Source organism: Coptis chinensis, chromosome 9 (assembly GCF_015680905.1).
Source record: "Coptis chinensis isolate HL-2020 chromosome 9, ASM1568090v1, whole genome shotgun sequence".
NCBI classification, from domain to species: domain Eukaryota; kingdom Viridiplantae; phylum Streptophyta; class Magnoliopsida; order Ranunculales; family Ranunculaceae; genus Coptis; species Coptis chinensis.
In genome coordinates this window covers 42,040,176-42,097,058 of record NC_141464.1, presented here as the reverse complement: position 1 = coordinate 42,097,058, position 56,883 = coordinate 42,040,176, and the positions used below count along the sequence as shown (strand labels likewise).

At 35.6% G+C, this 56,883-nt stretch overlaps 2 protein-coding genes and 2 pseudogenes across 4 annotated transcripts; 2 read left to right on the top strand and 2 right to left on the bottom strand.

The window, feature by feature from the left end:
• Nucleotides 1–23,282: 23,282 nt before the first annotated feature.
• On the top strand, nucleotides 23,283–24,348 carry LOC147476096 (putative carboxylesterase 13 pseudogene; annotated as a pseudogene).
• Nucleotides 24,349–34,331: 9,983 nt separating this feature from the next.
• Nucleotides 34,332–39,388, top strand: LOC147476095 (protein ANTHESIS PROMOTING FACTOR 1-like). Of its 3 annotated transcripts, none has more exons than XM_086582592.1 (10): nucleotides 34,340–34,576; nucleotides 34,767–34,867; nucleotides 34,942–35,026; nucleotides 35,242–35,358; nucleotides 35,441–35,578; nucleotides 35,791–35,872; nucleotides 37,542–37,591; nucleotides 37,841–37,890; nucleotides 38,181–38,364; nucleotides 38,863–39,388. In XM_086582592.1, exons 1-8 carry the CDS (start codon nucleotides 34,463–34,465, stop codon nucleotides 37,880–37,882), a joined length of 729 nt encoding a protein of 242 aa, XP_086438718.1. In that variant the 5' UTR covers nucleotides 34,340–34,462; the 3' UTR covers nucleotides 37,883–37,890; nucleotides 38,181–38,364; nucleotides 38,863–39,388. The 3 variants fall into 3 exon arrangements, with proteins under 3 accessions (XP_086438719.1, XP_086438718.1, XP_086438720.1); XM_086582594.1 differs by having other exon boundaries at nucleotides 34,552–34,691; XM_086582593.1 differs by lacking the exons at nucleotides 37,542–37,591; nucleotides 38,863–39,388 and having other exon boundaries at nucleotides 34,332–34,576; nucleotides 38,181–38,332.
• A 1,275-nt stretch (nucleotides 39,389–40,663) lies between these two features.
• LOC147476094 (chlorophyll a-b binding protein, chloroplastic-like) lies at nucleotides 40,664–41,657 on the bottom strand (annotated as a pseudogene).
• A 474-nt stretch (nucleotides 41,658–42,131) lies between these two features.
• LOC147476093 (NADP-dependent D-sorbitol-6-phosphate dehydrogenase-like) lies at nucleotides 42,132–56,668 on the bottom strand. The gene is made up of 7 exons (XM_086585629.1): nucleotides 56,536–56,668; nucleotides 46,925–46,969; nucleotides 44,918–45,012; nucleotides 44,697–44,814; nucleotides 44,402–44,534; nucleotides 43,904–44,123; nucleotides 42,132–43,807 (listed from the first exon to the last, which is right to left on the bottom strand). Exons 1-7 carry the CDS (start codon nucleotides 56,666–56,668, stop codon nucleotides 43,631–43,633), a joined length of 921 nt encoding a protein of 306 aa, XP_086441755.1. The 3' UTR covers nucleotides 42,132–43,630.
• Between the last annotated feature and the right edge of the window lie 215 nt (nucleotides 56,669–56,883).

The window sequence follows — 56,883 nt, the reverse complement described above, 5'->3', positions numbered from 1 at the left end:
ATTAGCCTCGTCTAAACACATTTCGATGAAACATTTTTTTCATGTATCATCAGTCTTCAACCTAGGATTTGGAGCTAGTTTCTCAACCACTTCTTGAATTGATTTTTTCTCTACCTTAACTCTTCGAGTTAACTTTTCCTTCCAGGGTCCCATGCCTAATGTCACTCATAATTAGCGATTTAAATTAATTTAAAGTCATGCACCAATAAAATAAAATAAAAAATATATACATAGAACCATAATTTAACTACCGAATGCAAATAATAGTATTGCCTTACACTGTTAATTATTACTATTGATCGTATTGTGTAATTGATTGCATATCCCTTGTTGATATATACTTGCAGGATATTTGCTCTAAACATTCAGATGCATGATGAAGGGTGGGGCTCTCTATTTCCAACTAAATGCAAGATATACTACTGATTAATGAGATCGACCAAATAAATCCTCATGTAAATAATTGGGTTATTTAAATTAGCTTTAGGTCGTCCTAATAATAGGGACTGCTTCAATTTTTTTGGCTTACTAGCTTTAGGTCTCCCTACCGTTAGTGATCGTCATTGACTAGGTTTGACCGTCTGTTGTCGTTTGTGGTGTTGTGCATTTTCAAAACATCCTAACTACTCCTCCCATGCTTTACACGCCCACACCAAAACACTCAAAATCCAGATTTCAATTTACCAAACACGTGTTGCAATCCTTACTTCCTAATCCAACTCCTTATAAAAGATGAAAAAAGTGGACTAAACCCCCCATTTTATATACATGTTTAGAATAAACCCCCAATTTTATGATTCCTTAGACATAAACCCCCATTCTATTTTCTCCCCATCACACCAACGTCAATATTTTACTTAATACCCTAACTGCCCTTGTTGTGTTTAGTGCACAAACTTGTCAACCCTGCAAAATTTAACACTCAATTCAAAGTCTACAAATATTGAAAGATGAAACATACTATTTGCAAAAGCATGACACAACGTGTATAAGCTGAATTAAAGTGTGGTCAGGGGTCACTTGTGGTTTTAAATCTTACTCCAAATTCATATCATGAATGCAAAATTTAAATTATTTGTTAGTAAATTTGAAATGGCAGCGAAGCGTAAAGCGTTGGTTGAGTTTGCAGCATCCTAAATGGAGATTTTGGTAGTCAGATATTAAATTTGCTATTTTGGTTTAGGTCTATTTTGAGTTTTGGCTATTTAACATTTGCTAAATTTGGTGGTATACTAATCAGCGACGAAGTGTCTATAGGAGTTGTAGCTTAGAACCTTGTTTTTGTAAAGGAGTAGTAGATATTAAAATTGTAAGGGAAATATCATATTTGAGCTATGGATTGCTTGTTGATTGTGAAAGTCCACCAGACTTCATCCAATTCCATAACTGCAGTCCATGATAGCCTCTGCTCCATTTTGCAGTTGTCTTCCTTAGACCCATCCCTCCATGATTAATATAATCCAATGCTCTTTTCCACCTTTTTAGTGATTGGAGATTGTAGAGATTGCTTTTGCAAAGGAAGTTGCATTGTTCTCTTGCAACATTATTACCAATGTCTATTGGCTCATTTAGGTGCAAAAGCAACATCCACGTTATTTTGGTTTACCAATGATGTGATGATGTGTCCTAACAGAAGTTTGGTATAATCCTTAGAGCTTATGCACCGGCTTTCTAATCTAATTTATTTTACATCATATTGTGGTTATATTGTTGGTGTAGAGCGTTTCTGGAAAACTGTCCTAATTACCTCCCTGTCCATTTTTAAACCTCGCTGCAAGAATCTCATAGTCAGTTTGGTTTCAATAAGGAGGAGTTAAAATATTGTGAAGGTCTTCAACTTGCTTCTAGAAGCTGCAAAGAGTATGTTTCATTTCTTTCATTGATTTTTTTTTTAAAACCTTACCATAGTAGGCATGTAGAGGAATCCAGCTTATGCACGTTGTGTCGTGCTTTTGCAAAGAGTGTGTTTCATCTTTCAATATTTGCAGACTTTGATTTGAGTGTTAAATTTTGCAGGGTTGATGATTTTGTGCACTAAACACAACAAGGGCAGTTAGGGTATTAAGTAAAATATTGACGTTGGTGTGATGGGGAGAAAACAGAATAGGGGTTTATGTCTAAGAAATCATAAAATGGGGGTTTAGTCTAAACATGTATATAAAATGGGGGTTTAATCTAATTAACCCCAAAAGTGGAAAAGTTTCAATCTCATATTCCCACTCTTTTCTCTATCATAGTTTCATTCTCTCACCTCTTAATCTCAAAAGAAAGCTTCTCAACCAAAAGTGAACTACTACTACCACCACTACTCACATTAATTCTCACCATTTTTTCCACTTGAGCACTCTGGATTATATATCTAGTAATATAACAACAACGGAATCACCAGGCCTATAAATCTCTTTATCCAATTGTAACTTCATGGAAGCCACAATACCAACATCTTGAATATAATTTTTTGAAGAATGGGTCGTTTTATTATTCTTCTTTGTCTTATCATCAGATGAAAACAAGCCACCACTTCTGTTTCCGAAAAAACGAGAACCCTCCTTTTGATGATGACTGCATTTTTTTTTTATTGGTTTAGTGAATGGGAATGGATTTAAATGAGTTGGGGGCTATAAACTTGAGATTCGGACAAAGCCAATATTCATTGTTGAAGTGATTTGTGGATATTTTGATCAGACTCATTAGGTGAACTGATTATACCTTATCTAGCTTTAGCTTTGCCTAGTTTCAACCCCAAGTCCCCAACCAGTCAAACCAAACACTTCGGTCTACTGTACATCAAATAAAATTAGGCACACATAATAATAGTATAGTACCTGTAATTGAATTAGACTCCACTGGTGGATGCAATAAGGTCGATTCATAATTGATGGACACTCGACTGGTCGCAGATCAAACGTTTTCGTCCCATTCCCGCTAAACATCTTTGACCCATTCGAACGTTCTTGATCGATATGTTTATACGTAAATGGGTTTATCTTCCAAGTAGTTACATGCATACATAGTTACATACACTGATACACACATGGCGAATCGATTGTCGTCAAAGGCAAGTAAATTCATTAACCTCAATTGAAACGGAATTACCATACAATTATTACTCACTTCCATACTGTAAACCCATAGAAGGAATCAAGAAAATTAAAGTGCTGAGAATTTAGGTGAATTATTAATGGGTGATCAATTTGATAATTCCCCGTAGTGACTTCGCATGATTGTTAATGAATATGTTTTTTTACGTGAATCTCAGTTGATTAGAGAGCAAAAAAGGATTAAATTTATGTATGATGCGGAGTTAGTGAAGAGTGTTGGCCTTCGAGGTGGGATGCTTATTTGAAAATACCAAGCAAAAAAAATGGAAGGTGCTCGTGTTCATTGGTTCTCGATTATGAATTCTCTGATGGTGATATTTTTCTTGGCTGGTATTGTGTTTATATTTTGAGGACAGTGAGGAGGGTTTTGACAAGGTATGAGGAATTGGATAAATGAGGAGTTATCTGGTTGGAAACTTGTCGTGACCTCGTGGGTGATATGCTTAGAGAACCAACCTGATGAACTCACAACAGCCATTAGATTAGATATGTAGGATTGTTACACGTGGCAAATTCAATTGAAATTGATTTCGTTTGTTTTTAAGTGGCCACGTGCAAAAAGTACAAGGGGTATTTAGGGCAATCTACAAATTTAAGACACCAGACACACCACGACACATGGTCAATGACGGTCAACACGGTCAACTAATGGTAGGGGAACCTAAAACTAATTAGGGGTGACTTTGGATCGGAACCTAATATGCTAGCCAAATCCGATCCAATTTTTTTTCGGATTCAAAATATATTTCCAATTTCGGAACTTTCCGAAATTTTGGAATAACTCGGAAATTTCAGAATACTTGGTAAATTTTCAAAGATTTCTTTACTTTCAATTATTTTTGGAATATCATATGCAAATGTTTATTGTAGGGAGAGAAAACTATGTCCACAACACCAATGTACCAACAGCAATACGCACTTGTTTACTGAGAAAACCCATTTTCATTCAAACAAGTGATCCAAGAAAAAAAATGAGAAAAAGAACCTGCAGCCACCAACAACAAGCATTGAATTCTATTGAGGTCTGGGTATTTGTAATGTTTCAATCTTTTTTCGTGTGTGGAAATTGAAGCGTGAAGTGTCTGCATGAATAATGGATTCTGGTCTTGGACTCTAAGTAGCTTTACATAGCATTCTATTTATTGGAATTTGATTTTTGGATTGGTCTGGAAGTCATTGTATGACTTAATGACATATCATTATTGTTATGGCAGACGGTGTAATGACAGTGGAGTGGTCCAATTCAAGTGGGGAAGTAGCGGCTATGTTATGTTTTTGTTTTGTTTTTGGAAGTAAAAAATTAGAAAATGAATAAACGGTCGAGATCTAATCAAGTGGATAGTGAGAGAAGTACATATTTTCGGAATAAATTGGCAATAATATCGAAAATTTTGGATCGGATATCGGATCGGATCGGTTTTTAGAGTTATATCCGAATCCGATCTAATTTTTTCCGGAATTTTTGGAAATCGGAAAATCGGCCCATGAAAACTACACCCAGAGCCAGACCAATTTCAAGTCGGATTTCGGAAAAATAAAAAATTCGGCAAAAAGAGACACCCCTAAAACTAATAAACGAAAAACTTTGAATCCAACGCAAATACCCCTATTATTGGGAAGACCTAAATCTAAATGCCCTTAAATAATTTGGCATATAACTTTTTTTATTTGATGCTTCATACAAAATGCATTTTTTTTTTATTGGTAAGCCTGTTTTAAATGAGATCAGTAACTCTTTGATGCTGGCGGGGTTCGAGCCCCAGACCTCTGGTATCATCACCCAAAGATTTTACCGACTTTGCTAGTCACCACCTACTACAAAATGCACTTGATGGTTTTAAGCATCGAAAAGTTGCTCTTGGTTTCAGTAGGGTAGCGCTTTTATCACCATATTGTTTTGGCTATGGTAATACTGTAATAAGGTTGTAACCAATTCAAAGGTAAGTCAGAAAACACTATATGCACACTGCAACTAAAAGAGTTTCAGGCTTTCAACATCCAAGCACATAGGTGAATATTACAGTAGTACGTACAAGAAAGTTCGAATATCTATCTATAATCCACAGCAACCAAGTTCGAATATAACAACAAGAAAGGTCTACTGGAAAAAAAATGACATTTGCTTAATCTACAACAAGCAAGTTTGAAATGTGTTAAACTAATTTAACTAGTAGAGTAGAGAAATCGATCTTTGCTGGGGAAAAAAAAAAAAGAAGCCGACGTACCTAGAGCGCAAAGAAACCAAAAGTAGGAGAAGAAAAGAGTTGTGAAAGAGTTATGGAAGGGTAGGGGTTGGAAACCTAACTTGAGCGTTCATTTTTTCAGCATCTAGTGAGGAATTAAACGCGGAATGCTAAAACGGGTTTTGGACCTTTGAATGCTGAAGACCCATAAAAAAAACAAACAACTTACCTTGTGCTAAATTCTGAAAACTAAGTTTTCAGCGATGTTGAATGCTTTTAAAAAAAAATCAAACAACCCCTTAGAATTTTAGGCATGCATGGCTCAATTTAGAATTTCAATTGTTTACTTGGCAACGTTGTTATGTTGTTATGTCCAGTACTCCAGTACTTGAAGAAAACTAGAGAATTAGCTAACTTCTTAGCTGATGTGATGGGTAAGAATATATGGTGCTACTTAGTGAATAATGAATAGTGAGGGCAGTGGCGGAGCCATAAATTAATTCTAGGGTGAGTTGGTGACCACTACAAGTTTTCAACTGAACTCAATTACAGTCACAAAAATCTCAGATTGATTGGTCTACGGCTCAATTACAATCAATCAAGACTTCAGATTGATTGGTTACCGATTATCAAAACAAATGAACAATAAAAATGTTAAAAGTCTCCAATTTCTTGATGTTTACCATTTTTTACAAATTTTAGATTCAATATACACAAAGTAATTGTAATTAAGGACTGTTATTGATAATAGGAAAAACAATAGTTTTACCTACGAATAAGCGATTAAACTCAATTGTACATAAAACTAAAACTATTTTAGACGCTAATTTATCAAAGTTTTTCTACTCTCGTTATCGTTCTATATATTCAGAGTAGAGAATTTGTTCCACTCCTAGTTCTTTAGAATTAACGTTAACTACGATTATCAGTCTATCAAAGTTAATGAGAATAACGATGGAATTATACTACGATGAGAAACTACTAATCAATATGTGAATAACGAAATGACGGAATCCAAATACTAACTTGACAATAGAGAATGAATTAGGGGAATTCGATTCCACCTTAACTCGACTTAATCAACTAACAGAGAAATGTCGTAATCCAAATTTCAATGTTTTCGCATAACAAACTGGTAATTATAATCTCTAATTATTCATGTCAATCTTTACCAAATAATAACTAGCATGTGAAGCAATCAAACCTATTCTCATGGTGAACTAATTACTTTCTAGAATTGAATAGATTATTACGATGATTTCTAAGCTAACAAATTAAGTTTTCATCAAGGCTTCCTCAAACCCCTCTAATGGAGGTTTAACCTTGATTCATAAAACTATCATTTCTATATGAGTTAAAACAAGACATGATATAAAGATTATAATTTTACTTATTTGAATTAAAAGGGAAATCTAATCATGCAAGATTGAATTGAACTAGTAATGATTAATAACTAAATCCATGAATTGAAACTAAAATGATTTAATGAAATGAAACTAGATTTATGAATAACTAACTAACTTTATTGATCTAATGAATAAATAACAATACTGATTCAAAACTGAATTAAAAACAAGGTAATAAAACTAATTAATGGAGTCTAAGCTAATTTATTTTCTAATCTAGGTCTAACTTATTGAGTCTGCCTCTTTCCTCCCCTCAAGAAGAGAAAGAGATCCCCAATTTCGTGCATGGGCCTGGAGCCATGTTTTGGGCCGGAAAATCAAGCCCAAAACCCAAATTTTTCAGTCTACAGAGGCCTTTTCAGTTGGATTTGACTTCAACAGACTTTTTGTATACTTTTACTCTTCTTATTGAGTCATAGTTTGGACCATTGGAAAGCTCTTTCCAAGCCGGTCGTTTTGACATAAGGTAGGCCCAATTCCGAGGTCGGAGTCCAAAGATACGGTATTCGGAAGTTCTACTGACTTTTGTGCGCTGTTTCTGCCCGCGTTGACTTTGACTTTTCAGCTTTGACCGGGCTTTAAAAAGGTTTTTTCTCCTTGAATCTTGGCCTTTAATCACAGAACTTCTTAGCAACCAACTCTTGCTCCTTTATCTCGCAAAAGTGACACATTTCTGCACATAATCGATTCCAATGCCTGAAATACATAAAAACACGAAATCAGCATTAACTCTTATTTATTACTCGCATAATTGGTCTAAAAGTATTATTGTTAAGGGGTTAAAACTACAGTTTTGGGCTCTTATCAAACCACACCCAAACAGCATTTTGATTGTCCTCAAGCAAATATAAGAAATTAGCATAAGTGACCAAAAATGGAGTTCTAACTAATCTCATTTCGTCGAGTGCGATTGCATTGACCATATGCAACAAGGCCTTAAACTACTAGGAATTCTTTAGTGGACGAGTTATAGCCTCGTGAGAGTTTTCTAGTGAAGGTACTCACAAACTTCATCTATACTACAATGACTAAGCAGTAAAACTATTGTTTCCTTATTTATGTCTCAGTTATCTATATATCTCATTAGCAATGAATACAGAATAATCAAGTCGAAACCTAAGTTAATATATGCATAATAATCAATCATCTACGAATAAACATATATACAATAAGTAATACTATGAAATACACTAGCAGGTCCGTTTATGAAAACTCAGAATAGTGTCTTTAAGTAGGTCCTCACATAAATGTCAAGACAAAAACACTCTGATTTTTCCACTCAAGTTTCGCTATTCTAGTATGCAGTGGACACACTTTACCTTACAATCTCAATGACACACAAGGAAGCCGAAGTCGATCAAACACATCTGCAACTTACTATCACACTAACCTATTCCTAATTGAGCTAGAGGTCTTATTTAAGTGTTGCGAGGATTAGGAGATGGTTTAAGAAGGAAGGAAATGGGTATTCAAAAGGACAAGTCTGAGTTAATAGGGTCTTCATATTACGTAACTAGAGAAACCCTTGTTCTTTTGCTTCTACACTTTGTTTCCATCCTTAGCTTTTTTATTTTGACTCTTTTTATTCTATTTTTGGAGTTTTTATTTTGTTTCTATTTCTATTTTTCTTTTCTTTTCTTTGGATGGAAACTTCTTTTCTTTTTCTTTTCTGAAGCAACTAACTAATTTTTGTTTACACAGGTTTTTCCTTTCTCTTTTCTTCACTCATCCTATTCTCAGACTCATTCTATAATGGGTAGGTTGATTTTTTAATTTTGTTTTGTTTTTGTAAAAGGGTAAAGGATTTGCGGTTTATGAAAGACTAAAGAAAGGCTCAGAGGGGCGACTAACGGAAAATAATTCATAGGTTTGAATTTTTGGCTATATCGATCCAAAGAGGGCCTAAATTCTCACTTAGGATATGGTATAGTGATCAAGCAAGTGGACATGTGATTTCTCTATCCGGATTTTACTTCTCCCTTGTGTCATTTATCAAATGTTTCACTCATATAAGGCTTTAGGTTATATTCTCACAGGATTTGTAGAATAAGTACTCTAGCCTAGATTTCAGAAACTAACTACCAAACAATCATAAATACTCATGCAATATATTTATAGAAAGATGCAAAGATTATTATCTACATATTAACCTAAGTTTCTAAAAACTATTCTAATGCAAAAGCTACGTGAGACTTCTAGATTATTAAGAGCATAGAGAAAGAAAACAATACCAATATTCCTAAGTGTATAGCATAAACTTTTTATTTATATTTTTGAATTTTTGAAATTTTTGAATTTTTACTAGAAAACAGGTGCATATTGTACATATCTATATCCTAACAGATGCCTTAATTACACGTGTTTCTATGCCACCCCAAAACAAGAAGCATGCTTTGTTCTCAAAGTATTGAAATAAAAAAGGGTAGAAAAATACCATAGAAACGCGTGAAATTCTGGAACATCTGCAAAACAAGGTTAAAACATACTAATATAGAAAAAGAAAAACAGACGCAACTCTATAGGAGTTCCACCCGTTATGGGGTTAACAAGAATTAAATTGCTTGGGACATAAGTAGACACTAACTAAAATAAAAACTTACCTTAACTCCAGTGTTTAAGCGTTGTCCTCATCCTCTTCAAAGAAATGAGGTTCCTTCACGTCCTGCCATGCCATGATAATTTGTCAGGCTTCACGCCATTTATCATCTATAATCGCTAACTTGTTTAGCGCCACTTGGTCGGATAGGGTGTAGGGGGCAACCCAATGAGGTTGCACCCGCCATCCCGGCCAAGTCATGGCACGGAAAGATCGAATAATATAATTGGTGGGTCTCACAATGTCGACCCCAACCCAATCAGTAAAACGGGCACAAAAAACAGGGAAGAAACATAGCATAATACGGCAAACTAAAACATGCATAAGAAGGTATTTATGCCTCATACTCTGGGCTCATGCTAAACTAGACATTAATGTCTTGGGAAGGTCATATAGCAGGCGTCCCTCAGCTAGAGCAAGGAAACGTCGCAAGTGGCATCATTCGCAGAAGAAAAACGTCACTCCCCTAATATGTTTAGCATGATAAAGAATATGACCGTGCCCACGTTAAGGGACAAGCTACCAAGGGCTACGTTATATGTCCCTTGGTCCTCTACACGGAAAATGTCGGCCCCATAATTCTCATGCAAAAGCTCATAGTTGTAGGCAGAGAAATTATCAACTATGTAGCCCCATGGGTTTTGAATCTCAGCAGGCATAGGAAGCTCAACAACAAAAGCCAACAAGAACTTGGTTATTTCCATTGTTTCGTCATCAATGTTGATGGAGAACACGTGTTCTTCATCCATCCGATAAAAGAATTTACAATGGTCATAAAAATACGAGGTAAGCGTAAAAGAGTAAAGTTCATCAGAACTTACCATTAAAGATTGTCATTCTGCTTGTATGATTACTTCGCGAAACCACGCACCATAGGTGTCACTTTGGAACAAGTCTTCAAAAGATTGTTCCGGTATGATACGAGGGGATGTCATCACAAAACTACTCTCTAGAAAAGTTCCAAATGATCCTGGAACAACCCACAAAAAATTGGATTTTTTCGTGCCTACGGATGTCAGAGCGCGCGGGGGGCGCTCAAACTATGCCTTGTATGGGCGCAGGGTGCGCTCTGGCTATGATCGAGTTCCAGGCACATAGGCGCAGGGCGTGCTCACTTTTTGCTTGGGATGGGCGCAGGGTGCGCTCGTGCCTTGGGCAAGTTCTAGTGTTTTGAGCGCGGGTCGCGCTCGGATTTGGTCATGTGAGGGCGCGGGGTGCGCTCACTGAGGCGCAGGGCGCGCTCCGTATAGCTTGAGTGCTGAAGTGAAGAAACAAAAGAGAAAAAATTGAGAGTGAAAGGTGAGAGTGCAAGGTTTGTAGTGTGGGTTGTGAGTGTAGAATGAAGGAAGTATATATAGGGTTTTATTTTCTAAAACAAATTAACAAGTTGCCAAAAAGCTTTAAGGCAATTGCCAGAAACAAAATATTTCCAAAACCTAAAACGGAAACAACCCATATTCCTTATTCCAAAACAAACCTAATATCTTTTAGGTTGAATTTAGAATAGCAACTTCCTAACTCATTGAAATTTCATCCTACCACAATATATAATCATAGCCATGCCAATATCGGCAACATTCCCAACAATCATCGAAATATCACTTCTAAATTTGTGGATTATATAAAAACAATTCTAAAAGAAATAATACCACCCCCAAACAAATTTGGGAAGGTGGGATTAATGTTAAAATTATCGCATACGTAGAAAAGAACCACATTAAATTGAAATCGAAATTCAAATTATAATTAACTACTGAATTCAACTACTTAACATCCAAACTAATAAAAACAATAAAACAACTAAATAACATTAAAGCAACAAATTTTTCTAAACAACTAGCCATGTGATGAAGATGGACCCTGAGATGAAGATTGGGCCTGGCATGAAGATGGGGCCTGAGATGAAAAACCATCTGTCCTTCGGTGACGACGCTCATGCCTCTCAGATTCATCTGAAACAGAACCCCCCAGGGGTGGCATGCGTCATAGAATCTCTACTTTGAACGGAACGGTGCTTCCATCTCGTATAATCGATCTTGACAGCGAGCGAGTCTCCATGTTATCTTTGGAGATCCGACCACTTTGTTGAGCACTTCAAAACTCGTCTGAAGGTTCTTTTGTTTATTTCGAATTATAATCTACCTATCCCGTACATCTTCACAAATACCATAAACGTAATGCAAGCCACTATGCAGCACTGACATGCGTTCTAAATCAGAAGTACACCTCTCCAAGGCATTTTCATCCAAACATGTTATATCCTCCATTTCCTCATCTGAATCAACCACCCTATCCTCCGGCAACTTTCAAGTCTTTTGGATACACTCCGTATAAATAATTGCATTTGAATGCAATTTTATCATAATACGAACAGATTTTGTAACAGCTCTAAAAGACAGCATGATCTTAGTTATCAATACTGGAAAGGGTGCAACACTCTTTCTAACGCCTCTAATCATATTTAAAATAAACTCAAGGATGTAGAAATTATACCTTTTCTCCTGCAATATCCAGAGAACGTGCAGACATGTCAAACCGATGTCGCTAACTTTCTCCTTCCCGATGACGTTCTTACCAATCCACTGAGCTACAGCCAGTTGGTTGGTTCGCAGAGATGACTGTCGAACACAATGAGAATTCGAATTGTACTGACTCTCCATGACAGTGTCGTTCATCAATGTCGAAACTCCAACGATACTTCTCTCTTAGTCCCAGCCACCTTCACAAAAAATTTCTGACCGTTCAACTCCCTTTTCTTATAGAATTGTTTGACTAAATCGGAGTGGTAGAAATCATCTGTCGAATACCACAACCTATTCCAATCCCTCCTAATTATCTCGTCACGAAAAAACGCCGTAAAGCGGGTGGCAATAAAAGCTTGTTCCGGCAAAATTCTTCGTCTTAGAGCCATTGAAGTTTTGAAACGATTTGTAAGATGAAGACAATGTAGGAAACGAGTTTGAATCCAAACTCACTAAAAAAATGGGAGGTGGCGCGGTGGTGGCTCAAAATTTTTGTTAATTTTTTTTATGTTTTGGTGGTGAAAAGGTTAGAAATGGTGGTGGGGATGTTGTGGAGAAGTTTTGGAGTGGGTTTAAACTTTTGGCGTGGTGGTATTTAGGTTTTCCTTTTTATTTTATTTTTATTTTTGTTAGGGTTTAAAGTTTGGTAATGGCAGAAGTGAGAACAAAAACTTGCGATCTGTTTTGTTTGGAGGAAGGAGACGCACGTGCGTGCGTAGATTTGGGCCCAAGCCCAATTCGATTTCCGAAATTTTCCGATTTTTTCGCGCAGCTTCAAACTAAAATTGCCGATTTGTTACCGGTCCGATTTTTGTGAATGAGATATGGAAACGATCAGGAGAGAATTTCCAATCTAATGATCCATAAAAGACTCTATTCAAATCGTGGGTGACATATAAGAAAATGGAAAATGCCTCAAAGTGCGTGCGTGACGTAAGTTATGCGAACGAATGAAATCTAAATTCATAGATAATGTCAACCCGAATCAAAATACGATTAAACAGGATAAACAACATAATTGGAAAGTTTAGCAATCACGGACGAAAAGACCAAAACCCCACCCCCAAACAAATTTTAGACAACAAAGTTTAGAAAATTTGTTTTAAACATGTGTCTTTTAAAGTCAGATTCCCAAGACTTCCTAGATTACTATTTATGGTTTTAATATTTTTTTTTACTTTTTATTAATACAGATTAATATAAGGAAAAACAATAAAGCAAGAAATGCATAATTCACCCATAAAGGAACATGACTCAAAAACCGAGAAAATATGCAAGAGTGGAATACGTGAATTATGTTAACCATGGACTTAGGATCTGGTAATTACAACCACACACTCCATAGGGAGGGCCCGGTTACCTGAATGGTGCACTTACCAATATATGGAAGTGAAAGGAAGTACACCTAGCAACAAAGGTCAGTCATCATAGACAGGGTCCTGTAAAAGGACTTTCTCCACTTCAGGGGACAATAGCTCGTGAAAATGTTTTAACCGTTGGCCATTGACTTGAAAGGTACTGTTGTCCTTGGGATTTACCAAGGTGATTGTCCCGTAAGAGATGACTTCAGTAACCAGAAAAGGACCAGAGCAACGGGTTTTTAATTTCCCTAGAAAAATATGTAGACAGGAGTTGTAAAATAAGACCTTTTGACCTACCACAAACACTTTGCGCAAGATTTGATTATCATAAACACGTTTCATGTTAGCTTTATAATCCTTCGCGAGATCATAAGATTCGCTACGGATTTCTTCAAGCTCATTCAATTACAACTTGCGCTTGACACCCGCCTCATCAAAATTGAAGTTAAGGCTTTTTATAGCCAACATAGCACGATGCTCCAATTCAACGGGCAAATGGCAAGGTTTCCCAAATACAACTCTAAAGGGAGACATACCTATAGGAGTTTTGAAAGCAGTCCTATACGCCCATAAGACATCAGATAAACACTTCGACCAGTCTTTCCTATAAGGATTTAAAGTTGTTTCTAAGATCTTTTTGATTTCCCTATTAGAAACTTCTACTTGTCCATTAGTTTGTGGATGATAAGGAGTTGCTACCTTATGTGTAACTCCATACTTTTTTACGAGAGACGCAACAACTCTGTTGCAAAAATGTGTTCCACCATCACCAATGATGGCATTAGGAATGCCAAATCAACAGAAAATGTATTCTTTAACAAAAAACACAACTATTTTATGGTCATTGCTACGGCAAGCCATGGCATCTATCCATTTAGACACGTAGTCCACGGCAACTAGAATATAAATAAAACCTTGGGAAACAGGAAAAGGACCCATAAAATCAATGTCCCATACGTCAAAAATTTCTACCACCATGATTAGATTTAATGGCATCATATTACGCTTCGTGATTCGCCCAAGTTATTGGCAACGAACACACGTCTTGCAATGCACTTGGACATCTTTAAAGAGAGTAGGCCAATAAAACCCACATTGAAGAATTTTAGCAGCTGTTTTCATACCACTATAATGGTCACCACATTCTTTATCATGGCAGAATGAGAGAACCTCATTATATTCCCACTGGGGAATACAATGACGAATAATCTGATCCGCACAATACTTAAAAAGGTAGGGCTCATCCCAGTAGTATAGCTTAACTCTGGACAAAAACTTCTTACGTTTATTTCTTGACCAATCATCAGGAAGACTATCAGACGCTAAATAATTCACAATGTCAGCATACCATGGTGCTGAAAAAATAGCATACAGATGCTTATCAGGAAAAGAGTCCGGTATGGACTCAGAATCACTATCATCGTCATTTGTAAGTCTAGATAAATGATCGGTAACAACGTTTTCAACCCCTCTTTTGTCCTTTATTTCTAATGTGAACTCTTACAAGAGAAGAATCCATCGAATTAATCTCTGCTTAACATCTTTCTTTGTGAGAAGGTACCTAAGGGATGCATGGTCCGTGTAAACTAGAGTCTTAGAACCAACCAAATAAGGACGAAACTTATTTAAAGCATAAACGACAGCTAAGAATTCTTTTTCAGTAGTTGTATAATTCCTTTGAGCATCGTTTAAAGTTTTACTAGCATAATAAATAACGGTGGATTTATTATCTAGTTTTTGTCCCAAGACAGCACCAACAGCATAATCACTAGCATCACACATGAGTTCGAAAGGTTTAGACCAATCGGGAGGCTGTATAATGGGTGCAGAGGTTAAGGCGGCTTTTAAAGTTTCAAAAGCATGTTTACAGATAAAATTAAAATCAAAGATGACATCCTTTAAAAGCAAATTAGTTAAAAGCCTAGCTATATTTGAAAAATCTTTGATAAAGTGCCTATAAAAACCTGCATGGCCTAAAAAGGCTCTAATATCACGGACAATCCGTGGTATAGGTAGAGTCGCTATCTTCTCTAGTTTTGCCTTATCTAGTTCGATGCCATCACTAGATACAATGTGACCTAGCACTATTCCCTTTTTCACCATAAAATGACATTCTTCCCAATTCAAAACCAGACTCTTCTCTTAACACCGTGTCAAAACCTTAGACAGGTTAGACAGGCAGTCAGTGAAAGAGTTTCCATAGATAGAAAAATCATCCATGAAAACTTCCATGAAGCGTTCTACCATGTTACTAAATATATTAAGCATACACCGCTGGAAGGTACTTGGAGCATTACAAAGGCCAAAAAACATTCGTTTATAGGCGTATGTTCCAAAAGGACATGTGAAGGTAGTCTTTTCTTGGTCATCAATATCAATAATAATTTGAAAATGGCTAGAGTAGCCATCTAAAAAATAGTAAAAAACATGACCAGCTAGAAGTTCGAGCATCTAATCTATAAAGGGAAAAGGAAAATGATCCTTTTGTGCCATGGCATTTAATCGTCTGTAATCGATACAGATCCTCCTTTTCATAGGACCATGTGTGGAAACATATTCACCCTTGGCATTACGTACCATGGTAATCCCTGATTTTTTAGGAACTACATGAATGGGACTTACCCATTCACTATCAGAGATTGGGTATATGATACCAAAGATCGAAGTAAAGTAAGACTTCTTCCCCGACCACCTCTTTCATGGCGGGGATTCAAGCTTACCGAGGTTCGCGAGAAATCTTTGCGTTATCCTCCAAATGGATATGATGAGTGCAAACATTAGGGTCAATTCCCTTAATGCCGGCTAGGGACAACCAATTGCAGAACGATGTTCCCTAATCAAATGTGCCTCTTCCTCCTTAGATAACAAAGATGATATAATTACCGGATGACTACCATCCGAATCAAGTTGAATATATTTTAACTCAGAAGGAAGAGGTTTAAGCACCGGGGTGGAAAGAATGTCGATAAATGTTTCTGGAGGGTCCTCATCTTAAGTAATGAATACTTGCTTAGGCAGCAGGTCTTCAAACTCAGTAGATAGAGCAACAGAAGGGTCTACGATAGGTGTACACCCGAAGATAGTGTTGACTTCCTCTAAGTAGGAGTCATCGGCGAAATCTGAACTTCCAAAAGAAAGGAATTTATGCATCTGGTTTTCTAGAAACGTGTTATTAAAATAATCTTGAGCTAAGCTCTCGATTATGCTAACCTCCCCATCTACAGATGAATCTGATAACTATTTCATCATTTTAAAAACATTTATCTCAACAGAAAGATGGCCAAAAGACAAGGACATCGAACCATCACGGCAATTTATAAGCGCCTTGGCAATTTCCAAGAAGGGACGCCCTAAAATGATTGGAATAGAGTCATTAACAACTTCCGTATCGAGGATAACAAAATCAGCAGGATAGTAGAAATTCTGAACCTTAATAAGCACGTTTTCAATCACACCCTTAGGATACTTAATAGACCGATCCACTAATTGCAACGTCATTTTAGTAGGTTGCATCTCTTGTAGACCTATTTGTTTGTATAGATAATACGGGAGTAAATTAACACTCGCCCCCAGGTCTAATAAAGTGGTCGTCATGTGGAAATCTCTTAAGGTGCATTGTACAGTAGGACGACCAGGGTCCTTATACTTAACGATTCCATTATGTTCTGATGAAGTTGGAAACTGTTAAGTTAGAAAGGCGTCTTTAGGAATATTTGTCTTACGCCTAGTAGTGCACAACTCTTTAAAAAACTTTGCGTGGTGAGATAACTTTTTAATCGCTCCAAGAAAAGGAAGGTTTATTGTTAGATTTTTGAAAACTTCCCTAATCTCATCGTAATTTGTATCCTTGTTCAACATAGATAATCTCTGGGGAAACGGTGGTTTCTCTCTATATTTAGCGTATGGATCAACTGGATCTCTAACCTTGGTTTTATGTTTCTTAGGTTGTGGTTTAACTGGTACATCTATAGGGGTAGGATCTTCAATTTCTACATCGGTATCTAGTACAATATCTGGTGTAGGGACTACTGGTGGGGTAACTATAGGCATAGTTACGTTGTTATCAACCACACTGCCAGAATGGAGAGTGGTGATGGCATTTAGCTCACCTACGTTTGTATTTTCCTTACTAGTATTACCATTTACCTCAAAGGCTATGTTTGTTATTTTAAGATTAGGTATTGCTTATCCTAGAAACACACCTTTGGGTTGTACTTTCTCTTGTGCTAACTGCTGTAAGGAAAGTTGGATGGCTTGTAAAATCTGTTGTTGGGTTTGCATAAAGGCATCAAAACAATCCAGTTGTGGAGGAGTGTTAGCTATAGATTGTGTGACAGAAACTATGTCACGTTGATTATTAATGGGTGGGTTTTGATAGTTATTATTTACCGAAACGATACCTCTATTAGCATTATAATTATTATTGTTATAATTTTTATAATTACCCTGACCTTGTCCTTGTCATGGTGGAGCTTGGTTGTAATTGTTTGCTTGCCTAACATTTTGGTTATTAAACCCTGGAAGTGTTACTTGTTGATTATTTCTCCAACTGAAGTTGGGATGTTGTCTCCAAGAGGCATTAGGAATAGGATAACTATTAATTGAGAAAACGTTATCTTGTTGTGATGTTTGTTGTTCATAAGCGAGAGGACAATAGGAGTCGGAATGCTTAGGACTCAAACAGAAATTATATGGATTGGAGTTGACATTCATGACGGGGATAGACTTTTGTTGAACAGAAATAGCCTCTACCTTTTTAGTGAGAGATTCGATTAAAGTTTTTAGTTCAGGATCGGGTTTAATCTCAAACATACTGGCGGCCTTAACTGTTGTAGAAGAACTAGCGGGGCGGGAGATATCGTCACTACCCCCCCAGTTATTATTACGCTTTGTTTGATATTCTAAAAATTTATAAGCCTCTGAGGCTCCTTTACTGAGAAAACTACCCCCATTCATTATGTCAAGGACTTCTTTATGGTGGTGTAAAAGTCCTTTGAAAAAGGCACGAACTAACGTGTCTTTCACGAGGTTGTGGTGTGGACACTTTATAAGAAGGTCGGTGAAACGATTCCAAGCCTCTGAAAATGATTCATGAGGATTCTGTCGAAAGAAATGAATCTTGGAAAGCATTTCATCTGTCTTCAGTGGTGGGTAAAAATGTTCCATAAATAGTTGAACAAGTTTGGCCCATGAGTCCACGTAACTAGACGGCAGGCGATTAACCAAGACCGCCTTTATCGGCTAAGGTGAAAGGAAACCCCCTCCGGTTTAATTTGTTCAAAGACCAACCGTAGGATGGTGGAATGTAGTAAGGACTTGTTCAATCCCCTACGACGTAGCCGATAAGGTTTTTCATGGTCTAACCCATGAAAAACGGGTAACAAATTAAATATATTTGGGGGGATTTGGAAATCCCCCACTGGGTTTGCAAGAACGATACAAGATTTTAGGCTATTGTTCAAGGCTTTGTAAAAGTCAGAGAAAGGAGACTCTCTTTCTTCAGCCATTATTTCAGGTGGAGTGTGTGGTATATTAGCTAGAGGTGTAGTGAGTGGTATACTAGAAGGGCGTGTTTGTTGACATTGACGGTTTATTACGTTAGGCGTTTTTCTTCTACCTGACTTTAATCTCATGCAAGATTAAGACCAATCTTAACTAAACACGACAATACTCGAACAATCCTGATATGCTAGTATAAACCTCTAATAGGAGATGCGGGAGTGGAAGAAAGAAGTACCTGAATACCTCCTTGCATCGCTTATGAATAGCGTCTTGTATACGTGAGCTCAGTGTGTGTAACAAGTTAGAAACACTGAATAACTTGAAGTAATGGAAGTTTGAACTAACCAGTAAAAATCGGGATTTTCCAGAAAAGGGCGCGGGTCGCGCTCCGAATTAGCCTTGGTAGGGCACGGGTCGCGTTCAGGTCCAACTCGAGTTCCAGGCGCTTCAGCGTGGGGGGCGCTCAAACTTTGCCTTGGTAGTAGCGGGTCGCGAAGCTCAAGTCCAATTCGAAGTTCCAGCGCGCTAGAGGGCTTCGAAGTTAGCTTTATATGGTGGCCTTCGGGCTTGTTCTTTGAAAAATTTTAGTTTCGAACCAAACAATCACTGTTAGAAACAAACAAGAGTGGGTGGGTTTAATGGGACTTTGGAAAGACTAAAATACTAATGAAAACAATTCTAAAGGGAACTAAGATGGCAGCGGCGCCATTTGATAAACATAATTTATCTTAAACACTAATATTAATGTTAACAACACTAACATGTAATATTACCATTTTTATGTTATCAATTATATTTCCTTACTCTCTCAAATAATAATGAAGCAATATAGATATAAAGAGTACGGATTCGTTCCACTCATAAACTATCAAGACAAAAATAGAATTCAACTAATCAAACAAAAGGAACAATGATGAGAGTAATTATAATAATATGAAAACAGTAATTTTAAGAAGCTAAAATAGTGTTTATAATGATGAGAAGAATAATTAGAGAGGGGAAATTCCACCATGCAATTTGATTGGCTATTAGTTAGTCATCGAATTGAATATTGATCCCTGGTGAATTCCCGACAGCGGAGTCATTTGATAATAGGGAAAACGATAGTTTTACCTACGAATAAGCGATTAAACTCAATTGTAAGTAAAACTAAAACTATTTTAGACGCTAATTTATCAAAGTTTTTCTACTCTCGTTATCGTTCTATATATTTAGAGTAGAGAATTTGTTCCACTCCTAGTTCTTTAGAATTAATGTTAACTACAATTATCAGTCTATCAAAGTTAATGAGAGTAACGATGGAATTATACTACGAGGAGAAACTACTAATTAATATGCGAATAATGAAATGACGAAATCCAAATACTAACTTGACAATAGAGAATGAATTAGAGGAATTCGATTCCACGTTAACTCGACTTAATCAACTAACAGAGAAATATCGTAATCCAAATTTCAATGCTTTCGCATAACAAACTGGTAATTCGAATCCCTAATTATTTATGGAAATCTCTACCAAATAATAACTAGCATGTGAAGCAATCAAACCCATTCTCATGGTGAACTAATTACTTTCTAGAATTAAATAGATTATCACGACGATTTCTAAGCTAACAAATCAAGTTTTCATCAAGGCTTCCTCAAACCCCTCTAATGGAGGTTTAGCCTTGATTAATAAAACTATCATTTCTATATGAGTTAAAACAAGACATGATATAAAGATTATAATTTTACTTATTTGAATTAAAAGGGGAATCTAATCATGCAAGATTGAATTGAACTAGTAATGATTAATAACTAAATCTATGAATTGAAACTAAAATGATTTAATAGAATGAAACTAGATTTATGAATAACTAACTAACTTTATTGATCTAATGAATAAATAACAATACTAATTCAAAACTGAATTAAAAACAAGGTAATAAAACTAATTAATGGAGTCTAAGCTAATTTATTTTCTAATCTAGATCTAGCTTATTGAGTCTGCCTCTTTCCTCCCCTGAAGAAGAGAAAGAGATCCCCAATTTCGTGCATGGGCCTGGAGCTATGTTTTGGGTTGGAAAATCAAGCCCAAAACCCAAATTCTTCAGTCCACAGAGGCCTTTTTAGCTGGATTTAACTTCAACAGACTTTTTGTCCACTTATACTTCTCTGATTGGGTCAAGCTTTAAACCATTGGAAAGCTCTTTCTAAGACGGTCGTTTTGACATAAGGTAGGCCAAATTCCGAGGTTTGAGTCCAAAGATACGGTCTTCGAAAATTCTACTAATTTTTGTGCATTGTTTGTGCCCGCGTTGACTTTGACTTTTCAGCTTTGACCGGGCTTTAAAAAGGCTTTTTCTCCTTGAATCTTGGCCTTTAATCACAAAACTTTTTAGCAACCAACCCTTGCTCCTTTATCTCGCAAAAGTGACACATTTTTGCATATAATCGATTCCAATACTTGAAATACATAAAAACACGTAATCAGCATTAACTCTTATTTATTACTCGCATAATTGGTCTAAAAGTATTATTGTTAAGGGGTTAAAACTACAGTTTTTGGGCTCTTATCAGTTATATAATTTACACAAAGTACAGGGACTGTTATATAATTTATCATAAAGTAGAGGGACTATTTAGTAATTACCATAAATATATGGACTGTTCTATAATTTACGTAAATATAGGGGATGTTTCGTGATTTAAAGTGTGGCAGTTTCGCAATTCATTGATAACATAGGGACAATGTACTAAATCAAAGGAGAGTCGTCTAAATTTTATGGGTCAAATTCCAATTTTACCCTCCCATCACATATGTTATTACATACCTCCTTTTTAACCATGAGTGTAATAATTGGAAATACATAGGGGTATAATGGGGAAACACTACTGTTCATCCAACCATCCTATTTAAAGTGGTAAGATATTTTAATTATTTATAGTTTTTCCAAAAAAATTATCAAATTTGTACGAATTTCACATTTTGACTCTTGTCGAATTGATGCTGAATTCCAAATTTGTGATCATGCACACAAGACACAACTACACAAGCTTAATTAGTTTGTATTATTTAAGCTAAACATTTGTTAATCTATACACAACATATAAGCAAGTTAATTTTAATTTATTTTGTCAATATTTGAAAAACTAAAATTATTTTAATATTTTTAAGAAATGGATATTTAATTTGTAAATGTTGGATCACAACTTACATCAACGAGTTAGGTTAATTAATTTAGCGTTTAAGATGGTTTATACCACAAGCAATCAAGCATAAACTACCACAAACTTACCATATCATTATCCTTGTTTGCAATTTTGCATAAATAGTACTTCTTTGGTTTCAGTGAAAGTGGACCCATGTGTTTGCCACAAAATCCGTCTGATTGAAGTCAAAATACACTAAAATTACCCAATCAGCCTTAATAGTTATCTTTTTTTTTATAACAATTAAATGGTTTACTCAATGGACAAGGGAGAGAGAATTCATGCCATAGTGGGGGCAAACTTAGTTATTTCCAAATTTAACAACTCAAAACACTTTCTAAGCAAAATTTCAGGGTGGGCCAGGGTTATGTGTTTTTTTTATTTTATTATTATTTTAATGATAATAGGGTTAGACAATCATCTATATTTACAAGAGATTGACAATTTCGCTAAGTGATCAGTTGCTTTGTTCACTTCTCTAAACACGCACATGAATGAATGTAATCCCCGATAGCCTTGAGACATGTTTTGTAACAGCAACCACCAAGTTCCACAACTCATGGAGTATTCTCAGCTCCTATCATGATTTGTATAACACTCAAATTAAAGACATGTTTGAGAAGAAGTTTCAATTGATAAAAAAAGAAGAATCTACTTCAACCTATATGCCCTTAAATAAATATATAATAAATAAATAAATAAATATAAAATTATTGTATAAATGGGCGAACGGAGGGAAATGAACCCGCGCATGGTTGATTCACAATCCACGTACTACTTTGATATACTTGGCTACATCCGCCCTTCTACTTCATATTATCTTCATAAAAAAAAAGTGTAAGAACACATTTCAAGTGTATTATATATAATTAGTTCATAATAAATAAAATAGTACAGAACAAATGAGTTATCCCAAATATCCAAAAACATTGAAATTCTAAGTTTCAAGACAAATACGTTATCCCCAATATCCAACAACAACGTATTTATATTATATATAATTAGTTCATAATAAATAAAATAGTACATAACAAATGTGTTATCCCCAATATCCAAAAACATTGAAATTCTAAGTTTCAAGACAAATACGTTATCCCCAATATCCAACAACAACATATCCTAATTATATTCTAACGTGTTCAAGACAATTATGTTGTTATTCCCAATATCGAACTAGTTCTATGGCTCAAGAGTAAATAACCTATCCACTCACGTTACAAAATTATATAATACGTCTTTTTATTATCTTTCCTCACACCCTCTCAACTCTCAAGAACCAACCAGTTCACTTTATTTTCTCTAGCTTATTCTAATTCAATGGCTTCTACACCAGTTGATATACTATGGGAGTATGATCCATTTATGAGAGTTTACAAAGATGGACGTAAGTTAAGAATGAGAACCGATGTTTTTGTTTGACCAACGTGTGTTTCCTCAAAAGATGTTATAATCACACCAGAAACTGGGGTTTCTATAGAAGATGTCAAAGTATACAACGAAGAAAGTGTCTTATCAGCAAGATTGTATCTACCCAAAGGAGCAAACCCACAGTCTAAACTACCCCTTCTCATTTACTTCCATGGTGGAGGTTTTTGTATTGAATCTGCTTTCTGTGCAACATACCACAACTATCTAAATTTGCTAGTTGAAAAAGCTAATGTTGTCGCTGTTTCAATTAATTATAGAAGGGCATCAGAACACCCTTTACCTATTGCTTATGAGGATTCGTGGACTGCAGTTCGGTGGGTATTTTCACAACAACCTAAAGAATCCTCTCCACCTCAAGAAGAGTGGCTGAAAGATTATGCCAACTTTGACCAAGTATACATGGCAGGTGATAGTGCAGGGGCTAATATTGCACATCATATGGGGGTTCGAGCGGCATATTCTAAATTCAATGGCAAGTTTAGTGGGATTGTAATAGTCCATCCTTATTTCCTTGGTGTTGAACCAATTGAGGGTGAAGTGGACATGGAAGATTTAGGTAAACTATGGTTTGCTGTTCAAACTACAAAAAATGGATACGATGACCCGAGTCTCGATGACCCGTATCTCAACCCAGTTAAAGATCCTAACTTTTCGAAGTTGGCATGCAAAAGAGTATTAGTGTGTGTTACTAAGAAAGATGCTTTGATACACAGGGGAAAACTTTATTATGAGAACCTAAAGAATTGTGAGTGGGAGCAGGAAGGTGGAGTGGCAGAGATTATGGAATCAAAAGGTGAGGGTCATGTGTTCCATACTTCCCGTCTTACTGGTGGGAAGTCTGATGAATTGATGAAAAAGGTGGTTGCTTTTATAAATGCAAAAAAACCCGCAAAAGAATGACCATTCTCCAACAAAATGTTATCATAAATCTATTCTAGCTGCCCATTATGTTTTCTTTCACTTCTAAAATGTTATCATCTATTCATCTGAATGGAGTTGTTGAGTATGTATTAACTAATTTGGAAACTATTATAAATCTCTTTGGATATGGCTTCAAAATCAACCGTGTTGTCCTCATTTAAATTAAAATGATCCATGCTATGGTGAAAACTAACACTACAAGAATACTGAGTATTAGCCACGGCCATAGACCGTGGCTAAAGACCTTTGGCACAGTTACATGTTATTGCACAACCGTTGCTAACCTTTTTCCACGGCTATTGGCTGTGGCCAAAGCGTGGTTTTTGCCCCACGGTTCTTGACCGTTCCTTGGGCCATGGCAACTTTTGCCCACAACAATCAACCGTGGCAAATGCTTATATGCACCAAGTTTGATTTTTTTGGGACTGGACCAATAGTTTGGCCACGGTTCTTGGCTGTGGAATTTTTTTTGAATTGGGTAAAAACAATTTGATTGCAGTGCCTTTATATCATCAGACCTGCAATTCATACAAAGTTCTACTATTCCAATCAAACCTACAAAAAACATTATTCTTCACAATTTAACATCTCATACACTATGTACTTGACATAAACATTTTTATGTCATAGATTCCATTCGGAATCAGACTTACATAAAGAAAACAATATGGCACTCTTTAAGAAATTTGAAATACTATTAAGAATCCCCAAAAAAATGAAAACATCACCATATATAGCGCCTAAACTCAATAGACTTTATTCCTAGCATCTAAACAACGTCTCAACTGCTTCAAATCAAAGTCTGCATATGCCCGTTCACTTGCGCGCTTGTGCCTCATCATGATCATCCTACCTTGGACATTAGGCTTTGAAGATATAGCTACAATTGTATAAAAGCAATCATTAGAACTTGAACTGCTACACACCTTCACACAAAAATTAAGTATCACAGTTACAAAAGTTAGTTTGTTGGCTTATCTAGATAAACAATGTAGCATACATCTAACATACTCTCCAACTGTTCAGTCCACTCAAATTAATGTGCCAAAATATTTGTTTTCTTGGAAGGTTTCGACTGCGTGCCTATGTTAACAATAGTATAGACAGTGTTTTCAATGTTTCGATTCAAGTAAATGCAGTTGTAGATAAGTATTTTGAGGGAAGATTGACGATATAATTAAACTAAAACATTTTAATTAGAAGACCAACTGAGAGGAATATATACTCACACAAAAATGACAAAATTGTCATGCAAAGTTCCAATTTTAATTTTAGGATGGTCAGGGTATCTACTAACGAGCTTCAAAGGAGAGAGTGCCGATCTGAATCAGGAAATGATATATTAACCAACAGACACAAGGAAGCAGCAGGGCTACTAGTTAAAAACCCTAAAAGTCAGCTTGCATGTATACATTCCACTTCCTACAGTGTTTTCAGGAAGGGAACTACACTATAACCCTGCTCAGCTTAAGATTTAAATAGTACCCATTTCAATACATCAAACACGCAATGTTAAAGCAAGAAGGAATACAACCACTGGTTAAAATTAAACAAGAAGAATATTCTTTGACCACAGTAGATCCCATGCAGCACAAAGTATGAGTATACGGATAACAATGAACAGAAAAACTTGGAAGGTTGTAAGAGCAAATGTTTAAGACGTAACACAAGGTTTTCCAGCATCCAGAATTTCAGACACCACTTCCTTGCATACATGCATGGTCATCTCCGACTAATGTACTATCATGTCGTGTTCGCACACCGCATAGCCCCATACCCATATCACTATATCTACTAACCCTTATATTTACTGGGTTGTCCAATACATGGTACTCGCACACCAACAAAGCAACTATTTATTACTGAACACAAGCACAAACAAATCCAAGTGTATTACAATAATGCAACTTAACAAAACTTTTACCAAATAAACAAACAATAAACAAAGTGAACCAAATAATATTGTTATGTTCCAAAAATAACCTAGGTTACATTGATACCATATTTTGAAAAAAAATCCGTGTTGGATACGTATCCACTTGTCCGTGTCGGACACATATTGTGTGTAATTTACCTCGAATTTTGATATTTTGCCATTTATGACAATTCGTATCCGTGTCCGATAAGGACACACCTACCCATGTCAATGTAACCTAGAAAATAACTAATAACCAATACACACCAAGCACAACCGACATTTTATAGAGATGAGACTTTACCACAAACAGTTTTCATTCTAAAATGAGTGTGCTCTAGTTGAAAATAAAAATACTACAATACCCTAATCATATGTAGAAAATAATTGTTAATTTTCTCTTAATTAATTTCTAGATTATTACAAGGTCCTCCTTAACAAAAATTATAAATTCAAATGATTATGATTTTGCAAAACAATGTCTCAATAGAAATAAACATTTGATATTCCTTGAACCATAGATTTGATAATTGAGGTCTTCATTACAACAATGTCTCTATTTTCTTTTCGTCTTTTACTCTGAATGTGCTAGCTAATTAGCTTACGCACCACCAACCCATGCTCAAGGTTTTGCTCAACTTCCAGAATTTCAGCCACCTCTATCCTCTTTCCTTGCATACATGGATGGCTGCCTCCTAATGTAATAGCATGAGGTGTTCGCACACCACATAACCCCATACCCATGTCACTATATCTAGTAACCCTTATAGTTGTTACTGGGCGTCCAATACACGGTACTCACACACCAATCAAACAAACTATTTACAACTAAACATGCACCGACACAAACAAATCAATTATATTGTACCACAATAATGCAACTTAACAAAAGTATAACAAATCAACAATAAGCCAAGCGAACCAGATAAAATTGTTAGGTTTAAGTAGTATTATCCCCACTAGATGAGCCAATTAGGATTTCCCCCTACTAGATGGGAAATTAGGGTCTCCCCCCAAATACACACAAAAAAAACACGGTCAACTAAATTTGATTTGTGTGTGTGAAACCTAATTCCCATCTAGTTTGGGGATTCTAATTGGCTCATCTAGGGGGGTTAATACTAGTTAACCCAAATTGTTATGCATCTAAAATAAGTAATAACTCATACACACCTAGGGCAACCAATATTTTACAACTACCAGACTTACAAACAATTTTCATTCTAAAACGAGTTATCTCTAGTCCAAACTCCAAAATAAAAATGCAACAATACCCTACTCACATGTAGAAAATTATCAAATTTCCAATAAATAATTTCTAAATAAAAACAAGCTCCTTCTTAGCAGAAATTATAGATTGAAATGATTTGGATTTTTGCGAAATTAAACTTTGTACCAAGAGAGACAGCGAGGGTAAAAAAATAATGCTTTTCCTCGATCGACTGTTCTTCATCCTGGGGTAAGAGACAGAGAGAGAGAGAGCGTATAAAATATGATTTATTTTTAAAATTAAACAATTTTATAAAAATAATATTTATTAGAATGAAATAATCACATAATTTTGTAACTACTATTTTGTGTCTTAAAAGCGTACTTAATTGTGATAATTATTAGAGAGTTAATACCATTTATAGAGTTAGTGGTTACAACTTTGGTGTTAATTAGAGTTATTGTTAACTCTATATATAGAGTATAGAACTATTATCAAAAGGTGAGAAGAAACAAATTTACTTTTGTGAAGTATATTCTTTCTTCAAGTTTTGCCTGAAGTACATGCCTCAGGCTAGCAAATGCCTTGATCAAATGATAAGTTTTTTCAAATTTTCAATTCTATTTACTTATACCTTTCGGTATATTTAAAAAGATCTATTTAATTTAGTCTAATTACCAACACTTTATACACCAGTTAGAAGATCAAGTGGGTCTTAAAAACGTGGTGTGTCAATTTGGAAAGATGGTTTACATAGTCTCATTACTCTACATTGTTATATAATGCTTTCATAGAAAATAATACTGATGCTTATGTCCTTCTCGGCTTATTGCTACAATGATGGTCAAAGTGTCTGCGGAGTTTCTAGCAAGTGAGTTATTCTTAACACACTGTTTAACTTTCGTATTTGATTGGGCATTAAATGGAGAGGAAACCCATATTAAATAAGGAGACAAAATATATAAGGTGTATTGTATGTATCCGGCCTTACCTTGACTTCTATTTTTGATGCACTACTTTTATCATACTTGCATTATACTTTTATCTATTTTTCAAATGTTTCTTGGTTATTATAGTATGAGCTTTTGGGTTTAGTTTAGTTTGTAGTTAGGATCACGCTTGGTTAGTGACAATGAAAGTGTATGGTAAGTTTAGATACAAGAAATATTATAGATAATGTTTTATTTCTCTATGTTGTTTCATTTTTCCGTTAGCGCAAGGGAAAAACAAAGATATACAAATTGGTTTATGTAGATCCTATGTTTTAAATTCCAAGCTGGTCTGTCATGGGTGAATCAAAAGTTGGTGGTGTGTATATTCAAAAAAAAAAAATCAATGTTAAACATATTGAGAAAAGTATGATTTAGATCAGAAAGTGTAATAAAGCCGAGAAGAACTTGAATTTTTGGGTGTCTAATTAGTCCAAGAGGAAATCTTGAAAGAGATATGAATGACATGGCACTTGAGTGTTTATGGGTTGCTTCATATTCTTGGGTGTTAGAATGCTTGAGTGATGTGATTATTTGGTTGGGGTTGGGTTGATCTTTCTAACTCGCGTTTGTATATAGATAGAGTACATATATTATGGTAATTTAGGATTTTTTTTGGGTAAGTTTGTTAAGAAAATGGCCCTTTCCTTATGGCCAATTTTTTATGCTCTCTTTTTCTTCATCTTCGCTGAAAAGTTATAATGTTTTATTTGAACATGTGATTAACATTAGACATTCTTTTTATGCTTTAGCGTGTAGACCTAATTGAATGTCAAAGTGATTGCCAAGATGGTGGTATTGCCTATAGTTGTTGATGTGTTATTCGATTTTAAAACTTTGAAAGAGTTCTACCATAAAGTGATGACATACTCTTGCTCCCGCATTCCAAGACAACATGACTCCCTATTCTTAGTTAAACCCTTAATATATGCCAACGACATACCATTAATATAGGTTTATTTACTCATGCATGTAATCTACTATTCTCTTTGTTGTTGTTTCTTTGCATGCCAAGTGAGAATGAGACATTTTATTCTTTAATCGGGATTTTTTCATCTATACAAGTATTTATGTTATTAAGGGATTTTGATTTTTCATGTGTATGTGTGACATTATTTTTTATGCAAGGTGATGCAAGGACCTTATATGCCTATATCTTTGAGCCTTAACCATCAAGAAACAGTGTCAATAATAACGTAATGTATCATCACTATGTGGCAAATCATCCAAAAAATCCAGTTAAGCATAATTGTCTTGGTCAGCTTCACCTGACCAACTACGTTACCCCAGTAACTACTTACAAATCGGGCTACATTCTTGCTATTAATTTGTAAAAACACGTGTTGCTCCTTGAGTATTTATCTTTTTTCTATTAAAATATTAATTATGTTATCTTCTTGACAATTCTTATGAAAGAAAGCAAGACTAACCGAAAATCATTACAATAGCTTGGAGAATTATATTGCCAAAACTCTAGCAATAATCCTTTATAAACTCCTTCTCATGTTGTTGTTGCCCGCTTCAATATCCTTTTGAAACATGTTTTCTTTTTGTGGAATTGTTATTGGGCATAAGTTTTAACTATTTATTGGATCTATTAAACTTAATCTTTATAAAGGTGTATTGTGCTAATAGTACACTCTGTTTTGTTGGAATTTTGTTCAAGTCCATTAACATATGAAGTAGGTATTGAATTATGTGTATATATAATTTCTTTTTATCATGTAGTTTGCTTACCTTTGACGTCTTCTACAGGTTGATTACATCAGAAGCGCATTGAAGACCAAGTTTGTTTTCTAATTCAGCTGAGTGAGTTGAGCGACTTTCTCATCTAGTCATCCCTGAACATTACTTTATTTTGTTATGATGACAAGTGATTTCTTACTCCTGGGAAATGTGTGCATGGGCTGGTGATAAGCACCCAAAACTGTATTATAAAACCCCATAGAAACGTAATATTTCAGTTAATTATGTGCTTAATAATAAGGAAATAATCGTATTTTTGTACTTTTGCAGGTTGGCGCAACCAACGTAAAAATGATGATAAAGCCAGTATTTAAGCATGGAATAAGGAGTATACATAAAGTTTTTCGATTAAGCCCATATGAAGCCCAACAAATCCAGACTAAAACCCAAAGACTCAAACAGGACAAAATCAAGTCAGAAATGGGATTACGTGCACAGAAGCACCAAGCTTCCGAAGCTCATATCTCTTAAACCAGGACTCCGAATTCGGCAAGTGAGCTGCGCAGACGATCAGTGCGACTAACTCTACGTAAAGGCGAGAAGTTGTAAAAATACCAAAAGACCGGCCCACCACTGGACATAGCATGTGGACCCACTTTGTGAGCCCGCAAGATTAGATGAGTCATCATGTACGTCCCAAGTCAAGCTCATAAGTCAAACAAATAATTGGCACCATATGACACCTTGCATCTTATTAATTAGGAAGACTTGAATTTGGATTCTTGTAATAGTGATTATTTTATCTGGATTTGGTTTTAGATAGGATTGAATTTAAGAGGGGAGGTGGTTTTCACGTGGGAGGAGAGAGAGAAAGCTCTCATATGTATTGAAGGGGGGCTGTTTTTAGCATTCACTCCCTTGACTCCTTTTTATTCCTTGTCTTGTATTTTATGTTTTGTTTGTTTTATGTTAAAAAGCTTGTAATAGTTTTAATGGTGGAACACTCTTAGTTCTTGAATAAATTTCAACATTCCCTTAGGTAAATCAGTGTGTGTATTATTATTATTCTTCTTCCCCTCTTACATTAGTATAGGTAAAGTTATAGTATTCCATTAATCTCATGATCATGAGCTAAACTCCTCCAAGGTGGAGGATTAATGATGCTCATGTGAGAATCCTTATGTATTTTAGAAGTAGGATTAACTGCTTAGAACTTAGAATCCATTTAGTACCCTACCCCAAAATGGTAGTGTCCAGCCAAATTTAAGGCCTGGAGGTTGAGAATGACTTGTGTGTGCCACCCTTTTCACGCCTGGGCTAGTCGTGCGCGCGAGTCCTATTTTACCTCATATTCCTCTATTTGACAGTAGTATATTTTATGAGTCTAGGAGTTGAGATGGTATTTCAGAGATGAAATATCAGTTCAACTCCTAATGTTAGTAAGATGGACTTAGAGATGAGTTCATCTCGCTAGGGATCAATTCCTAATCCGTTTGGGATTTGTTAATGAACCCAAAACGGATTAGAGATTGTAGTAATCCGATTCTAGAAGAAATATAGTGAGACCTTGCATGAGTAGCATAAGCCTTTATCCTTTCTCTCTCTTTATTTATCTTGTTAAATATCAACTTTGATCCGTTTTCGTGTCTTGCATGATAAGTGTCTGTTAGGAAGTAAAACAAATCAAGACTTAGCATAAAAGCCTTACTCATTAGTTTCATAAATAGCACAATAAAGTTGAAATGTTATCCTAGACTTTAGATTGGAACGAATCCCTACTCTAACTAAACAATCGAAGAACCGTGAGTAAGGAAGTTGAGTTAGCACCGAACAGATAAGAAACTTCAATTCTTTACACCGCAAAGTGTTAATATCAGCTGGCATAATTGTGTTTGGCTACTACCCTAATCTCAATTCTCAACTAATACGTACAAGGACTGGGTTATCCATGTATTTGGCTGAATGTTATCTACCTAACATTTAAAGGATTTTTATTTTACAATCGTGTGTCAAGTAACTGGACATTTTTAGTATTAGTATTAGTATTTTAGTCCATAAATAGTTTATTTTAGTCATTTATTAATAAACAACCAACGATTTTTACAAATTCTTATGTATGTGTAGGTATATATATCTGTCATTGTGACAATTTGTGAAATATTGTTTTGGATGGGTAACAACAAAGAAATCTATTTGCAATTGTTTTTTTTTTACCAAATAAGCTAGGGTTAGGTAGACCCTCACCTGCATATTTGAAATCTATTTGCAATGTTAGATGCTATTGATATTGGGTTATTGTGTTTGTTCAATTATTAGTTAATAGAGAAAGTGTGGACTTGGGGTTTAATACTTTGTCGCATGATTTTACTTGCAAGTTCTTCTCAGATTGAAATATAGATTTTAATATACCTTTGATTTGTTTTGTTTTATTTTATTTTTTAAATACATATTGAATGAGGAATGTGTAACCCCGTTTGATGGAATTTAAAGACGACGTGAAGCTCCATCTTTACAGGGTTGACTTGCTAAAGAAACTCTAAATAATTGGGTCTTCATGCCAAAAACAGAACATACAAAACACAGGCGGTTCCAAGGGAGTAGTAACTAAATGCATCCAAAACCAAAAACACTTACTCACACACCCACAAGCAAATTATAAATGTGTTGTACAGTTGTATGTGTTAATATGTTTATATGAGTCTTTGCACAGGAAATTTCACGGATCTATGTCTATAACTTTCTCTCACGCACACATTCAAATTGGAAAAGTCATTGAACTCAAAATTTAACTGTTGAAATGATTTTATAGTGGAACCTGTTCACTTCACATTTTTTACAAAAAAAAGTATTTACTAATTTTTTCTTCCCTTACATAAATTAAGTAAAACGGCACCCGTTCAATGCTTAGTAAAATGTATATTAAGTTACATAATTGATCTACACTGCCCATTGATAAAAAAAAACAACCTTTTAGTCTAACAAATTATTGGCGATGAGAACTTTGATCAATTAATTTACTGTCTGAGTTTCAATATAGTTTGGAAGTAAGATTTTTGATATATAATAATAAAATGAAAAAAAAATTATTTAAAAACGGTCCCCGTTCGTTGAATGGATCCAAAAATCTAGTACAGTTAAAGCGGACTCCATTCTTGAACAGTTTTTTCAACTTTTTAAGTTACCAAAATGACCCCCAAAAGCCAAATTAAAACCAAACATATCCTATTATTTTCTTCTCCAATCACTAAGTTCACTCCCATGCCAACCCATCTCTTTGTATAATGAACTAAACTCTTAAAGTAAACAATGCAAATGCAGAAAGTGTATTTGAATTTTGAATTTAAGTTCAAAATTATATTCTTCTATAATGAATGAGAAACAATTAAAAAATATTATTAAAAAAATTACCATTTGAATTTTAGTTCAAGTTTTGTTTAGCAGATAAAGTATTTATGTGAGGAAACATTGGATCTAATCCAATTTCGATTTTTCTCTTTTAGTCTTCTTCAATCAAAACCCATTGTTCTTGCTTCGTAGTTATTTTTGCTTTGTTATTAAAGTGGAAGAAAACTAAAAAAAATGAAATAATAGAAAACTGCTTTTATTTTATTGCCCACGTGGTTGTCTCTCATTCGGCCAGAAGCAAACTAAGCATCCCAAACATTGCAGCGAAAATGAACTCGTGCAATAGGAGTGCCAAATGGCTGTTTAGGACTTTAGGCACATTTTGGATTTTGACGTGTCTAGGGCGCGATATATCGAAAATATCAGCGACATGTCTAATAATCACTGACCCGACTTAAATTTAGTTAGCCCATTCTCTGAGGGTGGCCGCGGTATTGACACCCCCATAAATGGGACTAACACCCCTTTGACCAATTTAAAGGTACTAGCACCCCTTCATTAAATACACATAAAACACTAACGGCAAGCAGCTGCCATGAGATCGCATAATCCACGGCATCAGGTTGCCGCGAGATCTCATATCCTACGGAAGGTGGTTGCGTGGGTCTTTTTTTTAATTTTTTTTTTAATAGTAATCGTAAAAAAAGTTAGTTGCCACGAGATGATTTTGTTTACTAAAATGGAGTCTTTGCTTGTGTTAATTATCAAAACTCTTATTTATTAATTTGATCACAAAATTTTCTTGTAGCATATGAAAATATTTGCCGCTAGATAGCAAAATTATGGCTTGATTGTATATATTTTTTGTCATAGTTTTGGTATTGTTCTTGGAGTGTATAAAGAAACTTTAAAGAAGAAAATGATGTATCCATACGCAAACTTTGAAGTGAAAAAAAACAAAAAACACAAAAAAACATATGCTGCGACAACTGCTAGCCGTGGAATATGGGATTTCGCGGCAACTCGATGCCATAGATTGTGCGATCTCGCGGAAACTATCTGCTGTGGAATATGAGATCTCGCGACAACTGTCTGCCGTAGAACTATGCACATGTCGGGTGTAAAAAGATATATAAAGAATAACCATTATTGTTTTACTTTTTGTGTCAACGGTGCTAGTCCATTATGGGAGTGCCAATACCGCGCCCCTTCCCCTTCTGTGAGTGCCCCTAAAACTAGCTATTTTTTGTGTGAAGTGAATGGCGATACTTATGGAAGATTTGGCGGACGACACTGTTCGTAACATGGCTATTGGAGCCGTGTTTAATGATTTCGTATGTTTTCAATCTTATTTTTTCTTCTTACTAATCATTATATATTAAGTAGAGGATATTATTATTATTTTTCAGGGAGGAAAGATTAATTCAGTTGATTTTCATCGTACTGAGGATCTTTTAATTACTACAAGTGAGGATGATTCTGTTCGACTCTACGACACTGCTAATGCCACGTAAGCATTATCATTTTTATTTTTATTTTTAAATTTTCGTAGAGATATAATAATTAAAAATATATTACTTTCAGGTTGTTGAAGACAACATACCATAAGAAACATGGAGCTGATCGTATATGCTTTACACACCATCCAAGTTCTGTCATATGCTCTTCGGTATACAATTTGGATTCTACTGGTGGTGGGTCTCAAATTATTATTATACATTTCTTGGTTGGTTAAAAAGAACTGATTTAAACTGTTGTTATATATTCTTTTCTTGTGCCTGTCAACTAGAAAGAAGTGAAACATGTGTGAACTTCTTGCTAGAGTTTCATTTTGTTAAAGTGTTTGATGTGAAAGTTATTCATGCTTAGTTTTCTACTTTTCAGGGAATCTTACATCTACGAGGTAGGCCGGCTGTGGCCTATGACCAACAAGGACTTGTTTTTTCTGTGGCAATGGAAGGTGGTGCTATTAAATTGTTTGATTCACGTTCGTATGACAAGGTCCTTCTTACTGAAAGCTATGGTTCTTTTTATAAATCGGCACATTGTTGGAATGGTCTAATTAGCTCTTTCCATAATGCAGGGCCCATTCGATACTTTCTTTGTGGGTGGAGATACAGCCGAGGTCTCTGATATAAAATTTAGCAATGATGGCAAGTCAATGCTTTTGACAACAACGAATAACAACATTTATGTTCTTGATGCATATGGAGGGGAAAAGGTAACCTCACTGAGAAATGTAGCAGGGGTTGTTTGTTGTTTAAGAGTGCCTGTTGTCGAAATCTATGTAATAATATATAGTGTGTATGATTTTTTTATTTTTGTTTTTCTTCTCTTTTAATGATTCTGTTCAATCAATGACAAGCATTCTTAGTGTATCGAATTTGAGTTTGTCATATTTTTCTATTAACATTTTTATTTCTTTGTCTGCAGCGCTGTGGCTTCAGTTCGGAACCATCTCCAAATGTAGTTACAGAGGCTACATTCAGTCAAGATGGGCAATATGTAGTCTCAGGTCAATTTTCGACCAATACTGGTTTTCTTTTTGACTTTTTCTCCAATAGTCTTTTTAATCCGATTTTTTTTGTCATTTGTTTCCTGGTTTTTATTTTATTTTCCCCCTCTTTTTGCTTGGGTAATGGCAACTTAGTGATTTGGAGTGGGTGGTGGTAATGTACAATACAACTGAAGAGAAATTGGAGAACTGAACTTACCCTCCTTCAAGAAAGAAGCAGCAACACTCTTTCGTTTTCTAAAATCTTATTCATAGTTGAAAGCTTATTTGAGGCTAGGCCTTCGGAGTCCCTGTTAGAATATTTGTCAGAATTTTCTATTTTCTATTTTGGCTTCCACAGTGTGTTTTCTAATTCCTTTGCAGTTCGTCATGTTCGTTCTTTACCAAATTTTTTATCTCCCCATTCATTAATGAAGCACTCACATCTCCTTTAAAACATTTCTAAGAATATTATTTTACTAATGACTTGCTGCTTGAGGATTGTAGAGTTAAACCAGGTCCACTGTTCCATTTTCATCCAATATATTATTTTCTAATGCTATAATTACATTGGTTCTTCCGAATGTCGTTTTTTAAAAATTCTGATGGATTCATCTATGGACTATCGTTTAGGCAATATCATTTCTGCTATTCTCACTGTAAATGCTAATTTCTAGATGGAAATTGCAATAAATATAAATACAAGATATATGTGGTTAGGCAATGGTGCCTACACCAACAGAGAACCGGAAAATGTTTATTAGCTTCTTTCTGGTAAAGTGAATACAATGGAGAAGATGAACAGTTTGGATAGCTCTTAACTCTACCTGTGATAATGAGGCATTCTCTGAATGTATAGTTGTTGAAAGTATAGTTTTTGGCTCTAAATGAACTTTGTATGCAGACGTGTTTATGATAGCATTGATAATTGCACAGTTGTAGAACATGTTTATTATAGGTTTTGTTAAGTTCTTATAGTGCTACTGTGTGAGTAGACTGTAAGTAACTCCTCATGTACTCTCCCTCTCCTCCTCTCCCACACACACACACACACACACACAACCACCTTTATCAATACAAATTTTTGCTTGCTGAGAAAAAAAATAATAATTGCACAGTTGTACAATTGATCTTGTAATTCATGTGTTGGCGTTAGTGCGAGGGATATTTTCTTACACTCACCTATTGTGTTATTTTTGACTGCTGAAGAAGTCATTTTAGATGTATCTTCCAGACTCCAACTTTCACCGATATTTGGATATCTATGTTACATGGACATGCCATATTTTAATATTCTGTGTCGTATATGTGTCTGTGACGGACGGCACAGAGTCATTGTATGTGATAATGTGATATACCTCAGTTTTTTATATTTGGTAGTGTTACACTCCTCGTATACATGTCGGATATGGACACATGTATCCATGTCAATGTGACTTAGCTGGATATCTATGTGATTTTGGGTCTTAACATGCAAAATGTGTCTTCCCAAATAACTGATTCATTTATAGGTTATATTTTATTACAAACTTCAACAATGAAGTTAAGTTTGCCTTAAAAAGTAAATATTCCGAAGCTAATTTCAATTTTTTGCTTCCTCCCTCAAATACACATGCACAAACGTATCAACTTGAACACTTTTTTCTTTGGAACTTGTGAACTGAGCATAGCTTTCACGTTTTTGATGTAGGCTCTGGGGATGGAAATCTACATGCTTGGAGCATCAACATGAGAAATGAGGTATACAACTGTCTTTATCACCCAGCAATAGGCTATATATTTATTATTTTGAGAAGCCTCATGAGGGTAAGTTTTTCTGGTATAGCACTGTACCGCATGAAGTTAAGTTTGCCTAAAAAAGTAAATATTCCGAAGCTAATTTCAATTTTTTGCTTCCTCCCTCAAATACACATGCACAAACGTATCAACTTGAACACTTTTTTCTTTGGAACTTGTGAACTGAGCATAGCTTTCACGTTTTTGATGTAGGCTCTGGGGATGGAAATCTACATGCTTGGAGCATCAACATGAGAAATGAGGTATACAACTGTCTTTATCACCCAGCAATAGGCTATATATTTATTATTTTGAGAAGCCTCATGAGGGTAAGTTTTTCTGGTATAGCACTGTACCCCCCACCCCCCAGTGGGATTTGTTGAGAACAAACTCATTGAAAAATCGTGTGTGCGCGTAGGATCTATCATTGTTTTTGTGGCGCTGCTACCACACACACACATAAGTATTTTCCAAGGGGACTCCACATGGCTGTTTTCACTTGAGATTAGTGGTACAAATTAAGGAGGCAACTACTGATGGGTTTTTGTGACAGGTGGCGTGCTAGAACAGCCACATTGGTGTTACAACTTGCTTGAAGTGGGCTCCCCGTAGGGTTATGTTTGTTGCTGCATCTACCGTTCTCACATTTTGGATTCCTAACGACTCAGAGACAAACGTAGAAGCAGGCAATGTGGGACTTGCTGCTGGCATATAACATGGACACATTCCTTTGCCTGGTATAGAATTTTTCTTTATGCATGCTGCATGTCAGTAGCAATATTATCTTTTTTATTTAAAGTATGAAATCTCACCTTTGATTGGAGCATTCTGGGACACATTTTGAGGTGTTTTGCTGTCCGCGCATTTATTTTATGACGACAATACCATGTGTTAACGTTCTTAAGTTCAGCTGCACTGTGAAAATTCATGTTCCACTGGACACCACTGTGCAACTGCAACCTATGCAGTTAAAGGTGCAGGCGCTAACTAGGCGCTGGGGGTGGGCCTAGGGGCCAGGCGATGGGCCTAGGAACCTGTAGTCGACAGTAGGCACAATCCTGGTGTTAATACCTGTGAGTCTAGAGCTTAGTGATGCCACCTTAGCCGAGAAGCGGTTTATAAAATATTTCGGTGGCTTTTAACCCAATTTCGTGTTATTTGAAATAGTTAGAATCTCTAAATTATGATTTCTCTTATCAAAACTAATTGACTTTTGGAATGACTGTCTAAAACAGGACAAGTGAAGACATTAGACCACTACTTGAACTGCCCAAAACAAAGATCAAATATTACACAGAGCTCATCATATTCTCTTATGGCATAGGCAAGAGTGCAAGACCATCAGAGGTATGGAAATTTCTTGTACAAATAAATCCACTGCTTACCGTGGGGATTCCTTGGCATTGGTGATGGGTTGGCTATGAGAAATCTGGTTAGATTTGTTGGTACCTTACACGCCATTGCCGTTGCCATTGATTGTATAGCTTAACCATTTGGACAAGTGATAAGTGTTCAAAAGTAGTGATTAATCCCTTGTTTAGTGTGTTGGTGTTAACCTAAACACTTGTGTGCGACATTGCTACAGAGATTGTTATTGATAGTCTTAAAATCTGGAGGAAAGGCGAAATTATCGCGCCAATTTGAGCTTAAATGGTTGGAAAAGTATAAAATGACACATTTCAAGTAATGAGATTTGTCTTTAGAAAAGCCTCTGCTTGCTTCATCTGAAATAAGGGAATTTGACAGTGTAATATTGAACAATTTGTTGTTTATTGACAACCCTCTATTATGTTGCATAATATCGAGGCGCTCTGCATCAATATTTCATCAGAATGTAGTCCGTATTACATCAGTCTGACTCATTGGTTATGTACCTTGAAATCTTTGAATCGACCTAAATTATTAGCCTCCGCGTTATAGTTTCCTTGATGACTTGATCATAACCAAATTGGTTTTTAAGTAGTTACAAAAATTAGCTTGATTAAATATATACACCCATGTCAGTCATCCATCTACCCAAACCACCCTACATTCTTCTAATCCGAGATTTGAGCCATTGATTGGATTCCTCGGTTCACTGGCAGCATAAAGACATGGAAGCTGCAATTTGCGCGCGGACAGAAACCATGAGAATTGCACTTCTAATCTTCAATTAGTGAGCTTGATCTTCTCCCGTCCATCTTTTAATCTTCAATTAGTATCACAGTTCTTCTGGATGAAGTAGCGTGATTATATGGTACTAGCTAAAATGCACGTGCTCGCACGTGGATGGAAAATAAAAGTGTAGGATGAATTTTGAGTATTTACATATGTCAAAATAATATAAAAGCAACATGTATCAACATTAGATTACAAAATTTAGGCTTTCATGCCTATATAACAGAAGTAAAGTTCAGTCCAAAATTACGAAATTGTTTATACTACTACTTTGTTAGCCTCATGCAAGGTTTGATATTTTTATCTGAGTTTTTTTTTAACTTAATTGCCAATGATGGTCCAAAGTTGTTTGCAAAACTCACGCAGCTTGTTCTTTAAAGTATTTCGTAGTCTTAAACCAGAATAGGTTGAGTATTGAAATCAAGAGAATGTTGGAACTCTTGGTTGTGGGCATGAATACCATGCAGATTGCATTAAAAAATGGCTGCAAGTGAAGAATGTCTGCCCCATTTGCAAAGTGCAAGCTATCAGTGATGAGGATGGTTAAGAAAACCAAGTGAAAGATAGATCCTTTGTTAATACTAACATATATGTATTTAACAAAACATGTTCATGTTCCATTCCATGTTGTACATATGGATATGAGGTGCAATGAGAAAATAAGTTCCAATAGCCAAACAATTGGGCATCATCAAAAGATTCTACACAAAAATATATATGAATGAAACAACTTAAGGTGATGCATAGCCCTTTCACAGAACCTGGCAGATGGATTGCATGTGCAAGCCAACCCACGAAGAGTATTATTGTTTTTAAAAAATAAATAAATCTTAGGATAAGGCAAGACTTCTACAACACTAAGAGAAGGCACACAACATATAACAAATAAATATCCATACATAAGAATTTACATCATACATAAGAATCCAAATGCCCTGGCTCAAATTTATAGGTCAGAATGTCAGATCACTTGCCGGGGACAAAGTTTGTGGCATATGCCCAAGCATTATTGTTATGCGGGTCACCAAGTGGTCACCAAGTTCTCCAAAGGTCCCTTCCGGTTCAATTGCTTGAACAAAAATTCAAAACACAGAGAACATAGCTAATCTCCCGTTCTTAAGCTCCTTTACCTTCAATTCGAGGAAAAAGCCTCGGGATCATCACCAATCCTAGAGGGTCGAATCGCCACCGTGGTACAATGAGTCGACTACCTCACCTAGTGGTCCACCAGAATGCGGTAGCCCTCAACAGCACCCATCAATATAACTTGTGTAGCCCGGATGGCTAGAATACTTTGAGCATGAACTAAACTGGGGTTACCCAAGTAATCCAATCCACCTTCATCGAAAATTTGTGCACCACCTTGAACTAGATCAAGCCGAACTTGACCCCATTGCGTGAAAGAAGTTCAGGGAAGACGATCCCAAGGGCACCAAGCATTGCCCATCTTGAGTGAATGACCTCAAGTTCACGGTTCTTGGAGAATGTCTCGGGTCGTGAGAGAGAGGCGGTGTCCCAACCATAGTCACCGGGAATTCACCGGTTAGATAAGATGGCTCACCAGAAAATGGTCCCAAGTACGACTCTATCGGGACCATACCATTGGGTTGGCTTGCCCCTTGTCTTTCTCATGGTGACCCTTCCTTCACCTAGAAGCTCAGATTTTGATGGAGCAAACTTTACTGCCTTTCCAGCTAGAAAGGGAGAAGTTAGAGCCATCGATGAAGCAGCCATGGTACTGGAGGAAGTGAAAACTGCGGAGAAAGAAAAATATGTATGCTTGTTACTCAAGTTGTGTTTCTAGCTGTTGTCAAGTGTTTTGCATTTATAGGAGTTGGCAGTACAGGAAATTTTTACCAAAAATCTGAATATCTTTTCTCATTGGTTGAAAGGGATTTATGTTTTTTCTTATTTGTATGTATACCCATATCCATATCCATATCCATATCATAATGCTCTAAAACAAATGTCAAGAACACTACTGAAAGGAAACAAACCCGTTTAAAACGTTATTGAGAGGGGAAATCACAACATAATGGAAAACATGGGAAGTAAAGGCCCACAAATAAGACAAATTTAAAGATCTAACTGGTAAAGGTATAGATAACCTGGAAAACAATAGCATACCTGGTCATCCATTGGAGTTCTATTGTTAATCTATTTCTGGTGAAGTCGAGTCACCTTTGCTAGCTTTATCTTGCCTTCTTCTCGGACCATCACCATTCGTAACTACTTAGAAAATTAGCATGTATTAATTTTGTTAGCTAGATTCAATAACTGTTTATCGTTAGTGATGTGAAATAAGGTATCCTTTGTCATTATATGAAAAATGATGATAAAGGTATGCTTAATAGATAAATTCAAAGAAGCACCAGCTAATAAAATTTCATGTGTCGCAAGCAAAATACCTCGTCAAACGACAGGAACAAAATTGCAGACTTCATATTGAAAAGATGTATGGAAAAACAATACAACAAAATGTTCTATTTAATATCAATTTAACACCTGTGTTTAGGAATTATATGTAGGGAATTCCTTTGCATGGTGAATCAGTTCCTTCTATATAAAAGCAATTCTTAAAAGGGCTGATTCTCATTAGGTTTTTTTTTTTTTTTGTAGTATATTGGAAAGCGATCACTATTGATACTTAAGCTTTAAGTTCTTCGAAACAACATCAATTGTATAAGCGTGCAACAATGGTCAAACATCTTAATAAGTCCCAAGTTTATCAATATATCAAATAAAAAATATGAAGGATGACTAATCTGAGATAAATTTTTTGGGTCATTGAAAAATTCTCCTGACTGCAACCAACTTCATTACGAAATTGAAAGAACATTCAATGGGAAAAAGAGCCTTACACAGAGTCTATGATCACCACCAAGAATTCTGCTGCTTAAGAAAGTATGCCTCGTCATATGGAAGCACCAATTTCTTTGTGTTTAACTATTGTTGGGAGTCACGACTTAACAATCAACTCTTTAGAAGTGCCAATCTTGAGGTCCTTTGTCAAACACACCTGCTGATAAATTTTTTCCAGTTGATCAAATGTCAACCAACTTCATTACAAAACTGAAAGAACATTCAATGAGGAAAAGAGCCTTACACAGAGTCTATGATCACCACCAAGAATTCTGCTGCTTAAGAAAGTATGACTCGTCATATGGAAGCACCAATTTCTTTGTGCTTAACCATTGCTGGGAGTCACGACTTAACAATCAACTCTTTAAAAGTGTCAATCTTGAGGTCCTTTGTCAAGCACACCTGCTGAGGCGGGGACGTGGAGATCAATTTAAGTGACATCCATAGCAGTTGAAAACGCTGCGGGTACTTTCCTCAAACCGTATCTGGATCGTTGCAGTGACAAATAGCACTTGACGTCAGATCCGTTCTAAGCTGAAAGTTAATCAGAAATCAGTTGAAATCTACAATGTGTAAGGTTCCGCCGAAGATAAGCTGGGCAGTTCTACAACGAACCAAGGGGCGCCACCATATGACCAAACTGGTACAAAAAGCTTCGAGTACTTGGAGAGCAACTTCAGTGACGTCCATATCTAATCATTTTTAAAACTCACTTAGATTCTATCATTATCTAAACCCTCCCAGGACTCATCCATCAAGTTCAGCCATCAAGCAGCATGGCAGCCACCGTACCTTTTGCAACAATGTGTTCCAGAGTCGTTCTTTCTGTGAGTTTTTTCTTAAATACCTCCTCTCTATCTTTTTTTTTTATCGGCATTGTTTTGTTTATTTTGTAAAATCAGCTGGTTTTTTTGGGGAGAGTATATAATGTTTAGGCTTTTACTTATAGACACAAAAATATTTAATTGTGTCTTCATATTGGGCTTACAATTCATATGTTGATTCTTGACGTATTGTTTGGCACTGAAAATTTGCATGGTTGTAGTCAGGATATTTGATATATTGATAAACTTGGGACTTTGGGATGACAACTATGTTCCTCTGGATATCCCAACGGAGAATAATCTGAGCTACGGTCTTATTATGTTTCTCTGCTAGTCTCTGCCAGTTCAAGGGACATGATGTATACAATTAGATAAACAAAAGCGACTCTTTCTGCAAGTGTATGTTAATTTTGAATAGGAATAATTTGCGTACTTTGAGCACTGGATCGTCCAAACATGACACCGAACCAAACATTTCAGTATTTGCGGTACCACCACCTAGAGGAGTGTGTGCTGTAACACATATCCCATGCTTTTGACAGAATTTAAGAACGCTATCACGCTGAAAATAAGGATGTGTTTCTATCTGATTCACTGCAGGCTTTAGCTTCGAGTAAGCTAGACAATCTCTAATAAGGAAGATGTCATAGTTGCTGCACGTACAATTTGTTAATAATAGATTAGTCGATAGACAATATAATCGTCGGTTTAAGGAAAGCTCAACAAGACACAAGCCAACTTTTGAACACCAATGACATGCAGAGACTATGAGTGGTTCTCACCTTTGAATGTCTACGAAAAAATGACGAGCTTAAGCTAAAAATCTTAGAGTAGGTTGAGTGGTTACTCTGTTAGAACTTACGGTACCAGGCTGGATAATAACTCTGGGTAAACCCTCCTTATCATTTGAAGAGGGTTGGTTTACGTTTACCTTACTCCAATGCTGCGGACCAAACCCATTGAAACCAGACCTTCCATCGCATGCCAGGTGGTTTCAAGTGATATTGTTGTGTCTATGTCAAGATCACCATTCTCATCTTTAACACTTGAAGTTTTACCAATGCCTACATTAGTTTGGAGATAAGAAATGCATTAGAATTCCAATAACATCATCGCGTTGCTAAGGAATTGAAACATTCTGGATATATATGCTTCAGGATATAGTTGAATTATCGGAGAAGTAATGAAAGACAAAATGGACACTAAAATGGCAAAGAATGAATTACCAGTGAACTTGCTGGCTATAGGAAAATGGACAAGGTATAAATCTAGATATTCTAGATGGAGCTTTTTCAAACTATCTTCACAAGCCTCTAGAACATGTCCATGGTCTGAATTCCAAAGCTGAAACAGAGCGAAGTGAAGGGAAGCACAGTCACCCTTGTGCAAATAACAAAATAAACATAGAACTAAAAGGTTAACTAAAACAGATGTGCAATTTTAAGACCTTAGTGGTAATAAAAAGGTCTTCCCTCTTCACAATGCCAGTTTGAATAGCTTCTGCAAGTGCTTCCCCTACTTCTGCTTCATTCTGATATTTAGCTGCAAATAAACATTGGCATAATGATGTAGGATTAGCAATTTATCAGCAAAAGTACGCATAGCTGTGGAACCTAATTAACATGTAGTAATGGAATCAACCAAGCATAAAAACTATTGTAACATTTAACCGGAATGTGTTTTAGCCTCCAACAAAGATACGTATGGTAGCCATAACTCCTGCACCATGGGTTTAAATTGGCTATTTATGGGGAAATCATTGAACTCTATTCTTATTGGTTAAAAGGAAATGAAATGAAACAAAAGCTTAAAAAATTCTCCTTTCCGCCTTCAAATTAAGTTAGTGAAGTTTAAATCATGTTGTTGCACGTATAGACACAACACAACACAATTAAGTTTGACATTGTATTGTTGGGAATTTTGCTGCTCTTGTTCGCGGTCTAGTTGCTGAAACACTAAGAAACGGGATGGATCTATGTGTGTCCTTTTAAGTTTAGTTTACTTGGTGTTGAAAAGCATGAAATTCTGTCTTTGTACAGAGTATATGTCCAACTTTTCAGAACCAAGCTCCTCTGTATCAACTTCTGTAGGAGTTGGGAAAAATATATCCTAGCTTAAAGATGTAATAATCTCCTCCAAACGATAAATTAACTAAGACGTAAAATATATGGCTCCATGGTATTGAGGGGCAAACTCCTCACGTAAGCACCTATATATATGCACCACACACGGTAGTAATCTTTGGGAATCCTAAGGGAAGTGTACTGTATGTTTCTAAGACAAATAAACAATAAAAGTTTATATAAGAGCTGCCAAGAGGAAGGAAATAACTAACTTGTCTACTGAACTTGAATCAGAATCTCTGCTGGAGTTGAAGACTTTCCAATGTCTGCTACACCGGTGCTTAAGAACAATCAGTCTCTAAGGGGAGAAACGACATACAATACTATAAATCCTTATGTTGTTGGTATGGTTATTTGTGTTTGTCAGAGTCTATCTCCTTAATTCACTTAAATGAATCGAACCTCGATACATGGCAGTGTTGGCATAAATTTTTCTAGTTCCTGAAAAATAGACTAATTGAGTTAGAACTGAAGTAATTACAGGAGCCCCCTTTAAAATTTTCTAAAAAAAGTACGCAATCATTTGTAGGTGATAAAATACACCTATTGTTGTGGTAGTTTGCTTGAAAGCATACTCTGATGCAATATTTATAGTTAAATGAAAGACATGATAGTGGTTCCAAAGGCATGATATGTTTATTGTGGCTTGCCTATATATAGCCTATTTGGACCACATACAATGTATGTCTGAAATAACTAACTAAGAGTATAGTTTTTCCGTATAATAAATGGTCTTATACATATTCTATAATGAATCAATTGTACATTCAGATGATAGCCAAATGTTATATAGAAGAGCTTTTGCCAAAGATGGTAAACACACATTAGGATTAAGGCTCTTGATCTATGTAGATCTTCTAAATCTGGTATAGCGATGAAGCATAAATCGTCCGTAGACTATCAGAATATGAAGTTGCAATAATTAACATATCATATCTCGTTGTCTGGTGTCATAAGAAACATTAAATACATAAGAGCGCACGCGTAGTGCATTGTTCGTATTTTTAGTGTTAGTTTTTTAGCCTCACGTGAGCTGCAGTAAACCTAGTTGTGTTTCATTACTTGTTTTCCTTCAACTACTCAATTAGAAACTGATAATTAGTTCAAATGTAGTGTTATGATTAAGCATATTCAGATGACCAAGAGGACATGTAGCATATCCTATATTGAAATAATATCAGGAAATAATATTATCCTATATTGAGGGCAACAACTTGTGGTGCTCTTTGAAAACACAATCACGAAAACATACAACTACGTTAATTTAGAAGCAATTTTCAATGATAAAATTTTCTAGTGAACTTTGTAAAGAGAGGTTAGTAGGAACTTACCCGAACTCCGAAGTGCAAGTAACGCAACACGATGTGAGCCAAAACCTGTTTCAATAGTTTAAAAAGTCAGTTAATTGCATGTACTAATGAGGATTGTTAGATGTCAAATTTGGCTCAGCTGGGAAAGCTGAGCAGAATGCAATGTCGGTTTAGAGGACTAAACAGAGCATGGTTTTACTCCAGGTTCAGATGACTGTAAAACTAAAGTAGAAACAAAAAATAGACTACCAGAAGAGCAATAACATAGAACGGTGAGTACTGGCAAGTGGAACTTATTAAATGCAAATCAAATTGATCTGTTTAAGACCATAAGATGGAAAGCCTATCACAACTGCAATCAGAACTTGGTTATTCATCTATAAATCAATGGAGTTTCCTTGTCCCATGGTAAGTTCTTATTATAGCAAGGGAGACACGGCATTCAGTGGGGAGGAGTGAAAAAACGGATTTGGGCCTAAGACTAGACGATCAGGTATAGGAGTCTAGGTACATTCTCAATGCAATGAAGACTAAGTGTTAAGAGTAATTGTCTAACACTTTGCCGCATTGGGGCTCAAATACGGGGTAAATGGCTTTTCGGATTCCCACACACCCGTTATCATAATGCTTCATTTCATCTTTGAATATGTGAACCCACCAAGTCTCATCAGCTAATACTTAATTTGAATAAGCGATTCTTTGTTCGATTCATACGGTAGTAGTTGTACATTATCTTGACCATAACAATGATCATATGACCGGCACAAAAGATTTATTCTTAGTGTATTCCGAGCTAGCCTCATTAAACGCTCTGAGCCACACGCGCAAGTTTCCTGCAGGATTGAATGTTGTCGTCCTTTCAACCCACTCCCTGGATGAGGTATAGGGAGGCCTCTTAGAGACAGGCAAGGTATACTGATGAGCCACACCCTTAAAAAGAAAGAAAGAATTGCTCGACACTGAATAGAAAATAAAGGAAATCCGCCATTCCTATGAATGGCGTCAGGGCCAACCCTAACCTGGCCATTGCTAATCAAATGCCCAAAGTCCTGTCTACAATAACACACAATCACACTCTAGCAACCACTGTCTCTAATTAAGTTCATCAAAGATTTATCTTCTGGAGTTTGTTATTCTCCAGAACTAAGATAATTAACAAAATGAAACAAAATTACCTAATTTCAGGGGGATATTCAGGCCACTGGTTCCTCAACTCTTGCACCTCATGATCTTCAGGGTTATGTAAAGCAGGAAGTATTGTTGGATTGGAAACTGTAAAATCGAAAACTTCTTTCCAGTCTCTAACATTCTTAGTATGCTTAGTATCATAATATCCCAACGGATTCTCCTCATCTCTACTCACCTTCCTTTTCTCCTATGTTGACAAACCTCTATTGACAAACCAAAAAACTTCCTTGCTACTAATTCAATGCGTTTCTGTAAATCAGAATGTACATCGTGGTTGATCACTTGAAAAAATCCCCAGTCCTTGCATAAAACAAAAATCAGTACTGTTACGACTTCATATGACTTTTTTATCAGCTCCTAACCAACCCAACATCACCACCGCCAATACACTCCTCTTTTCCTTAAAAACAGCTACATTTCCATGAAAAGAATGTTTCTTTGGGGTCAGAATCAAGTCCTTTAAAATGTGTCGTGGAGAGTGAGAGGAGAAAAGTTAAAGGTGAGTAATGAGTTGGTGTGTTGATGTGAAATGATGTTTTGAGGAGAGTGATTCGTGGTGGGAATTTGAGATAAGAGTGTTTGGGGTCGAGAAATGAGGAGTGGGAAAAAAAATGGTACCTTACTGTGTCATCTTTGTACATACAAATGAGTCTTTCTCAAGATCTGAAAAACCAAACATTGGAAGAAAGGAGGGGAAGTTGAAAGAACAAAAAATTTTGGATTGTTTTTAAGACCCTGTATTAATGGCATTTAAGTGGGTATTAATGGTAAGACTAACTGCGTACATTTCAATATAGCAATATAGGCGTGGATTTGGTTTTCGACCTGAATTTACATAAAACTCCTTTGTGAGTGTGTTGTAACTGAAGGGTATAAATAGAAATAAAAATGTAAATGACGAAATAGTCCTTTTTAAAGACATTGAATAATTTTTATTTATATTTCATTAGGGGTATTTGGTGGTAGTAAAAAGGCTGGTCTAATTTAAAAGGCCAGGTTAATTATGATGTACTTTACTAATAGAGATACACCTGTAGAAACGCTAGTAAGAGCATTATGCCCCCGAGACTAACTTACTATCCAGATAAACATGAAAATGCATACCAGCAGCATAGTACAAAATATCAGGATATGGGAAAATATCGATTCCTGATTTATGGATATGTATTGTGGATACATCTTCCTCTTTGGAGATATTTGATATTGTTTCATATGCAAATATCGTGGATATATCCAAAATATCGATAAATATTGTGGATATTTTTTGATATATCATGATATATAATTTATATTTATTTAAAATATAATGATAAATATTAAATAAAATTGTTATATACACAAAATATCTCCAAATATCGCAATATATCCTAAAATATCGTAAATATCATAAATATTATCGATATTTGTAGTTGTATATATCTCTAAGCATATCATGATATTTACATATCTTTTACTGAAATCTTGATATTTATTGTGATATTTTGTACTATGATCAGCAGTACCTGCTCCAAAGAATTACAAAGCATTGACGCTGATACTAAACTTTCGAAAATGGTAACTGTTGGAACCACACTTCAACAATATAGAAAAATTGAACAAAACAAAACTTTATAGATAATTGTATGAATAAAAAAGATGATGTTTTATAGAATAAAACAAATAACAATAAAAAAAGAGTTACTCTTGATGATTGAGGATTGCAAATACAATGTTCTAAAGACGAATTTTACCAATGTCCGAGTGCTCACAATTTTTCAAGTGTCGTCTTTCCATGATACAACAATCAGTTACTTCGAAATCATAGCACCACAACTTCGAAACTCTAGCGAACCTTTTAATGGATTTTTGTACTCTCAATGAAACTTCAAAAATCAACAAAGAAAAAAGATATAGACATTTTTGTTACTCTCAAAAGTTTGTATTTTCTTTTTAAGAGTTATTTTTTTAACCTACTTGAATGAACAAAACAAGGGTTTAAATAAAACGAAAGTGTCTCTTCAAATAGCCACCATGTATGTTCCAAAAGTCACTTTGTCTCTTCAAACATGTCCCTCCAAGACAATGTTTAAAGAGTTTTATAACAGACATAAAAGAGAACATAAAAGAGAATGGCAGTTATCCAAAAAATAATACAAGCATAGAATATATATTCAATGTATTCATATGTCTATTTTGTTGGAGAGTGGGTTTGAACCATTCAAATCCAGCTTGAATTCTAGAATGTGTACCACTAGACCAACTTCTTAAAGTTGTTCAAATACACAATCTTTTAGATATGGGACTAATTTCTATTCACACTTAGATTTTCCAACCATCCCCTACATGAATAGAAAGCCAATGCATGACAACAAAAACAGAGAGTACACGGTAGATTAGTGTTGCATCGGGAGAGGTGTCTTTTGGATTTGAACCTACCATAGTGAATGCACATCGGATATACTTGGTAGATCAGTGAACTAAGTCTTGAATTGTCCAACTGTTAGTGTAAACCAAGACAACATACATCCTCCACTAAACTAAAACCATTTAGGTTCATACGGTTGTGTTCATTTTGGTCATGAAAAAATCCTAGATTCATGAGAGCTTTAAAGAACTTAGCCTTCCCATTCTTATAGAAGCGACCCGATTTCTTCTTGATAGGGTTATATACTAAAAACATTACTTTTGTATTAACTCTAATTCTTTATATTTTGAATGAGAATCATATGGGCAAATGTTATGCATATTATATATGTTATTAGTTATATGCATGTGTCTAATACTTTATGTTGTAGATGATATGGTGTGTGGTGACACACAGAAGATCATATCATCAGTTTCTTATAAAGTATAAGTAAATGTTAACAACCTAAATGGATTTGGACAAACCATTGGTACGGTTGTAGTATAATCTGCTTTTAGTCTATCTTGACTATAGGATTACACTAGTACACTTTGTATGTATTGAACATGACCAAGTGAGGTTGTTTATCTTTATACTGACTATATAAGAGAACAAATGCCTATGTTATTATGGATGCTTGTCCTCTTAATCCGGATATAATAACGGGCACTTATGTGCATTGTACATTACTTTAAATCATCAATGAGTGAGATTCATTTGTGAATCAACAAACTTGATGGATTGGGTAATGACATTGTATGTAAGGTGTGATGTTGATTATAAAAGGAATCCGTGACCCGCAGGAAGTCGGGTTGATGATGTCCCTTTGAGGAGCTCAAAAAGATTGTCATGTAAACCCTGCAGGTGGATTTATTCTGACATGACAATGAGGTTGAGTGCTACTACTCAAGGACATAAGAAGTTGATTAATGTAGTTGTCAGTAACTTGACTTAATCAATGGGCATTCGATATCTTAAACACGGGGAGATCAACGAGCATATAATATGGAGCCCATAAACGCTGATACGTAATTTGGGATTAGGGCGGTAGTGCAACAATGACCTTTAGTGGAATAAGCCATTTATTGACGGACTTAGGCCGTGTGTTCTGGGTGAACATGGGAAGCCCAAGCCCGTCAGGAGGCCCAACCCTAATTTCTCCTCATGGTCCCTGTTGTAGCCTATAAATAGAATCCCTTCTCTCCTGGCTGAAATTCACTATTTACTGGATTGAAAAGAGAAACAAGGAAAGATAGATAAAAAATTGGATCTAGCTTTGTGAGAAAGAAGGGGGTTGGTAGATCATTGCCCACACAACATCCAATCTATTAAAAGTAATACAACAGAAGATCAAGGGGTTGATTGTTGATTCAGATTCATAGCTATTGGATTCTCAGAGATATCAAGAAGTCGGATTTACAGGTATGTTTTCCAATCCAAAATCGTGAGAACCATTAATTCCGCTGTGCATGGTTTTCACGGTTTGAAGAAATATTCATTCTGAAATAACGGTTCCTACACTTCTCTCACATAGGTGATACTTATTTATAGAGTATCCTGCTATACTCGGTCCTCTTATCAAGATATAAGCATCATTAAATGTAATTAATTACCCTTAACATCATTATAGAAATCACACATACATCATAGGAAAAGGAAAAGTGTGCTTATCAACACTTTGAATCTATCCCAACCAGCTTATTGAACCTAGTTCTTAGGATTTTCTTCAACTAGGTTAGGTTTTTGCCAGGATGATTCATTGAATTGGCTTAAGCCCCATTCCACTTAATGTAAATATCACTTGCTCTTTTTGTAACCCTTTGAATTGGTTTGCGCATCCACAAAGTTTTCCTTTGACTTTACATAGTCCAGAGTAATAACTCTATTAGAAAGCAATTGCTTAATGGTATTATGCATGCATCTTATATGTCTTGACTTCCCATTATAGACATTGTTTTTAGCCCTTGTTGTAGCATCTAAATTATCACAATATATACACATGGTCGTAACAGGCTTAGACCATAATGGAATATCCTCTAGGAAATTTCGAAGCCATTCTGCTTCTTTAGCAGTTTTGTCTAATGCTATGAACTCAGATTCCACTTGTTGACTTTGTTTCTTCATAGTTAGATATATAGTAGATCTTGGAATTTCAGGTTCCTAAAAAGAAATATATATCTTGGAACTCCAAGTTCCCTAAAATTTGAATCTTGGAACTTCAGGTTCCTAAAAAGAAATATAGATCTTGGAACTTCAGGTTCCTAAAAAAATAGATCTTGGAACTTCAGGTTCCAAATATATCGTAGAACTTTAGGGTCTACATCATTATTCAAGAGTATACATCGAAAGAACAAAAGAAAAAGAAAAGAAAATTTCAAATTGAAATCATAGATCAAGTATGAACAGTAACGTTCTTTATTTTATTTCCAACGATTTAACTGTTAGATTTTTCTAAAATTTTGATATGTTGTTATTTCATGAGTTACGCATCTACCATAAATTTTCGGGTCAATCCAACTATGGGAAGATCTTCATCGAAGCACAAAACCAAAACTGCTTTAGTAAAAAAAAAAAAAATAGTGTTCTCGTACCTTTGCTTTTGTGTAGTAGATGATGAGTAGAAGAATATGGTATAAGTTGATAGCTCCTAGAGTCTTTGTGTTGATAACGTATTAGAATTAAATAGCCTTAGAGAGAACACCACAATAACTTAAGTAGATTGAATCATGGAGAGAATGAGAGAGAGAGAAATCTTATTGATTGAAGTATATCTGAATGGGAGGAGGTTACCTTTATATATAACTAGGTAACCTCCTTTCCAAGATAAATGATTACCAGGATAAACACCAAGATACCAGGATTACCAAGATAAACACATATGAGGAGGTGTCCCATATCGGCTCAATGATGGGCATCCATATAGACCCACGGATTTCATAACACAATATAAATTAACACGCATAATTTCTTTCAAATAAAGTTGACTTTCCATACTCCGGCCAGTTCCAAATGGTGTTGTTCCTAGAGGTTATAATTGAGTGTTTTTTATTTGTTTGGGCACACATCTGATCTGCGGTAGCTGTCTCACTCGTTATCTCTCTCATAGATTTGGTTCTCTCTCTCAAGCTCTCATGGACTTGGAGAATAAAGTTCTAGCAATTGGAACTTGGTTTTGGGGGTGGATGTCTAAATAGGCCAAAATAGTAGGAGTATGTCTAGAAAACTTTCCAAAAGGAAATCATGTTCATTCTCGTGTGTGCGGTTCAAGACAATTATGTTATCCCCAACATCCAACAACATTCTAATTTTAAGGCTTTAGAGTTAATGACGTTATCCCCGATATCCACCGTACCTAATTCTATGGTCAAGAGTAAAATCATCCACTCCCCTTACAAAACTATATAAACCAAGATCTATAACTATATATTTTCACAACAACCTAAAAAATTCTTTCCACTTGAAAAAATTAAAATGGTCCAAAAACTACACCAACTTTGACCAAGTATTGCGCCTCTCTTCTCTCGCCACTCTCATTTCACAATAGCCGCCTCTCCCCTAGCTTAAAGCTCTTGCCATCAGTTTCACGCTCTCCTCGATCCTCCCTCTCTCTCTCTCTCTCTCTCTCTCTCACTTTTATTCACTCATTCATTCTTACTTTCTCTATATTTTTCTCTATGTCACTCGTTATCTCTCTTTTATAAATTTGGTTCTCTCTCACTGGCATCTCTCTTTCAAGCTCTCATGCACTTGCGAATAAATTTCTAAAGTTGTAGATGTATGCATGTCTAGAAAACTTTCCAAATGGAAAGCACGTTCATTCTCGTGTATGTTTACCCTTGATAGACCATATAAGGTAACAACAACATCCCAATTCAAGGATTCAAGACAATTACGTTATCCTCAATATCCAACAACATCATAATTCTAAGGTTCAAGACAATTACGTTATCCCCAATATCCAACTAACTCTATGCTCTTAAACCTATCCATTCACTTTACAAAACTATAAAAACCAAGATCCATAGGTATTTTCACAACAACCTAAATAATTTTGTTTATATAGTTTGTATGGTACGGTGAGTGGATAGGTTTACTCTTGAGCATATAATTAGTTGAATATTGGAGATAACGTAATTGTCTTGAACCTTAGAAATAGGATGTTGTTGGATATTGGGGATAATGTAATTATCTTAAACCTTAGAATGAGATCGTTGTTGAAACCACGCTTGAGACTGAACAACTTTTTGGAAAAGTTTTCTAGACATACCAGTACAGCTTTGGACATGTTCCCAGTTCATGTGTCTAAAATTCTAAATTGTTCCATGCATGCATGGCTTGAAAACCTGAAGTCCAAGTGATTGGAACATGGACTGGGCCTCAAAGTCCTTATAACCAATTCTCTCAATATTGGGTCCAAAGCCCCCTACTCCGCCCAACCCATTCGGCTAATTTCTCTTTTTTTCTTCCCATCTCTGTCAAACTTTGTAAAATAAAGAAATCAATCCTCAAAAACAAAAACTAACTCTCAACTCAGTTGATCCAATTTGTCAACTTTTTCGGTTTGGTTTGGTGTGTGAACTTTTTTATTTTCATTTAATTTAACCTCTCTTTAATTTCAATTTTTTTGGATTTGGTGATTCTTTCAATTTCAGTTGAACAGACGTCACAATTTTTCATATTTGGTGTTGATAAATTTTTTTTCTTAAAAGTGAAGTAGATAATGACATGTAAACCAACTAAGATTGAAGGTTATATTAATACTAATTATAGGGGAAAAAAAGATTGCTCTGTTTGGTTTGGTGCACCAAATTGCAAGTGGCATGTGATTGTATTGCATCTGATTGTATTGCCTCCAATTTACCTGTGCTTAATAAACCCAAAACAAAAAGATGTAAAATTGGTTACATTATCAATCCACTACAAATGGATGTCATGGAAACTACTTATATAATATAGTGTATATAATAGCAACTTGTTGCAACACGTGCCTATTTGCATTTTACTACCAAATACTATTTTTTGAGCGGTTACATGGAAATATGTGCAAGTGCATGTAAACACTAGGACAAAGAAAAATTACAGTGGTCCTCTCATCTCATGTTTTTAGAGATTAATTGGAGCATTGAATCAAATCTGCATAGCTCTTCACTTTTTGCGTCTAACAATTGAGCCAAAAACCTACAAAGGAATTAATGAGGATAAACCCATTACTACTGTAAATGTTTAGCACTGAAATAGAACCTATAGTTATTGAACTTTTATTGTTTTTAGATCTGATTTATTGGATCCAACGTGTGAAGGTAATTTTATTTAAAGACAACTCGATTCAAAAAAAATTCACCATCGGGTTTTGGCAATTCGCCAATAATCGGAGCGGTTAGTGGTGTCGTCATGTGACCGTTGGGCAATCTTCTTTTCTTATGATGGAGACTGTGTTTGGGTGTTGAAGTTAACACTTTAGTGATTTAGCTTTTTTAAATGAAAAATAATTGAGGAAGAGAATGAGTTAATTCGGTTAACTCAGTGGAAGAATGTGTGAAATAAACTCACTAGTTTGGACTTAGGGGTCGTTTGTTTTTTTGAGCCTCTGAATTCTGAATGCTGAATGCTAAATGACCCACCTTCTGAATGCTGAACTCAGAAAAACATGTTTGTTTTTTGTCAGAATGACCTGACTCTGAATGCTGAATATAAATCATTTAGACATTTTTACCCTTGCAATCTATTTTAAACACTAACTTGATTACTTATAAAACAAAAGAGTTAAAAATATATTTGATAGAATTTACTTTGTTTATTCAACATTTTGACGCCTAAAAGACTCATATAGTAATATGAGATTACAAAAAAAAATACTAAAAATATAAACATAAATAATAGTTCAATAACCATAAGGTCATCCATAAAATCTGAATACCAAGTTAAATGACATTACAAGTAACTCCAAAGTGCGGCTCTTGTAAACTTGATCATATATGTCCACTAAACAATTGTTCCGCAATTTGATCACGCAAGTTGATCAAGTACTCATGTGCCTCGGGTCTAAATGTATGATTTATACTTGGTGGTGCTTCTGGTCTGTCAGAGTTAATTGAAGACCTCACTGGAATAGTCACATTTTCTTTTTCATATCGCTTGAACAATCGATCATCATCATCAATGGCCACACAATGGAGAAAATTGTGTATCGCCATGCATGCTACAACAATTTGAACTTGTGTGTGAAAACTATATGGAGCTATCTTCTTCAATATCTTGAATCTTGCTTTCAAGACACCAAATGTTCTCTCAATTACATTTCTTAGTGAAGAATGTGCCTGATTAAACTTCTCCTCTTTGTTTTTAGGACGACCACTGCTGTAGTGGCAGGATGTAGCACCGGGATATCAATGGTGAGATGGGCCGAGTC

Excerpts from the sequence above, each read along its gene's own strand:
- LOC147476093 (XM_086585629.1), bottom strand. The coding sequence starts at position 56,668 with ATGGCGATACACAATTTTCTCCATTGTGTGGCCATTGATGATGATGAT. Across the intron at positions 44,124-44,401 it reads GTCCGCAGCATTGGAGTAAG|CAACTATGACATCTTCCTTA; the intron begins GTAAACGTAAAC and ends TTGTACGTGCAG. Across the intron at positions 43,808-43,903 it reads TGGACGATCCAGTGCTCAAA|AGACTAGCAGAGAAACATAA; the intron begins GTACGCAAATTA and ends TTGAACTGGCAG.
- LOC147476095 (XM_086582592.1), top strand. The coding sequence starts at position 34,463 with ATGCACATGTCGGGTGTAAAAAGATATATAAAGAATAACCATTATTGT. Across the intron at positions 34,868-34,941 it reads TACGACACTGCTAATGCCAC|GTTGTTGAAGACAACATACC; the intron begins GTAAGCATTATC and ends TATTACTTTCAG. Across the intron at positions 35,359-35,440 it reads ATTCACGTTCGTATGACAAG|GGCCCATTCGATACTTTCTT; the intron begins GTCCTTCTTACT and ends TCCATAATGCAG.